This window comes from Erythrolamprus reginae, chromosome 3 (genome assembly GCF_031021105.1).
Source record: "Erythrolamprus reginae isolate rEryReg1 chromosome 3, rEryReg1.hap1, whole genome shotgun sequence".
NCBI lineage: Eukaryota > Metazoa > Chordata > Lepidosauria > Squamata > Dipsadidae > Erythrolamprus > Erythrolamprus reginae.
The window spans coordinates 71748890-71820978 of NC_091952.1; the positions used below are offsets into that span (position 1 = coordinate 71748890).

Genomic DNA, 72089 nt, shown 5'->3' on the forward strand with positions numbered 1-72089 from the left:
GGAAGTTAAAAACACCCTCCCAGAGCCTCTGTGTGAGCCAAAAATCAGCTGGCCGGCACCCACATGCATGTTGGAACTGAGCTAGGGCAACAGTTCGTGTGCCAGCAGATATGGCTCTGCATGCCACCTCTGGCACCCATGCCATAAGTTTGCCATCACAGTTCTAAGCGGTTTACAGAGCCAGCATATCGCCCCCCCAAAATCTTGGTCCTCATTTTACCTACCTTGGAAGGATGGAAAACTGAGTCAACCTTCAGCCTGGTGAGATTTGAACTGGTGGACTACAACCAGCATTCTGCAGAAGTAGCTCAGTAGAAAAATAGGGACCACTTTGGTCTGTGCGCCTTCAGCATTTAGTCATGCTGGCCACATGACCACAGTGACGTCTTCAGACAACGCTGGCTCTTTAGTTGAGAAACATAGATGAACACCGTCCCTAGAGCTGGAAACGACTAGCATGCGTGTGCGGGGGAACCTTTACCTAATATGAAATCTGAATTTACATCTGCAAATAGGAGGAGGCCACGCATTGATTGATATTCATGTGGTAACAAATCTATTAAATCTCTTCTGCTCCTCCTGCCTCCTCCGAAAATAGCCTTCAGGATCTGTTCCTGATATGGGGTATCTATCCCCCTTATTAAGGGTCGCACCACCATATAAATCAAGGAACTGGGTTGTTTCCAACAGTGGCCAAATAAATAAGGGGGGAAAACACAGCATGCTTCTAAAACAGTGTTTCCCAACCTTGGCTACTTGAAGATATTTGGACTTCAACTCCCAGAATTCCCCAGCCAGGTTGAGAAACACTGTTCTAAAAGGTATAAATTCAAGTTGCTGACTCCTCAGCCCCGAATTTAGAAGTCACTCCCCATTAACCGAACCATCTACTTAATATTCTCAGCTTTTGGGAGAGAGTCCAAAATGGAAAGTCCACAAAATGGCCAAAGTGCTAGTGGCTCCAGAATGAGAACTATTTCATACACCTGCATTTTCACAAAGCGTTTTCTTTTCTGATGCACATTTGCATACTTAAAATGACATCTGAATGACATCCCTGTCTAGAATCCTTAGGAAAAATACATTTCTCATCCTTCACCTAACAGGGCAGGAATTGAAGTCAAGGCAGAGCAAACACAGCACTGTTATACTCCCAACACTGGAGTTCACATTCATCCTGCAAATGGAAGACCACCCTCTTTACTAAAGTGCCAAGAAGACCACAATTTTTGTTGGCAGAAATCCTTGCATGGACTATCCATGCCAATGAAAACTATAGGGATGCAGCAGACAGCTGACCTTTGCAAATATTATACTGAGAGTGTTGGGTTATATGTTCTACCTGAGGTCTCATTCAAGCACAGAAACCCTTGGGCTCTAGAATTAACTAGGAGCCTGAATTTCAAGGAGAACCATGCATTAGCTAATCCAGGCTTCCCAAAACTTGGGCGGCTTTTAAGACTTGTGGACTTCAACTCCCAGAATTCTCCAGCCAGCTACGCCACGTTTGAAGACCTCTGAGCTAACTTATCAAAACAAGAAGTTTTCAAGCTGCCTTATGGACAGGAAAAGGTATTTGCTCTTTAATTAGGACAAGTTTGGAGGAGAGTGAAGAAACAAAGGAAAACACAAAGAAGTAACTCAAGAAAATGAAAGAAAGGTAGCCTCAAACTAGAACCTAGTTGTTCCCTTGAGGGGAATGCTCATTTCTTTTCCCCTTAATCTATTCATGGTGTGAATATTCAAAGTGTTGGTTATGACCTATAAAGCCCTTCATGGCACCGGACCAGATTACCTCAGGGACCGCCTTCTGCCGCACGAATCCCAGCGACCAGTTAGGTCCCACAGAGTGGGCCTTCTCTGGGTCCCGTCAACTAAACAATGTCGCTTGGCGGGACCCAGGGGAAGAGCCTTCTCTGTGGCGGCCCTGGCCCTTTGGAACCAGCTCCCCCCAGAGATTAGAATTGCCCCCACCCTCCTTGCCTTTCGTAAGCTACTTAAAACCCACCTCTGCCGCCAGGCATGGGGGAATTAAGATTTCTTCTCCCCCTAGGCCGTTACAATGGTATGCATGGTATGTTTGTATGTGTGTTTGGTTTTCTATATTAAGGGGTTTTAATTTGCTTTTAGTATTGGATTATTATTGTATATTGTCTATGATTGCTGTTAGCCGCCCCGAGTTTTCGGAGAGGGACGGCATATAAATCCAATAAAACTTGAAACTTGAATATATTGAAAGTCACCATTTAAGACCTAAAACCTTCCCATTTCTCCATAAGGCACAGGACATCCAAGAGGAAACCGTGATTTCCTCCTTATCCCTGAATTGCTTCCTCCTCTGTCTCCCCACACCCTTTCACCTCTGATCAGGGGTGGGCTACTGCCTAGATGGCGATGGGGAATGCAGTGGGGTAGCGAAAATGGAGCTCCACCCCAGAGCACCCAATTTGCACTGGAAGATGTTGAAAGAAAATGCATGAGCCACGCCCACAGTGTGGTAGTAAAAAAATTGGTAGCCCTTCACTGCCTCTGATTATCTATCTAGCAGAGCCCCGAGCTGCCCTTTCTTAGGACTTGGTATCAAAACCTTCCTCGGTGCGTACAAATCCCTTTGGAAGCAAAATACCTGCACCTCACACTTAACAGGAGGGGACTCAGTTATATCACAGGAGGGAAATCAAGGGAGGGAGTCATAATTAGTGGTAGAAAAGATCCTATGGTGCCTGGCTACTTCTAGGTTTGGTTTTCAGAAAACCTACAGACCACTCTCACTCCGAAGTAAGATTTAATCTGATTCATTTGCTACTTCTGCACCCTGATATACACTAAAGCTTCCCAGGCCAGCACACGCTTGCTCAAGGCACTATTCTTCTTTACTGCTGCTTAGCTCTTCCTGCAGGAAATGTCCAAACTATGTAGCTTGTATCTTTTCAGTTATTTCAATCAAGACCAACTGCCTTAGCTGAATCCAAGCAGATCCACTGGGAATCTAGAACCCATAGCTTTGGAAGGGACCACCTTTCGCTGCCACCTCTGCCCAATGGGAAGAGAGGATGAGAGAGAGGGAAAAAAAGGAAATTCTGAGCCCGAGTGAGCAGGACATTCAGTAAACACATGCAGTTCTTTTGCAGCTTGCATCCTTTGATCACGAAGCCAAGGCCACAAGACTCTTCTTTGTGCGCAGGTGAACCACCGGCCATAAAGTCACTAGCCAGGCAGTGGTTATGTGGCTTTAAGGTATGGCCCCATAGGCTGTCCAGGTAACAATTCCCATCATTATTACTCACCTCGAAAACCAGCAGAAATATAAAGCAAGAAAACAGCCTTTAGAAGGTGGCTGGCCACTGCAGCAAACTAATAAATTAAAAAAAAAATTATATATCCTCGGGTAACAATGTGGAAAGAGCTTCTAAAGGGACTCAATCCCTTTCAAACAGCTCCCTCGGGCCCAACCCCAATTTGGGGAAATAGTGGCCCACAATTAGTAAAGCGTCAATATTAAAAATGAGACAACGGCATTGTTTCACCGGCTTAGAAAAATATTAAAGACGTCTGTTCTTTCAAGGCAATCTATCCACTGTCAGCAGCAGCCTGAGGATAAGGGATGGGGAGAGCTCCCTTTGGCTTGTCCTACTTCTCAAGACTCCCAGAGCAAAGCCAGTCCCAGAGAGCTCCAAGTGTTCCTCTGCCCTCCTATTCTGCAGGCTATGAAGGCAAAATGGTCAACGCTCCACGATCTGCTTCATGTTTGCTCTGCTCCTGCTGCCTCGTCCTTGGCTGGGGGTTCTATGTAGATTGGAGTCACTGAAGGTGGTTTTTTCAATCTAGGGGGGAAAAGGAAAATGGTCTCGAATTACCACTACAGAAAAGGAGGTGAAAAGTTTAGATTCAACAGGACGAATAACAAAATACAGTGGTACCTCAGTTCTCGAATGCCTTGGTTGTCGTACATTTCGGCTACCGAACAAAATTTTCAGCAAAAATTTCCTTTGGTATCCGAACAAAAATTCGGATACCGAACAGCCACAGAAAATTTTGTTAATTATCCTAAATGTTACCGCCGGGGGCGGCCGCAATCCCGGCAGCTTCGGGGGGCTCCTTTCCTCAATGCTTCGTCTTGTTACCTTTAAGCAGCTGCACCAACTTTCTCCTTCCCGGCGGCGGCAACGGCAGCGGCTTCCCTTTGAGGAGCAACAGCGACGGGAACATCACGTGATGAAGGGAAGCTGCCGGAGCCATCTCAGCAGTTGCCGCCGCTTCCCTTCATTACGTGACATTCCCGGCGCTGTTGCTACTCGAAGGGAATCCGCCATTGCCGCCACCGGGAAGGAGAAAGTTGGTGCAGCTGCCTACAGGTAACAAGACGAAGCATTGAGGAAAGGAGCCCCCTAAGCTGCCGGGATTGCAGCCGCCCCCACACTTCCTGCAGCTTGGAGCGCTTAGACTATAGAGCTCCTCAGATTTTTTATCCCATAGGAAATAAAGAAAATAGATTTAATTGGTTCCCAGCGAGTCAACAGGGACTGGGAACCAATTAAATCCATTTCCATTATTTCCTATGGGATAAATTAATTTGGTACTTGACCAAATCAGTTCTCGACCACACTTCTGGAATGAATTGTGTCGAGAACCGAGGTACCATTGTATATAAAACAGTCTTGAGGGCAAAGCAGTGGTTTACAGCAGTGGTTTTCAACCTAGCGGTTGGCACCCCTTTGGCGATTGAATGACCGTTTCACTTCAATTGCCTAAGACCATGGTAAAAGACCAATTTCCTATGGTGTTCGGAACTAAAGCTTCTATTCTGGTGCCTTGGAACATATTTTTACAATCTGTCCAATTAGGTGTTTACAACGGGGGTGTCCCTCTGACCTTCCTGCCAATCAGCTTAAAGCTCTGTTGGGAGAATTGGCGCTAGACATATGGTTGGGGCCAGAGGTGGGCTACTGCCCGGATGGGGAGGAACACAGTGGGGTAGCAAAAATGGAGCTCCATCCCAGAGCACCCAATTTGCACTGAAAGATGTTGAAAAAAAATGCAGGGCATCCTGCATAAGCCACGTTCACAGTGTGGTAGTAAAAATTTTGGTAGCCCTTCACTGGTTGGTCACCACAACATGATGAACTGTATTAAGGAGCAGTAGTCCATCACCTATCGCTGGTGTTACGTTCCAGACCTGGCTGCGATAGGTGAAATCCGCAATGGGGAATTTATCGACTGATAGTACTTATTTAAGTATTTATATTGTAATTGTTTGGTAAGTTTTCATTGTTTTAAGTGTTTATAACCCCTTCCCACACAGTATTTATTTTAGATACAGTATTTAAATACAGTATTTACAATTTTATATATATATATATATATATATATATATATATATATATATATATATATATATATATATATTTTGAAAAACCTGCCGATCGAGTTTGGCGGGCTGTTTAAATCTGCCGATCGACTTCCTTAGAAACCCGCGATGAAGTGAAACCGCAGTAGGTGAAGCGCGGTATAGCGAGGGACTACTGTATTAGAAAGGTTGAGAACCACTGTATTACAGAGTTTTCTAATCTGGTGTTTTCTAGAAGCACCAAGTCTCAACTTTAGAATTCGAAGGTATCAGTCAATGCCTGAGGTTAGGGGAAATGCAAGCAGGCTAAAGTAGACTCCAATATATCCATCCAAACTAGTGTTGTCTGATTTGTACCAGTCTTCCATAATATCCAACTAAAGTATCCAGTGCTTTTACATGAATACTGAATTTGAAATATTTTGTATAGAAACATAGAAACATAGAAGACTGACGGCAGAAAAAGACCTCATGGTCCATCTAGTCTGCCCTTATACTATTTCCTGTATTTTATCTTACAATGGATATTTGTTTATCCCAGGCATGTTTAAATTCAGTTACTGTGGATTTACCAACCACGTCTGCTGGAAGTTTGTTCCAAGGATCTACTACTCTTTCAGTAAAATAATATTTTCTCATGTTGCCTTTGATCATTCCCCCAACTAACTTCAGATTGTGTCCCCTTGTTCTTGTGTTCACTTTCCTATTAAAAACACTTCCCTCCTGGACCTTATTTAACCCTTTAACATATTTAAATGTTTCTATCATGTCCCCCCCCCTTTTCCTTCTGTCCTCCAGACTATACAGATTGAGTTCATTAAGTCTTTCCTGATACGTTTTATGCTTAAGACCTTCCACCATTCTTGTAGCCTGTCCTTGGACCCATTCAATTTTGTCAATATCTTTTTGTAGGTGAGGTCTCCAGAACTGAACACAGTACTCCAAATGTGGTCTCACCAGCGCTCTATATAAGGGGATCACAATCTCCCTCTTCTTGCTTGTTATACCTCTAGCTATGCAGCCAAGCATCCTACTTGCTTTTCCTACCGCCCGACCACACTGCTCACCCATTTTGAGACTTTGTACTTTGTATGTCCAAAAAGGTAGGGCGCCTTTCAGTTTTTGCCCAGTCTCGCTTACCTTTTCATAATTGCTCTATTCTATTCTATTCTATTCTATTCTAGAGCTGGGGTGGCACAGCAGGTAGAGTGCTGTACTGCAAGCCACTGAAGCTGACTGTAGATCTGAAGGTCAGCGGTTCAAATCTCATCCCCGGCTCAAGGTTGACTCAGCCTTCCATCCTTCCGAGGTGGGTAAAATGAGGACCCGGATTGTGGGGGCAATAGGCTGGTTCTGTTAAAAAGTGCTATTGCTAACATGTTGTAAGCCGCCCTGAGTCTAAAGAGAAGGGCGGCATAAAAATTGAATAAATAAATAAATAAATAAAAATTCTATTCTATTCTATTCTATTACGATTCACTGAAAAGCAAGGGTACAACATTTATGTTGGCCCAAGGTTCACATCTGGCTTTTAAACAATATAGCACTTAGACTATTATTATTATTATTATTATTATTATTATTATTATTATTATTATTATTATTATTATTATTTGACTTGTATGCTGCCCTTCTCTGAGGACTCGGGCGGCATATATACCACTTCATAGTGTTTTACGGCTCTCTCTTGGTGGTGTACAAAGTCAACACATTGCTCCCTACAATCTGGATCTTCATTTTTCCCACCTCAGAAGGATGGAAGGCTGAGTCAACCTTGAGCCATTGAAGACTGGGCACTGCTTTCCAAAAAGTAAAAAGTGGGACTTGGACAAACAGTTGATTTTATGAAATGTTACATGTAAATGTAATTAAAAATTATTTTAATATCCAGTTGTGAATTTAACAGTTTCTTCCCTCCGCATGTTGAAAACTGCAATTTAAGAATAACTTCTGAAAGCCTCTGGAACTACACCCAAGGATTACAAGGGCTGCTGTAGTCCCATTAGTGCTTCTTGCTCTAAAGTTCTACACAATGTCCATTTCTTTAAAGAATTAAATAAGGATTAAATTGGTCCTCATTTAATTCTTTAATGAATTGCAGCAAAGCTAAGCAATGGATAGAAGCTAATCACCCATAACCGGAGATGTCTCCATGTCTCCCTTTGGAAAAAAAAAAATTGGATGTGACATTTTGTTTAAGAACAACATGTGTAAAAGAGGAAGCGCCTAGCCAAATAATCTGGCCGTAAGAGTTGGACGGGAAAAAGAAAACTTTTATACAACCATTAAGTCTAACTTGACCCACAAAGATGACTTACGAATATGGAGAGGAAGGGACTCCCACGACCAAGAAGTGATTTTTTTTCCTAAAGAGCCGCCATAGTCCCTTATGATTCCCCCGGACATCCAGATCCCAAATGTGGAGGCACTAAAAGAACAAGTAATAAGCGTCTTAGAGCAAGACTGAATGAATCATGTGACTAAAGATTCAAAATCTAAACCAGTTGAGTGTTTCTAAGCAGCTTTCAGTGCTGGCTTGTAATATGGTATGGCCTAAATTTAAGCATGAATTCTTTTTCAACCTTATCATAGGCTAGGCAAGAAGCAAAGTTGGAAATTAAACAGGCTTTAAAGGTGGGTTTTCTTTTTTAAAAAAAATCCTGTTATCTTTTTACCAGTTATTAAAACAAGTATTCCTACAAAATGAATTAGATTTGTACATGGCAACAGCTATGTACAAATATTCTGTACTTTTCAATGGAAAGTACAAATAATTCCTCCTGTAAAAGAATGGTAAATTAAGTTATGGGTGCATTAATCAATGTTAAAACCAAGCTTCTTAAAAAAATCTGATAGAGAATATACCTGAATGTGGTAGCTATTATTGGATTATAATTTTGTAAACAGATTTGTACTACATCTCACGTTCATTTGCTTCTAACGTAACTTTTAACATTTATGGTAGCTGTTCTCCCCCTTTTTATGGTTTTTTAAAATCATTAAAATTTCCAAATCAGATAGGAAGTTATAGCTTTTTAATTAGCTTATAATGTGTTCTGCCGGCGTGTCTCAACCACCCGTAATTACAGGGTAATTAGTCCAGGAAGACACACACCACACGATAAAAGGAAAACCCAAAAGTTTTTATAAACAGAAAAAGAGAAACAGCTCCCTTTTTAAATGTCAAAGGGATTTGCTGGTACACATAAGGCACAGGTTAAATGCAGTCCAATTGCTTACCCAATAACTGGGAAATTGAGTCCAATTCTAAAGTCCAGAGAGTCCACACACACAATCCTGAACAGCAAAAACCACGATCTTGATGAAACAATGAATCAGATAAACTGCCATGAGGCTAAAACACCAGGCTGCACTTTTATCTGTAGCACTAATTACAGCAGCCCCACCCAACCACAGGTGGCCTCATTTTCTCTTGTAATAATCCTTCAGTTGTTGTCTCCTATGCATCACTCTACACATGCGTGGATGTGTCATTAATTCTTGTTCAGAATCCAGGGATGATACAGATGACTGATCTCCTCCTGGGCTGTCTGCCAAACTCCCCTCTTCCCTGTCACTCACACTTCCTTGGTCAGAGGAGACTTCGTCGGCAGATTCTACTAGGAGCAAAACTGGCCTGCGGCATGTGGATGTCTCCCCCACATCCACCTCCACATTGCTTGGGGCAGGAGCTGGGCCAGAGCTAACCACAACATAATGTATAAGTTAAATCATACTGTCTAAAGCAGGTAATAACAATGTAACAATACAGTGGAACCCCGACATAAGAGCTGCTCGACTTAAGAGCTACTCGAGATAAGAGCTGGGAGAGGAGTAATTTTATTTATTACTTGGATTTGTATGCCGCCCCTCTCCGCGATACGAGCCGAGAAGAGCCGGGCTGGCTTACTTTCCTTCCTTCCCGCGCTGATGCAGAGCCACTCGAACAAAGCGTCGCGCCCCTCTGATGCTTTCGGCGGCTTCCGAAGCGACGCTGGGGTCTTTTGCCGCCAAAAGCGTCAGGGGGGCGTGACGCTTTGTTCGAGTGGCTCTGCATCAGCGCGGGAAGGAAAGTAAGCCAGCCCGGCTCTTCTCGGCTCGTATCCCGGCACTTGGTGAGTGGAGAGGCGGTCGCCTCCCCTGCCGCCCCACTCTGGGGGTCCTTGGCTTCTGCTGGGGGTGGGGGGATCCGAACGCTGTTTTGAATTTCACATTCCGAGTGGCCCAAACGCCAAAGGCGAACTTCCGCACCTCAGGAGTTAGCTCGCAAACGGCGCGGCTGTTTTAAAACATCGCTGCCGGCCTGGGGGGGGGAGAGGGAAAGGGGGGAGAGGGGGAAGAGAAAGAGGGAGGGAGAGAGAGAAAGAGAGAGGGAAAGGGGGGAGAGGGGGGAGAGAAAGAGAGAGGGATAGAAAGAGAGAGAGAGTGAGAGATGCTCAGTGAGCCTTTCTTTGAAGTTGCCTTTCTTTCTTTCTCTCTCTCTTTCTTTTTCTCTCTTGCTCTCTTGCTCTTTCATTCTTTTTTCTTTCTCTTTCTTTCTTTCTTTCTTTTTCTTTCTTTCTTTCTTTCTTTCTCTTTCTTTCTTTCTCTTGCTTTCTCTCCTTCCTTCCCTCCTTCCATTTCTTTCATTCTCCCTCTCTATTTTTATTTCTCTTTCATTTTCTTTCTTTCTCTCTTGCTTGCTTTCTTTCTTGCTCTTTTTCTTTCTCTCTTTTACCTTCCCTTCCTCTATTTCTTGCTTTCCTTTTCCTTCCTCCCTTCTTTCCTCCCTCTACAGGATTGGGTGGCAGTGAAGTTACTCTCCCCTTTCATAAGTTTCCTTGCTTCCTTCCTCTGTTCCTGTCCCTTCACCCTTTCTTTCTTCCTTTCTTTCTTTCTTCCTTTCTTTCTTTCCTTCCTTTCCTCCCTCCATTTCTTGCTTTCCTTTTCCTTCCTCCCTTCTTTCCTCCCTCTACAGGATTGGGTGGCAGTGAAGTTGAATAAATAACTACAGTTTAATGAATAAAAATAAAAGTTTGCCATGTTGATTGTTTTGGGTAAAAAGAGGAAGGGAAGGAAAGCTCTCAGCTTATCATCTTATTAATAAGTAAAGTTACATTTATTCTTGCAATGTCTTTTTGCATAATTTAGACTAACTTTGTGAGTTTTTTGAGGGCTGGAACCAATTAAAATTATTTACATTAATTCCTATGGGGAAAAGTCGTTCGAGATAAGAGCTGCTCGACTTAAGAGCGCAGGTCCGGAACGAATTAAACTCGTATCTTGAGGTACCACTGTATAACACTTATATTGACTTATTTTAATACTTTTTTCAACATTCATATCGATATAAGGCATTTTAATAAGAAAGTTGTCTGTCTCTCCGTCTTTCAGTCTATCTCTTTGTCTGAAAAATACCTTGGCAAGCTGAGTCCAAGTAGTGAAATCTGCCTCCTGTTCCATCTTTATGTACATCACATAGGTTTTTCCTTCAGTGTCTGGGACAAAAGAATCCTCACAAGGATTTTTGCTATGATCCAGAACTTCAGCCTCACTGAAGAAGTGGGTGAAAATAAGACAAGATCAGAGAGGGCAAGCAGACAGAAAAGTCCATAAAATGAAGCAAGGGCCACATTAAAGATACAAAACAGGAACATGCAATCCCCAAAATATTAACTGGCTTTGTGAGATAATAAAATTCCTTTCTTATTTCAAAAAGAAGATATTTTTCAAAGGTATGCTAGTTGCCACAATGTTCTTCTGAATTCACCTTTCAGGCATTTGCCAGCATTTCATAATTCCAGTCCCAAAATTTTGCACACTAGGATCAGGCCATATAAGACATCCACCTTTCTATCAGTTTCAGTGATCCATTGTTTAACACATAAGGTACCTGAGCAGACGATGAAGTTCAATTTCATATGCATCTTTCTTTAAACTATACAGTAGAAAAAGAAATAAAAAGTCAGAACTGAAATTGAATTGCTTTATACTCTATAGAGCAGCGGTGTCAAACTTGATTTTAGGGTTGTGTTTGACTTGGGAAGGTGGGGGGCTATACTGTTGGGGTGCCTGTGGTGGCCTGAGCACTCTGCCAGTGAAAATGGGCTTTCAAGGTCAATTTTCTGTTGCAATGACTTCCTGTAACTCTCTGACAAAGAAAATGGAGCTTGGGAGCTCAGTTTTTGCTGGCAGAGGCACCATGGGTCAGTTCTTTGCTGTTTTCAGGGCGGCCCTGTGAGCCAGATCTAACCACACCAGGGAGTTTGACACCTCTGCTATAAAGGAATGGAATAGTCAGTTAGTTTATAGTTCATTAGATTTGTATGCCGCCCCTTTCCCAAGACTCGGGGCAGCTCACAGCATAACAGTAATACAATACATTACAAATCTAATAATAAAAAATTAAATCCATTTAAAAGACATTAATAACATAATAAAACCCCTGACTATGCAGTCACACACATTCAACCTAACCTATCATACAGTAAGGCCAAAAACATAATAAAAAGGGGGAAAGATGGTAATTATCCCCACGCCTGGCGACAAAAGTGGGTCTTCAGCATTTTACGGAAGGCGAGGAGGAGGATAGGGACTATTCGAATCTCTGGAGGGGGAAGAGGACTGCTCCTATTTCCACCCTTAACTTCCTGCCCATCCTCAAAACATGGTCTAGAAATATGTTGGCAAAACTTCAGCCATTTTGCTGAAGTTTGCCAACATATTTTGAACATTTGTTCTCACGTTCAAAAAAACCTCCCTCAAAAACAAGAGGAAAAGCTAGAATCTTCTGGCGTTGGTATGTGTGTGCTTTTGTTTACCCAGAGCTATAAGAGTAACCATCATCATCATCCAGGGAATGGCAGGTAATGACTGCAGAGATAAACAAGCCCAGCAAACGCTGCAGCTACTAAAGCAGGTACGATTAATCCCAAATGTTCCATCCCATTTTTTTAAAGGAATTTTATAGTCATGCAGCTGTTGCTCAAATGTGATATACAATTTGAAGTGCTTTTTATTTATTTATTTTAATGTACACTCAGGTTTCCAGGACAAAATGTTTCTCCCCCTGCAAATAATACACACATATTAAACCATTAACTTGCTGCACCAAACATAGAAACATAGAAGTCTGAAGGCAGAAAAAGACCTCATGGTCCATCTATTCTGCCCTTATACTATTTTCTGTATTTTATCTTAGGATGGATATATGTTTATCCCAGGCATGTTTAAATTCAGTTACTGTGGATTTATCTACCACGTCTACTGGAAGTTTGTTCCAAGGATCTACTACTCTTTGAGTGAAATAATATTTTCTCATGTTGCTTTTGATCTTTCCCCCAACTAACTTCAGATTGTGTCCCCTTGTTCTTGTGTTCACTTTCCTATAAAAAACACTTCCCTCCTGAACCTTATTTAACCCTTAAATATATTTAAATGTTTCGATCATGTCCCCCCTTTTCCCTCTGTCCTCCAGACTATACAGATTGAGTTCATTAAGTCTTTCCTGATACGTTTTATGCTTAAGACCTTCCACCATTCTTGTAGCCCGTCTTTGGACCCGTTCAATTTTGTCAATATCTTTTTGTAGGTGAGGTCTCCAGAACTGAACACATCTCCCTCTTCCTGCTTGTTATACCTCTAGCTATGCAGCCAAGCATCCTACTTGCTTTCCCTACCGCCTGACTGCACTGTTCACCCATTTTGAGACTATCAGAAATCATTACCCCTAAATCCTTTTCTTTTGAAGTATTTGCTAACACAGAACTGCCAATACAATACTCAGACTGAGGATTCCTTTTCCCCAAGTGCATTATTTTACATTTGGAAACATTAAACTGCAGTTTCCATTGCTTTGACCATTTATCTAGTAAAGCTAAATCATTTACCATATTACAGACCCCTCCAGGAATATCAACCCTATTGCACACTTTAGAGTCATCGGCAAATAGGCAAACTTTCCCTACCAAACCTTCCCCTATGTCACTCACAAACATATTAAAAAGAATAGGACCCAGAACAGACCCTTGTGGCACACCGCTTGTAACCTGACTCTGCTCAGAATACTCGCCATTAACAATAACTCTCTGAGGTCTATGCTTCAGCCAGCTGCAAATCTATTGAACTATCCAGGGATTAAGTCCAATCTTCACTAATTTATCTATCAGCTAAACTAATTCTGCTTTTCTACTTTTATTATTTCTTCTTGTTCCTTGTGCTCACAAACTGATATGGAACATTGATAGATGCATACTAGTTTGAGCCAAACTAGAATAATAATAATAATAATTTATTAGATTTGTATGCCAAGCTGCCAAGAATCAACCACTCAATTATAATTTACAAGTCTGCTTTGGTTGAGCATTAGTAAATAGCCCCTTCGTTAGTCCAAATCCTTGCTGTCTGAGAATGGTATGGGAATCTAATTTCCATCCTGACTAGGGGTTCCTGTCAAGAGTGTTGTATTAGGGTTGATCCTGGGTGGGTTCTAATTTACCTCGCTGCTGGTTCACTTCCTTCCACACCACGCGGTGCGTCTCAAGCGCGCACTCCTGCGTAGTGCTGAAAAATCTGGGTAAAAAGCCAAAAACAAGATGGCGACCGCATGCACAGTGCCAGAAACTTGGCTCCTGCACATGCTCAGAAGAAAAAAAATTAAAAACAAATTTAAAAAAATTCTTAAAAAAAAAAAGATATTGGTGCCAACAGACTAGCACTGACCAAACCAGACAGTGATATCATTGTGACATCACCAGCGGGTCACTATTGGTTTGGGCGAACTGGTCCAAACTAGGGGGAACCCACGCCTGGGTTGGTCTTGACTTGCTCCTATTCCTCAAGTTCTCTGGTATGGCTACATTCATATTAGTGAGTTGCCTACAGAAGAAAGCTTATGGTTACTTCAGAAGGTATCCAGGTTAGCTTTTTCTCCATATTCTCTACATACTGAACTTACCTCTCTACATTCTTAAGCTGTACGTTGGGGACTGTGTTGAACTTGTGCTTTTTGAAATAGGCTTCCTAGAAAAATATGAATGGAAAAAAAGTATTATTTACCCTAGCCTTCCACTTTTTCTTCCGAAGTACAGCAGGGAGAGCACCATGAATACTACTGCTGCATCGAAGATTTACAAGGAAAATATTTTCCATCATGTCCAAATAAGAAAGAGCAACTGCAGCTAAACGATCTCGTTTGTTTCATAGATAAGGCTGAAAGCAATCATTGGGAACAGCTGCACTTAGTGAACAAATTGCTGAGTTTTGCTTTGTCAATATTTGACTATAAGGACAAATTGCAAACACTGGGATTAGGGAATAAATCAACCAAAGACAATACTGATTGCTTTCTTGGGTCAGTTTATAGTTAGTCTAGACCGCTATTCTATTACCTAAAACAGTTATTCATTTTTTTTCTTAGTGCTCACAAGCAAGAGGGCTTCTTCTCTCCCACAAGATAAAATTTTAAAATCTACTTTGCCCATCCATAGAAATTCAATTTACTGCTAATGGTCTTTAAATACTAATATGGGAGAGTAGCACAGATTATTCTAAAAAAACCTTTTCCTCCTTCCAAAATTATGCTGCCATTGTCTGAAAAGCAAGGAAGCATGTGTAACTGAACAATCTAACTGTGCTTCTCCTCCAATTGAAACCTCTCAACACCTACCCGGGGGTATTTTGTGAATACATAAGAATATGAACAGGAGCTACTATTTCTGCCAGATTATTCATGAATTGGGAGAGCCAATGGTAACAAGATCAGCCAATGAATAGGCATAGCAACTAATAGCAGCCAATGGGAGCTAAACACATCTAAGTCTGTGCAGAGAATCGAAACTGAAGCTATAAGGCTGGACGTGGCTCAGCCCACTCTTGTCTCTCTCCGAACTCTGAATTAGAAGCTGCTTGTATTTTACTTATAACTGCTACTATATTGAAGAAGAACTCTGCTACTTGTAGTGTGTGTGTGTGTGTGTGTGTGTAACATATTTTTGCTGATAGTGAAAAGGAAGGGAGACTAGTATAGATCTATTTCAAGCTATTTTGCTCTCATCAGCTAGCCGTACCCTTACCAGGTTTGAACCTGGGCAGTCTGCCTGCAAGGCAGTAGCTTTAACCTCTAGGCCACAGGTTCTCCTCCTGTCTCAGCTCCTGACTACCGATTTGACAGGAAATAAACATATATATGTTTATAAAGAAGTTAATGAATCCAGCTGTATCAGTTATCTGTGTATGCTTCTGGTTTAATGATTTATGCAACAAACTCTGATAATTTCTGCATTTGAAGGGTCACTCACATGGAAGTAGCCATTCATATTGAGGCCAACAATGCCAAAGTGATATGAACGGGACACGTCTGGGATGAGGCATTCGCGGCCTTTCCGTTGTTCTGGCATGCGCATCCACATGTCCCAGTCCCAAAGCTGAGAGAAGAAAGCAGACAAAATACAACACGGAGAAGAAGCTTTTCTTTGAGAGCAACTTATTTTGCTGCAGCCACCATAAAGCATTTACAAAACTCCCTTGAGGTTTAAAGCAGAAGATAACTCTACCCAAGTTTCAGATGTTGGCTCTTATTATTTCTCAATTTTGAAAATGGAATGCATCCTGGCATTAATGCTCAAGAGATTTCCGCTCCAACACATCCTTTATATGTAGGCATAAAATCTGGACGAAATGGGAATACTTTTTGTTGTGTTTGATTTCAGTTATTTTCTTTGACATAGAAACACAGAAGACTGACAGCAGAAAAAGACCTCATGGTCCATCTAGTCTGCCCTTATACTATTTCCTGTATTTTATCTTAGGATGGATATATGTTTATCCCAGGCATGTTTAAATTCAGTTACTGTGGATTTACCAACCACGTCTGCTGGAAGTTTGTTCCAAGGATCTACTACTCTTTCAGTGAAATAATATTTTCTCACGTTGCTTTTGATCTTTCCCCCAACTAACTTCAGATTGTGTCCCCTTGTTCTTGTGTTCACTTTCCTATTAAAAACACTTCCCTCCTGAACCTTATTTAACCCTTTAACATATTTAAATGTTTCGATCATGTGCCCCCTTTTCCTTCTGTCCTCCAGACTATACAGATTGAGTTCATTAAGTCTTTCCTGATACGTTTTATGCTTAAGACCTTCCACCATTCTTGTAGCCCGTCTTTGGACCCGTTCAATTTTGTCAATATCTTTTGTAGGTGAGGTCTCGAGAACTGAACACAGGATTCCAAATGTGGTCTCACCAGCGCTCTATATAAGGGGATCACAATCTCCCTCTTCCTGCTTGTTATACCTCTAGCTATATACCTCTTGACATTAGAAGTAGGGCCATTTTAGAATCCCTCACTAATATAGTTATATAGCATTAGTTTAAGCATTTGCTAGTCATATAATGGTCCTTGATTTTTTAAAAAAATAGTCTGGATATTACAGAGTTAGAAAATGGCAAGTCAATGCCTTTTGTTTCTTTTTTCCCTTTTCTTTCCCTCACTTTTCTCTTCCCTTTCCCTATTTTTCCTATTATTTACTTTTGTACATTTGTAGGCTACTTTATAAACTAATAAAAACTGATAAATGGGAGAAAACGGCAAGTCACTGAGCTTATTGAACAAAACCTCAATGCTTCAAAATTGCATTTCCCCTTTCTTCTTGTTGTGGTTCCGTCTGAGGCCCCTCAGGGAACGGCTGATCTTCTGTCGGTTTCCAGCTCAGAGGGAGAGGATGAGGAACAGGAGGTTCAGGCAGACGAGGAGGAGGAATCCCAGGCTGAAGAAGAGGGAGGACAGCCAGAGTCCCCCCAGAGGGAGCTCTCCCCAGCAAGCAGCCTGAATTCCTTAGAGGAAAATGCACAAGCCATAATTGATCTGCGACAGAGAAGAGCTACACAGCGAAGGGACCAATTGGCTAGGTACTTTCAGCATTAAAGAGGCAACAGCTGGGTTTGGGTGTGGTGCTCTTTGGAAAGGCTAAAAGGCAGACCCACCCTTCCTGGCTTGTGGAGTTTTATCTTTGAGAGTCTTGGGACCTGGCTGTGAACTTTGGCGTCTTGGAATCCTGGTTTGTGCCTTTGAGTACTGAAACCTTGGGGTGGGTGTGCCAGCAAGAAGCTTGCTGTATTGTCTGGACATCAGGACTCTGCTGTAAAGTATTATAGCCTGTCTGTTGGGAAGAACAGGTTTTTCGCTGTGTTTATTTTTTCCAGCTATAAAGTACTTTTGCTTTTACCAGAGTGTCTGGCTGTTTTTTCCAGTTGGTGTTGAGGTCTGGGGGAACCCAGACAGAACACTTCTAATGCTTTCGTTGTTCTTGTATATCCCTGCAGCCTGCAAGCTCTCGCAGTGATATTTGGATTGCATGAACGGCTGGGCGTGATGTGAAGTTGTTAGGAAATACACAAGCATGCATGACTAAATGTTATTTAAGTATGTTAACTGTGAGATTTGCATTAAGCATTCTCAATTGCTTTGCCAAGGCCAATCAGTAAAATGACTTCTAAGCAGATGGTAGATGGAGGCATAGCAACAGCCTAGGTCCTCCAAATTTGTTCCCTCTGAGCATAGTGGTAGGAAATGATTAGAAGTGGAATTCAGTGTACAGTATTTGGAAGAAATGAAAAGAGGCCAGGACATTATTATTAAAGTAGCAGGTCTTTTAAATAGCTATCATGAAGTTAGTTATTTTATTAGCAAAACCCTCTCTAAGCAGTTTACAGAGGCAGCATATTGCTTCCAACAATCTGGGATCTCATTTCACCGACCTCGGAAGGATGGAAGGCTTCCTTTTATTCTGTTCTATTGTACCAACATCTGAAATTTTTCCCTCCTGTCTTTTTGTTCAACTCTAGATGATTTGAGGGACAATTCACGATTGCTTAAATCTAAAAACTACAAGTATGTGTAGAGCCATGGTGGCGCAGGCCACTGAAGCTGACTGTAGATCTGTAGGTCTGCGGTTCAAATCTCATCACCAGGGCTCAAGGTTGACTCAGCATTCCATCCTTCCGAGGTGGGTAAAATGAGGACCTGGATTGTGGGGGCAATATGCTGGCTCTGTGAAAAGTGCTATTGCTTACATGTTGTAAGCCGCCCTGAGTCTAAGGAGAAGGGCGGCATAAAAATTGAATAAACAAACAAGCATTAAAAAAAATTAAAATAAAGCCTTTCAGTAATAACTTTTTCCAATTAAGGAAGCTTTCCAACTGCAGCGTTGGAGCAGGTATCCTGAACTTGGGTAGCATTTTGTATACAATATATGGATTTTATGTTCTAGAATAATGATGGCGAACCTCTGCACGCGGAGCCATATCTGCCGGCACATGTGCTGTTGCCCAACAGATCTGCAGCACCCATGTGTGCAGCAGCCAGCTGATTTTCGGCTCGCATGGAGGCTCTGGGAGGGTGTTTTTAGCTTCTGGAGGGCCTCTGAGGGGATGGGGGAGGGCGTTTTTCCACTCGCCACACTCCAGGGAAGTCTCTGGAGCCTTGAGAAGGTGAAAAATGAGCCGACAGGGCCCACCAGAAGTTAGGAAACGGGCTATTTCTGGCTTCCAGATGGGCAGGGGATAAAATGGACGTGGGCACTCGTGCAGGCATGATAGTGTGCGTGCACATGCTTTCGGCACCTGAGGGAAAAAAGGGTTTGCCATCACTGTTCTAGAATTCCTCAGCCGACATGGTCTTTAGTAATAACACTGAGTTTACTTATTTGGAAATTGCAAAGGTCAGAAAGAGTATGTTAGAGCAGTGAGGGCAAATATTGTTTTCCCTCAGGTGTCAAAAGCATGTGTGTGCCCACATCCATAATTCAATGCCCCCCACATGCCCCACCCCCTGCGCATACATGCATGACCCTCTGCACTGCACTGCCCCCTTCACGTGTGTGCACAACCCCCCACTCCCCCATTTCCCAATTTCCGGTGGGCCTGGTAGGCTCGTTTTTTGCCCTCCTCAATCTCCACATGCCACCTGTGGCACACATGCCATGGGTTCGCCATAACAGCGTTAGAGGGCGCCATAATCCCGATGGTGCAAGAAAAGCTACCATTAACTCATCATGAATACCAGAGGGTAGTAATGCACAATTGGCCATCAACCTAATACAGTGTTTCCCAACTTTGGCATCTTGAAGAGATCTGGACTTCAACTCCCAGAATTCTGAATGCTGGCTGGGGAATTCTGGGAGTTGAAGTCCAGATCTCTTCAAGTTGCCAAGGTTGGGAAACACTGACCTAATACACACACACACACAGTCTTGTTCAGCAAGAAAAAACAACCTATGAAAACAGACTGACCTTCTCTGGTGTTGGCCACTTGGGCTCCAATTCATCCTTATACAGAGTCTTTCTTAGCACCCAGCCCAGGCCTGGCATGGTCTCTACACGATACAGAAGTGAAGGGTCCTCAGCGGTATGTTCGTATCCCTAATCAACAAAAGAGAAAAAAATTAGGAAATCTTCCCCAGCAGGAAACCTATCACATAGTCCTTTATCCAAGTTTGGGGAGAATGAGGTGAAATGTGATAAGAGGGAGCATCAGGGTAACTGACCTGGTCATTCCAAGCAGAGATGCAATACAAGCTGTCATCTTCTTCCAGCAAATAGATCGACTGGCTTAGAAAGCTAAGAAAATGGAGAAGAATTTCAAAGAACAAACCGACACTGATTCAATTTACGAAAGCAATGCTATGAATTGCTTAAGATTGAAGCATGCTTTTAAAAAAGGAGATGGCTTGGAACAAAGGCAATGAAGCCCTAGCAAAACTAATGACATGAATGAGTTACATGAACTAGTAGGTCACTTCAACCGGTTCACCCAAACCTGCCCAAACCAGCTGACTATCGTTCCTGACCATCAGAATTTCTTCTGATGGGCTTGATGGAGGAACTCTTATCCTACAGCATCTCCCTTTCAATGGAGTTATGCTTTCATTGTCAATGAATGGCAATATATTCATCTAAAACTGGCCAGCCACACTGACAGAAGAGGTATCAGCCTCAATTCTTTGCTGGCAAAAAAAAATAGGACCAAGGTAAAAAAATGAAGTCAATAAATACCTGAAGAAATCAATGGAAATGTCCAAGTCTTCTTCCAATACCACAGCAAATTTTGCATCCTACAAAACAATCAGGATAAGAAAGGAATCTACGGTGCTTCAAATCTATATACACTTTTTCACCCAGTGTAAGAATTTCTGCAAAGCTGACAATCCAGCAGTGTATTATCTTCACCAAAAAATAAGAACATTCCCTTTTCAGTAACAACTAAATAATGAAAACCTGTATTTCTAAAAAGCATGGCATTAGGAATATTTGCTATCAGCCTCTGCAACTTTCAGGTTTGCATTAGGTACTTATTACTATAACTCCTTTAATTAATTAAAACTAACTCTCAGTAGTTACATTAGACAAGCATATTCCAAAGCAGAATTTCCCTAAATAAATAGTCCTGTTTAAACTGGCAAAAATAGAAGAGCTGACCTACCGGATGCAAATTGAATGTTGCAGTCAAACTGGCCTTGTAGTGCTGTATGGGGACAAAAGAAGGAATAAGAATGGGGGTATTTCTCGAAATTTATTTATTCTTATAAATACTAATAGAGCCATTACTGAAAAACTGTTTTTTTTAGAACATTCAGACCAACCATCTTTATGCCCATGTCACACCAACACTCCGCAATCTGCATTGGTTGCCGATCAGTTTCCGGTCACAATTCAAAGTGTTGGTTATGACCTATAAAGCCCTTCATGGCACCGGACCAGAATATCTCTGGGACCGCCTTCTGCCGCACGAATCCCAGCGACCGATAGAGTGGGTCTTCTCCGGGTCCCGTCAACTAAACAATGTCTTTTGGTGGGACCCAGGGGAAGAGCCTTCTCTGTGGCGGCCCCGGCCCTCTGAAACCAACTCCCTCCAGAGATCAGAATTGCCCCCACCCTCCTTGCCTTTCGTAAGCTCCTTAAAACCCACCTCTGCTGTCAGGCATGGGGGAACTGAGATATTCTTTCCCCCTGGGCCTCTACAGTTTATGCATGGTATGTCTGTATGTATGTCTGGTTTTTATAATAAGGGATTTTTGGTTGTTTTATTATTGGATTGCTACATGCTGTTTTTATCACTGTTGTTAGCCGCCCCGAGTCCACGGAGAGGGGCGGCATACAAATCCAAATAATAATAATAATAATAATAATAATAATAATAATAATAATCATAATAATAATAATATATTGTTTCGTTTGTGTCTCAAAGCAAGAATAATACATTCCCTAAATTTCTAACCATTCACAGCTGACAAATTCAAGCCCAGAATGCCAGTGGAAAGCCAAGGCTTGTGCTTGAGCTCATCCACCACAAATCAGTCTGGAGCAGGGGTCTCCAACCTTGGCAACTTTAAGACTTGTGGACTTCAACTCCCAGAATTCCTGAGCTAGCATGATTGGCTCAGGAATTCTGGGAGTTGAAGTCCACAAGTCATAGAAGAGCCAACTTTGCCTACCCCTGGGTCTGGGGGATAACAAGTACAGAATAGGCTTTCTAATGGAACTCATGGTTTCATGGAAGTAGCAGGCAGTCAAGGCAATGAAATGAGTTGCTCACCTGAGCGACTCTTGCATTTTTTATGCTGATGGGCGTATGCTGGATTCCCTTCAGGCCAAATAATTCAACTACATCCATCGGTTCCTAGAAAAAGAAGAAAATGTGTGTTGTAAATGAACTGTGCTCATTCATTTTCATCTTCCAGGTTGGATACAAACTTTCTTTTATTTTAGAGATTTCCGGGATTGAACAGGATTTGTTTCTAGAATAGGGTAAACAACCTGCGGCCTCTAACTTTTTCATTATAGTCCTCAGCGTGTTCTGAAACTATTCATGATTATTATTCTTAATAATAAGTGAAGTGAAAGCTGTATACAGTTCTTAATTTTGTATTAGTACCTTGCCCACTGTGATCCCCAGACTTTCAAAATGTGTTGCATTGTTTCTGAATGCCACAGTTGCCACATATCTTAGAACTAATGAAAATTACTGTCTGTTTCTACAAAAGTAAGAATTACCATACAAATTCCAATCTTTTTAAAATGACACATTAACATACAGTATATTATTATAGTCATAGAGCCTTTTCAAAAGTTTTCGGTGAAATGTAATCTTTCATAAAGAGAATATAGTAGGGGAGCAACTTTAATTTGACTTAAATTTAAAATTTAAGATTAGTCCTGGCCTTACTGACTCTTTGGTGTAAAAAATCCAAGTGTTGTAACTGGAAACACCCCCCCCCCTCCCAAAGTTACACACTTTCAAAGCAGAAGTAGATCCACTCTTCCTGATGACTTACCTCATAATATCCATCAATAAAAACTGTTATCATTTGAGGATTGACCCCTTGTGCTGACAGAAGAGACCGCAGCATCCTAAAGAGAGAAGGGTTAGCATATTAGCTTTTAAGTGTATTCTTAGAATATATATCTAATATTCCCATGTCACACCACCACTCTGCACTCTGCATTGGTTGCCGATCAGTTTCCGGTCACAATTCAAAGTGTTGGTTATGACCTATAAAGCCCTTCATGGCACCGGACCAGAATATCTCCGGGACCGCCTTCTGCCGCACGAATCCCAGCGACCAGTTAGGCCCCACAGAGTCGGCCTTCTCCGGGTCCCGTCAACTAAACAATGTCGTTTGGCGGGACCCAGGGGAAGAGCCTTCTCTGTGGCGGCCCCAACCCTTTGGAACCAACTCCCCCCCAGATATCAGAGTTGCCTCCACCCTCCTTGCCTTTCATAAGCTCCTTAAAACCCACCTCTGTCGTCAGGCATGGGGGAATTGAGACTTTCCCTCCCGCTAGGCCTATAAAATTTATGCATGGTATGTTAGTATGTATGATTGGTTTCTAAATTGGGGTTTTAAATTAACTTAAATATTAGATTTGTTTACATTGTATTATTATTGTTGTGAGCCGCCCCGAGTCTGCGGAGAGGGGCGGCATACAAATCTGATTAATAAAATAAATAAATAAATAATAATAATAATTTGGTTAATACTTTAGTATTACTGATATAAACATGACTAATGTTTGTTCATGTTAATCTCAAATTATGTATTGTATGCCACTCAGAGTTGACTGTTTAGAATATAAATTGTTTACAAATAAACAAACAAAGGATGAGATTTGCAGGATCTCAGATTTACACTTTTGTTCTATTATAGGTGAAACCTTCCAGCTGACTCTGGGTGTGCTTTCCTTTTCCCTTCCTTGTGGGTTAGAAGACTTTGTTTGTTTAGAGCAGGGGTTTCCAGCTTTGGCAACTTCACAACTTGTGGACCTCAACTCCCAGAATTCCTCAGCCCCCATGCACTGGCTGAGGAATTGTGGGAGTTGAAGTCCACAACTCATAATGTTGCCAAGGTTGGACACCCCTGGTTTAGAGCAGTGTTTCCCAACCTTGGCAACTTGAAGATATCTGGACTTCAACTCCCAGAATTCCCCAGCCAGCATTTGCTGGCTGGGGAATTCTGGGAGTTGAAGTCCAAATATCTTCAAGTTGCCAAGGTTGGAAACACTGGTTTAGAGCATGGGTGTCAAACTCGCGGCATCATGTATCATTACGATTTTTCCCCTTTGCGGAGCTGGGGTGGGTATGGCTTGCGCATAACACATCTGGCCCACAGGCCACCAGTTTGACACCGCTGGTTTAGAAGGACAAAATCAAGGAAACCTGACCACATCATTTGCAAATTGAAGATTATATTCCAACATAAACTAGGCAGGCAAGAAATAATCATTCTCCACTTGATGTTGCATAGCAGTTTATTTATTTATTTATTGGATTTGTATGCCGCCCCTCTCCAGAGACTCGGGGCGGCTAACAGCGACAATAAAACAGTGTACAATAGTAATTTGGTATTGATGATTAAAAATCAATTAATATAAAAACCAAACATACATACATACATACCATGCATAGAATTGTAAAGGCCTAGGGGGAAAGAGGATCTCAATTCCCCCATGCCTGGCGGCAGAGGTGGGTTTTAAGTTGTTTACGAAAGGCAAGGAGGGTGGGGGCATTTCTAATCTCTGGGGGGAGTTGGTTCCAGAGGGCTGGGGCCGCCACAGAGAAGGCTCTTCTCCTGGGTCCCGCCAGGCGACATTGCTTAGTTGATGGGACCCAGAGAAGATCCACTCTGTGGGACCTAACTGGTCGCTGAGATTCATGCAGCAGAAGGCGGTCCCTGAGGTAATCTGGTCCGGTGCCATGAAGGGCTTTATAGGTCATAACCAACACTTTGAATTGTGACCGGAAACTGATCGGCAACCAATGCAGACTGAGGAGTGTTGGTGTAACATGGGCATATTTGGGAAAGCCCATGATTGCTCTCGCAGCTGCATTCTGCACGATCTGAAGTTTCCGAACATTTTTCAAAGGTAACCCCATGTAGAGAGCGTTACAGTAGTCAAGCCTCGAGGTGATGAGGGCATGAGTGACTGTGAGCAGTGACTCCCGGTCCAAGTAGGGTCACAACTGGTGCACAAGGCGAACCTGGGCAAACGTCCCCCTCGCCACAGCTGAAAGATGTTTCCCTAATGTCAGCTGTGGATCGAGGAGGACGCCCAAGTTGCGAACCTTCTCTGAGGGGGCCAGTGATTCTCCCCCCAGGGTAATGGATGGACAGATGGAGTTGTCCTTGGGAGGTAAGATTCATAGCCACTCCGTCTTGTCTGGGTTGAGTTTGAGCTTGTTGACACTCACCCAGGCCCTAACATCCTCCAGGCACCGGCCCATCACTTCCACTGCTTTGTTGGCTGGACATGGGGTGGAGATGTATAACTGGGTATCATCGGCGTATTGATGATACCTCCCCCCATGCCCTTGGATGATCTCACTTAGCGGTTTCATGTAGATATTAAATAGCAGGGGGGAGAGGACCGACCCCTGAGGCACCCCACAAGGGAGAGACCTAGAGGTCGACCTCTGATCCCCTACTAACACCGACTGCGACCGACCAGAGAGGTATGAGGAGAACCACTGAAGAACAGTGCCTCCCACTCCCAACCCCTTTAGTCGGTGCAGAAGGATACCATGGTCGATGGTATCGAAAGCCGCTGAGAGGTCAAGAAGCACCAGGACAGAGGACAAGCCCCTGTCCTGGGCCCGCCAGAGATCATCCATCAACGCGACCAAAGCAGTTTCCGTGCTGTAGCCGGGCCTGAATCCAGACTGCTGGGGACCTAGATAATCGGCTTCTTCCAAGGACCGCTGGAGCTGAAGTGCCACCACCTTCTCAACAACCTTCCCCATAAAGGGAAGGTTTGAGACTGGACGGTAGTTATTGAATATGGCTGGGTCCAGGGAAAGCTTCTTGAGGAGGGGGCGCACAAGTGCCTCCTTATAAGGAGCCGGAAAGGACCCACTCCCCAAAGAGGTGTTGACAATCTCACGGACCCAGCTCCGCGTCACCTCTCGACTGGCCGAAACCAACCAAGAGGGACACGGATCCAGTAGACAGGTGGCGGAACACACAGCTCCAATGGCCTTGTCCACTTCCTTAGGTGTCACCAAGTCAAACCTCTCCCAGACAGATGGACAAAAACGTTTAGCCCCAGTCACCTCGACTGACTCGTTGTCAGTTGACTCTGTTTTACAATTGGAGTCGAGGTCCGCTCGAATCCGAGCAATTTTATCAGCGAAAAATGTGTTGAAATCCTCGGCACTACTCTGCAAGGGCTCCCCAACTCCCCCCTGGTTAAGAAGGGAGCGGGTTACCCTGAACAGAGCGGCCGGGTGGGATTCCGCTGATGCAATCAAGGTGGCATGATACGCGCATCTTGCTGCCTTGAGTGCCACTTTGTAAGTCATAATATGAGCTCTTACAAGTGTTCGATCGGATTCGGACTTACTCTTCCTCCATCGCTTCTCTAGACGTCTCTTCTGGCGTTTCAACTCCCGGAGCTCCTCGTTGAACCATGGAGATCTACGGGGTCTAGTGCCGCGGAGAGGTCGCAGCGGTGCAATTCGGTCAAGGGCCTCCGCTGCAGCCTTGTTCCAGGCCTCAGCCAGAGACTCTGCCTTTGTCTCTACTAACAGTCTCTCACCTGTACAGGTAGTTAGGTCTGTTTCCTGCAATGACAGCGACAGGTACATCAAAAACCTTGTTGTCTTTCAGCTAAAAAAAACCAAACACCAGAAACAGAAATTTAAGATAGACCATCAATACTTCTTTCCCCCATCGTACCTTTTATTTTTGTCCATTCTTATACTTGAACATTTAAGGCAGAGTTTCTCAACATAGGCAACTTGAGGATATGTGGATATATATGCAATTTTTCCTTGCCTGCAGTCTCAAGACTTAGATTATGAACTTAACCCAGTATTGTCGGACCACTTCCAGAATTAGGATTGTATAAATAGATTTTAATTTAATTAATTTAATTTATTTGACTTCTATGCCGCCAGTCCTGTAGGATTCAGGATGGCTTACTACAGTATAAATACTGTATAACACAATATTAAAAAAGAAGTCAAATATCAATTATAAACTATAAAAAACCCCAATTATCTGTGCCAGATATTAAAACTCATGGTCTCCACGCCTGCTGGCAAAGCCAGGTCTTAATTTTATTTATACTTTATACTTTATAGATTCTGCAACATATAAGATGTACTACTTATGTGTTGCAGAATTCAGAAAAGATTCCTAGTAGTATTTATATTTGTCTCTTGTATTTCAAATTCACAAAAGTAGGCAGTTAGCAAAGAAAGGAGGAGATTGAAAATAAAGTAAAATTCTGAAAAGGTTAAAAAAAAAGGTAAGACATGAAGGACAAATACAACAATCAGATGAACATAAAAGATAATTTTTTAAAAAAGCTGACTCCCAACTACACAGTCTGGTGAACTTTATTGCCAGATAGAACTGTCTGTCTGTCTGTCTGATCTATCTGTCTGTCTGTCTGTCTGTCTGTCTATCTATCTATCTCACATTAATCATTTGATAGGTCAGTTACATCTACTGTATGTAATTAGATAGAAATTTTGTTTCTAGAAAGAGTTGGTGAAGAATAAGGGCCATTATTGTACTTACTGGATCAGGATTGAACTCGATAGGTGTAGGATCTTTACAGCTGCAGACACTTCCATAACCTTCCACTTTGCTGCAAAAACGCTTTCGCCGCCGATTCAACTCAGTATCTGGCCAATGGCATTCTGCCTCTGTGGAATAAATCATATGTATGTATACGATTAGCTTGAGATATAGGAAAGTTTTGAAGTAGATAGCCTTTTATCCATTTATGTTCTGCTACAGGGAGCTCAGAACATTCTTAGGACGTTTCAAATAATGCCTGGCTGCCAAACAGAAAATGATTTTTTCTTTTAAAAAAACCCCTCTCTTTTGAATATGGAATAAAAATCATAAGATCATGTCTTCAATGAAGCTTTTAATTTCATTGGATTTGTTTCAGGAGAAACCAAAGAGAATAGCACTTTTAAATCAGTGTATTAGAGCTGATAATTTCTGAATCTATCCCAAGTCCAGCCTGTCATTTTGGCTTTTGGTAGAAAATCAGGTAGAAAGCTAAAAGAACATACAGATAGTCCTTGACTTATAACCACATTTGGGATTGGAACATCTGTCACTAAGTCAGATGACTGTTATATGAATCCTGCCTCATCCCCCCCCTCCCTGCAGTTGTTCAGCAAATCCATCTTCCCCCATGGACTTTGCTTGGCAGAAATGGCTGAGAAGTTGGCTTATGGTCACCTTGAAAGGCTGCAACCATCATAAAAAGGTATCTGTTGCCAAGCACTCAATTTTTGATCATGTGACTGTGGGGATGCTGCAATGGTTATAATGGCTGCAGTGGCTTGTGTTTATGTTTTTAAATTAATGGGTTTTTAGATATTTTTTAAATATTAGATTTGTTCACTGTACACTGCACACTTGTTTTACTATTGTTGTGAGATACCCCGAGTCTGTGGAGAGGGGCAGCATACAAATCTAATAAATAATAATAATAATAATAATAATAATAATAATAATAATTAAAAAAAACAAAACAGTCAGGATTGATCCTAAGTCACTGTAATTTTGAAATGGTTGCTAAGCAAATGTTTGTACGTTGAGGATCACCTGTATTGTAGGGAGCAGAAAGTCACTCTATCTATTGCATTGGCAATTCTGTGTTAGCAAAAACTTAAGAAGAGAAGGATTTAGGGGTAGTGATTTCTGACAGTCTCAAAATGGGTGAGCAGTGTGGTCGGGCGGTAGAAAAAGCAAGTAGGATGCTTGGCTGCATAGCTAGAGGTATAACAAGCAGGAAGAGGGAGATTGTGATCCCGCTATATACAGCGCTGGTGAGACCACATTTGGAATACTGTGTTCAGTTCTGGAGACCTCACCTACAAAAAGATATTGACAAAATTGAACGGGTCCAAATGGTGGAAGGTCTTAAGTATAAAACGTATCAGGAAAGACTTAATGAACTCAATCTGTATAGTCTGGAGGACAGAAGGAAAAGCGGGGACATGATCGAAACATTTAAATATGTCAAAGGGTTGAATAAGGTTCAGGAGAGAAGTATTTTTAATAGGAAAGTGAACACAAGAACAAGAGGACACAATCTGAAGTTAGTTGGGGGAAAGATCAAAAGCAACGTGAGAAAATATTATTTTACTGAAAGAGTAGTAGATCCATGGAACAAACTTCCAGCAGACATAGTTGGTAAATCCACAGTCACTGAATTTAAACATGCCTGAGATAAACATATATCCATCCTAAGATAAAATACAAAAAATAGTATAAGGGCAGACTAGATGGACTGTGAGGTCTTTTTCTGCCGTCAGTCTTCTATGTTTCTATCCTTGCCTCAGATCTCCTATAATTGTGTCACACAAAATACTTGACAATTTTTATCCCACTTCAGTAGCAACTTTACTAATTTTAGTCTTTTTCCTCAATTTTTTACCTCAGCCAGGTTCCTCTTTTCCTAGCTATAAAGCTGTTCAAGTCTCTACTGCTCCTTGGGAATGAATATCATACCTTCCACAGATGTTAACTGGACTTCCGTTTTCAGTAAGACTGGCTCCCCCCACGAGGAGAGCAGTGCAGACTTGGCATGCTTCTCGCCATAGACTTCCCCTACAGAGAACACAACACATTTTGGTCAATAACCATTCACTACTCTGGCCTGTCCACTATTTTATCCAGTGGTTCCCACAGGTGGGGCAATTTGATTTTTAATGGGGGCAATTGGAACCTTGTTTAAACCAAGTTAATGGCCTTTTAGGCTTCTTTCGCATGAGTAGTTCACTTTTTGAATAAGAAGAATTATATGTCACTGCTGGCGGAAGGCCTCAGGATTTTAGAGATGCTTAGGTGGGGCCTGGCCAAAAAAAAAAGTTTGTGAACCACTGATTTAATTCCTGAAGTAGCAATCAGTCAGTAATCTTACTTTTTTCACTAGGCTCCTTTGGATATTTTTTATAGTGCAAAGGAAAGATTAACAAAACATCCCCTCTTTGGTAATCAGAGGGGAGGAGCTAAAGAGACCCTCAACTGTTGTAGAAGAGGCAAAATTGGTTTAGATGTGTAACATTGCAATGTGTAACATTGCAGGTGCCTAAGCCCATTTCCCTTTATTATTAACAACAGAAAAAGTCCCCAGCTACTCATTTTTATCCACCACAAATCAGTCTACCCAATTTTATGGGGCTGAGAAGTTCCAATATCATGAATATATTAAAAACAAGAAGCTAGAACACAGGAAAATATTTGGCTTGATTCCTTGAAAAAGTTACAATCCACCAAGATCAGTTTCCGGTCACAATTCAAAGTGTTGGTTATGACCTTTAAAGCCCTGCATGGCATTGGACCAGAGTACCTCCGGAATCGCCTGCTACCGCACGAATCCCAGCGACCGATAAGGTCCCACAGAGTTGACCTTCTCCGGGTCCCATCGACCAAACAACGTCGTTTGGCGGGCCCCAGGGGAAGAGCCTTCTCTGTGGCAGCCCCGGCCCTCTAGAATCAACTCCCCCGGAGATTAGAACTGCCCCCACACTCCTTGTCTTTCGTAAATTACTCAAGACCCACCTATACCGCCAGGGAAGGGGGAGATGAGACACCTTTCCCCCAGGTTTTTTTATATTTATGTTTGAGTATGTATATGTTTTTTGCTTTTTTAAATATGATAGGGTTTTATGTGCTTTTTAATATTAGATTTGTTTTCGCTGGAATATTGTTTTTATTATTGTTGTGAGCAGCCCCAAGTCTTCGGAGAGGGGCAGCATACAAATCTAATAAATTGAATTGAATTGAATTGTACCCTCTCCTGCGTCCCCATCTCCCCTGGAGATTTCTGCCCCTGCTCGATTCTGACCTCCTTTTTTCCCCACAAATGTCCACATGTCTCGCCAGCTGAGGGAAGCTGCAATCTGGCTCCCTAAACTCTTCAGAAGACTCTTGGCTGTGTCTTTAAGGTGGAAGGAGCCCTCATCCTAGAAAGGAAGAAATCCCACAATATTAATACAGATACATAGTAGTTTATATATCCTTTCAGCATAAAGAATCATTTGATGCTGCCGCGGTTCTTTTAAGCTAAAGCTCCATTAAAAATAACTTGTAATTAGATGTCAAAGTAAGACCTTTTTTTTGCTGTTCTAGTGTCATATCATTTAAAATTAAATACATACAAAATTACAAGATTAAATTTTCATATACAATCCATAAAATTAATGTAGCGCAAACTCCTTTTCTTCTCTATCAAAGTATTTCTGGTTTTTATTGTTTGGGGGTTTAGACTTAGGTTGTATGGTTGGGTTTCATAATTTTGTATTTTGTATCTGATTTTATCTTGTAAGCTACCCTGAGTCTGCTGGGGAAGGGAGGCCTAGAAATCCAAATGGAAGGAAGGAAGGAAGGAAGGAAGGAAGGAAGGAAGGAAGGAAGGAAGGAAGGAAGGAAGGAAGGATGGATGGATGGATGGATGGATGGATAGATAGATAGATAGATAGATAGATAGATAGATAGATAGATAGATAGATAGATTTCTAACTTCATTAGACTATGTTCAAGTGAAACTAGAAATTTAATTTCTGCTAAATGTCAGTTATCTGAAAGAAATAAACCACCAATTTCAACTTACCTTAATTGTGAAGATAAGGATACGACCCTTGGCCACCATGTTAAGGAACAGAACCATGGCCTCATCTTCATGGGGAGAATAGGTGTCAAAAACCCGCTTTGCCATCACATGGCCCTACAAAACAATCCAAAATTGTTCTTCTCAAATTATGACTTTTAAAATATATTGGAACAAAATATGTTTGGGGTTGGGGGGTTTTTTGGAACTGCAGTTGAGACATTGATATACAACAGATTTTGTTTAAATATAAGGATAAACTACCTGATTTGCATAACAATGTAATAATTTACCTACAGAGCTCACTGAATTGGGTAAAGGCTTGTGTAATTCAAAGACAGTATACAGGTAGTTCTTGACTTATGACCATAACTGATTCTTCAATAGAAACATAGAAGACTGACGGCAGAAAAAGACCTCATGGTCCATCTAGTCTGCCCTTATACTATTTCCTGTATTTTATCTTACAATGGATATATGTTTATCCCAGGCATGTTTAAATTCAGTTACTGTGGATTTACCAACCACGTCTGCTGGAAGTTTGTTCCAAGGATCTACTACTCTTTCAGTAAAATAATATTTTCTCATGTTGCCTTTGATCATTCCTCCAACTAACTTCAATTATGGTCTTATGCCATGCTGGTCATTAAGGGAGTGAAATCTGATTTTACGACAGTGGTTGTTAAATGAACCAATGTCCCAAATCGTGGTCATGGGAATGCAGACCACAGAAAAAAAACATAAATGTAGGCCAGTTGCTAAGTGTCCAAAATGTGGTCACAGGATGACAGGGAGGCAAAATCTAGATCATAAGTACCCTTTTTGGGGTGATGGGTGGGTGGGTTTCAATTATTACTTCAAATGGTTTCTAAGCAACTAGTTATAAATCAAGGATTACCATTATTACCAAGTGTTTCTTTTACATTTAGTTTCAGTTTTGGGGAACACAGGCTGGGCATAATTCTAGAGGTCTAGAAACTTGCTGAAACCGCCAGTGGCGTTTAAAAGACTTTTCTACAATTCTTCACCAAAAATCCAGAACTGTAACCAAATAAATCTACTCCAAAATACAGGTTTTTATACTTCAGTGATGGCTGAAGAATAGAACTCTGAACTCTGACAAAAATATCTACTCCAAAATACAGCTTTTTTGGAATTCAGTGATGGCTGAAGGAGTTTTGTGGAAATATAGAAAAACTCCACATTGCCTTTGTCTTTTTGTCAGGAAAAGGGAGCACACTGACCTCATTTAGGTCAGATTTATGTTCATTATCACTTACTGTGGCCTGATTTAACACAATGACATGGATGCCTCTGCCTAGTTCCCGGGCTTCGTCTTCTAAAACCTGTACAGTAATAAAAGCAATTGTTATCAACCTATCATTTTCACCCCCGTTACCCTTATCAATCCTCTCCTGTTTCATGTACATCATTTTCTTTCAGAAATTTTCTACAGTGATGTTTTGTAACCCAGAATACCTCTGAACTAGCTTTTGCAAATTAGTTGTGCTCTTTACTCAGGACATAATCCAGCATGTTGGAAAGAGTTATAGTGAGATTTTATACTAATAATTTGGAAGGTGAGATATAAAAGCATTACAAGGTGAAAGCAACTCATGAAATTGTTTTATGGTATGCACATGTATATAAGTGGACGTGCAGACACATAAGGAAAATACATTAAAACTTTCCCGTAATTCTTGCAAAACCATTATTTTTATAAATTGTAATCAGAAAATGTGTTCACTTTCTATTAATGAACAGACTTTCTATTAATGAATAGTCTATAAATGTTTTATTCTTTCACCATGAATACATCCCCTTAGAAATTTTATTAAAAAATAAATAAAAGGCCATCCAAAGACACAAAACAAGTATTGTATATTCATATTTTAAAGTTACTAAACATACTTGCTGGCCTAATAGGACACAATAAAACTGAAAGCTGTAACAGAACACACACACACACACAAATACATGGTCAAATAATGCAGGAAGAGACTGTCCAATTCAAGAAGCACTGTGCTCTCCTTCATAGTTAATCATGTGAGAATTTATTATTGCCCTGGTTCTTGCATCTTACAGCTGCGGTGCAGATTCTCACCGTGGTCCCATCAACTGCAACATAAACCTTGGAGCGACTGGAATAGACCTCAATGTCCAGAACCTTTCTGCTATTGATAGGCCGCCGAGGGATTTCTAGCTTTTTCAAACTTTCATCTAGGAAATGAGAGAGCGCCATATTTTAGATCCCTATGGATGTACATTTAATGCTTTTATCTTGTAGTAATCTCTCCATAAACAATGAACATTCTAAAAGGCCCTCTGTCTAGAGCAGTGTTTCCCAACCTTGGCAACTTGAAGATATTTGGACTTCAACTCCCAGAATTCCTCAGCCAGCATCTGGGAGTTGAAGTCCAGATATCTTCAAGTTGCCACGGTTGGGAAACACTGCTCTAGAGAAGGTTCTCATTTAACAACTACCTCTAACAGAGACCATTCACTGTTATAACAATAATGAAAAAGTAACTTTGTGACCATTTCTCACATTTACGACCTTCTCCGGTTTATAAAACAAAGGAAAGCTGAAATAAGATGGTAAAGCGTAGTTGGGAGATCACTTAGTGACTGATTTTCTTAATTGCCAGTACCAAATTTGATCATCAAATGAGGTCTAGCTGTATTCCAACAGGTAGGGTGAAGTTGATTCATGAAAGCACAGATAGAACTTTTGATGTGGATGCATGTAGAATTATCTCCTAAAGCAGTGTTTCCCAACCTTGGCTACTTGAAGATATCTGGACTTTAACTCCCAGAATTCTCCAGCCAGCATTCGCTGGCTGGGGAATTCTGGGAGTTGAAGTCCAAATATCTTCAAGTGGCCAAGGTTGGGAAACACTGTCCTAAAGGACATCACGTAATCTATATAAAAAGCAAACTAACATTTTCCTTCCATTTAGTTTTTAACAGCCTGCAGCATAAGATTAAAGACTTCAGCTGAGTGTTACTTGATTTTAAAGTTCTAGTTGTAATGGTTACCTAGTTAAACTACTTTTAGTTTTAGATTAGTCAGTTTTTATTTGTGAATACAAGAAATCCAATCTTCTGGTTCTGCTTCCCGTTGAATCAATTTCCTTGCAGCTATATTTTTTGACAGAAGCCAGAATATAAACCATGGCCTACTTGCTTAATTTTATCTGAAAATATTTAAAATCTGGAAGATATCACCAATCCATTGTTAGCTATATTTCCTTTAAAAAATAGTGTCTTTCTCTCTCTAAACTATAAAAACTCTTTTGTGAGCAAAAAATTTAGACCATGTTCAATGCTCCTATACGTAGGAATATGGGATGGGATTCACTAGTAAACAATGCTAGTAAACTCTACTCTCCAATTATAGAACAGTCTACATTCTCTTCTTCCAGAATGTGACTACCAATCATACAGTACATTCTAATACCACCATCTAATCACATTTCCTGCTCACCATAATCCTGAGCCGATTCTTCTTCTTCACTGGCTGCTCTTCTAGTGTCCAAGATCAACTTTATGTTCACAAAAACAGTTACCAGCAAGAAAAGAACCGCCCCCATCTGTAAGACAAAAGTCTCCTTTATTAGATTAGGAAAAAAATGGATTTGGGAAATCTGATTCTTTAAATGCCTACGTGATGAAAACGTAGATTTTTATGCTAGACATTAACAGGAAGGACATAGTAGTGGAAAAGCGAATGATAAGAGTTTTGGGACTTCTTTGTTGAACTTTCCCATTGTTCTTTATGGATGAAATTTAATTCCTGTTTCCATTTACCCATACTTTCTTCTTTTTAAAAATGTCTCATTGTGTATCATATACTTCTTTTATTATGTACAAGGATGAAATAGAGGAAAATATTGATGTTACATCCAAATTTCTACATAAGTAGCGAGCAGTTTATTCCTTAAAACCGAATGCTGGATGGAAATGTGATGGAAATCAATGTTTGGATTGTCATATGACATAAATATGGAATGTTTTCCGTCATTTATTAAAGGAAATGTGGCATACAGTTTTTTAAGTGGGCTGCATTCACGTACCTGAATAATAGTTGTGACAATAGCAGGTCATGTCATACATTCATCTGTGTTTAGTATCATCCTTAAAATACAACACTTAAAACTATAATCTGACCTTTCTTTTAGATGATCCTGAGGCTTTGGCATCTGAGTGTTTAAATATCTCCTCCCAAAATTGCGATCCCACATGGTCTTTGCTGTCTGAAGTATGCTATGATTTATATCACAACAGGTTCAAAAAGGCTGCCTTCCCTGACAAACTATGGACAGATTTCAGGGTGGTGAAAACAAGCTACTTGATAGGAATATGGAGTCACAGCATAGGTGCGAAGTACAGTAAAATTTTCTTAGGGGAGCATCCACAATATACTATCCATGAAACAAAAGGCCATGTAATATGAAGGCACAGTGCCAGAGAAGAGTGGTGCCTGCATAAAATGAATATCATTCATACTACTTTCTATCTCAGAGAAAACCCCAAATTAAAGCTCACTGAATAATAAACCAAAAATTAGACAAAAATAAGTATTGCCTACTGATACATATACTGACTGCAACTAGAATGGCGATAGCCCAATGCTGGAAACAGCCTAACCCTCCGGAAGATTCGTTAATAATTAAAAAAAATTTGGATTGTGCAGAACTTGATGCTTTAACTTTAAAATTAAAAAACAAAGAAGACTCCGATTATTATAAAACATGGAACTTATTTTATGATTGGTTTAAGAGGAGAAATAGAAGTTCAAATTAAAATACGATAATAACAATGCGTTAAGACATGTATTTATTGACATAAAAATGAGATATGATGTATATACAATTGTTTTTGTGAAGACAAAATCTTTATGTAACTAAATTAATTAACAAAGAGTGTACAGAAGGCGGTTAAAAAATAATAACAACAGAGAAGACATTGATAACCAAAAAGAACAATAGTGAATGCCAATAATTTTTATTCACCAAAAAATAATTTGATATCTGATAAGATTGTAACTTTCCTCCTCTCAAGAGGATATTGATGAGATTTTTTTAAATGTTATTTGTAATTTTGTAATTGTCCATGGTACTTTTCCATGGTACTTTTCTGTAACTTTCTCGTTTTGATTCTAATGTTGATGTTCTTTTTGTTTTTTGTTTTGGTGGGTTTTTTTTTTTCTTCTTCCTTTCTTTGTGTATTGCAAATATACCAATGTATATACATTTTTGATTATACTTTTTAACACAATTTAATAAAAATTACTTTAAAAAAAATAAAATAAAGCTCACTGAATTTTATCTATAAAATCAGAATGCCTCTTACTGTTTAAATTAGTCATGCTTGTTCACTTTCATGACAACAGACCTAAAAGTAGAGCAACAGCTTTTGTGGACTATGGACCGATTTTAAATGTTGAGAATGTAATATGCGGTTACCAGGATGACAAAGTGACAAGTTCTAGAAGAAAAGTATCTTGCTGAAGAGCATAAGCACAAATAAGGGCAGAGTCTGAGCATCAAACATAAAAGAATTTTGTATTTTATGTTATAGCACCGATGATTCAATGAGTCCTCAAAGAGGGGCGGCATATAAATCCAATTAATAATAAATTAATAAGATTCTCATATGGTAATTGTGCACTATTCGCATTAGAAAGTCTCTATAAATTGCAGCAAAATTCTGTCCCATCACTACGACAATTAGAAGCTTTTGTTTTCCCAGATGGTTATAATGCAGGTATGAATAGATTTTCATTAGATGCTATGTCATGTACTTTTGAAAAAACTTTCCTGTGTTTCTGTCTGCAGCTTGGATTTCACATCAATAATCCTAGGACTTAATCACTAATCTTTATCTGTGGGTCAGGATTCACATCACATCTAAAAATATATTATTGCTGGAAATCAGAAAGATTTTGAGACTTTCGGTATAGTATTTCAAAGAGTGGTATCCGATGGGGATTAAAGTTAGCTTCGACATCTCTGAAGGAGCAATGATAACATTAAAGCTGAGAATCCAATCGAGGGCAAACACCTACTAGTGAAATCTCTTCAGATCAAGAAGGGATTGTGAGATAAACCCATCTGTATTCCAGACAGCTGCTCCTCAGGACTGAACTGTACGAACAAAGGTTTTTGTAATCCTGAGTCTAGCAGCAAGGAGTTGAGGTATTCCACCTTGACTCACAAATGCACTGCAGCCTATATGGACATTAAATCCAGCCAAGCACAATTCTTAGCCACATTTGAATATAATTAATAAATAAGTAGAGTCTTCCTTTGCAGCAAACAACCCACAAGTAACTTTTTCTTTATTACAAAAATAAAAAAACACTAAGGTTCAGAGATTCAGGAAATATTGGCACAACATGTAATCAACAAATGATTTAAGAATTTTTTTCTTAACAGACAAAGGGAACTTTTATTTATTTATTTATTTAATTAATAATTAATTATTATATTTGTATGCCGCCCGTCTCCAGAGACTTGGAGTGGCATTTACTTTACTTTGAATTATTTTGGGTGAAAATGCTTTTGTATAAACGTGAATTAAGGCAGTCAAATGGACCAGACCTTTCTAAGATGTTAATAAAAATATGAAAATACAAGATCAAATAAAATGTATAACTAAAATGGGCTTTTTTAAAAATTATTTTTTCTTGATTTTTAAAAATATAAACACACACACAACATAAAACAGGTGCTCTGTGAGTAGTGCCCACCACCAGACAAACATTTATAACCCACCACCAGATCGGGGGTGTTTCTTGTATATGCCATTTTAAAATGGGCTTCAAAACTGAAAAATAAAGCATTTGGGCATTACATTACATGAATTGTTTCTTCATTCTATTATAATATTTTATTTATTTATTAGATTTGTATGCCGCCCCTCTCCTCAACAAGATATTCTAAAATCATTTAACTACATATCCTACAATTTATATGCTTACATATATTCAAATTTTCTTAATTTCTTACTGGACAGAAAATCTCCCCACAAGAAAGCAATTTCTCCTGCATTTAATTTATCTCAACAGGAAAAGAATGTCACTCTTGCTTTCATTGTATGGTAACAGAGTGCTGTGTGCAGAATATGTCACATTTGTACAACATATTGTATGGTGCTATAATGATTAAGCCCCTGGTGATGAAGACACAAAGAGTATATAGGTTTCTATGGGAACCTGAACTTGAAGAGTCCTGTCTACATGTAGCTAAAGTGTCGGGATCTCCCAAAGCACTGACAGTTCTGTATTAAATTTGCTATTTTAAGACACTGGGACCTAGAGAAGATATTGCTATACATTTGTCACACCTTCCTGACTGCTGCACTGTCAGTCTCTAGAATGTAGTAGGATAAATTTATCCCCTTTTTGTAGGGTGATAAAATGTCTAAGAAATCCATGATTAGTCACAAATCATCAGCGGTAAATCCAAAACAGAATTGGAAACTGAATTTCAGAAAGCCACTTCTACCCCGCGTTTTACTACAAATCAGTGGTTCTCAACCTTTCTATACAGATTTAGTTCATTAAATCTCTCCTGATACATTTTATGCTTAAGACCTTCCACCATTCTTGTAGCCCATCTTTGGACCCGTTCAATTTTGTCAATATCTTTTTGTAGGTGAGGTCTCCAGAACTGAACACAGTATTCCAAATGTGGTCTCACCAACGCTCTATATAGTGGGATCACAATCTCCCTCTCCCTGCTTGTTATACCTCTAGCTATGCAGCCAAGCATCCTACTTGCTTTTCCTACCGCCCGACCACACTGCTCACCCATTTTGAGACTGTCAGAAATCACTACCCCTAAATCCTTCTCTTCTGAAGTTTTTGCTAACACAGAACTGCCAATACAATACAGTAGGTGAATGCCCAAAAGTTCTGATTATATGACCTTGTCTAATACATTAAAAAGATACAAATGTCTTAATGTTCCTTGCTGAGCAATTCTTACTGAAACATGAGCTTTCATAGCCTGTACTCTTGCCTCAAGAACTGCTTGAATTATAACAAATCTGCTAGCTTGCAAAATCCTACACCATCCTGTCTTTCTAAAATAGTGCATCCATTTGGGTAAATATGGAGGTAAATATCACCTCCACGTGATTCCATTTCAAGGATTACTGCTCCTTAAACACTATAATCCAGAAGCAGGTAAAGCCAAGATCTTTGCTAATCATCTTATCAGACATAATGTTCCCCATTACCAAAGTATCTAAACAGAAGGACGGTGAGTAGGGCTTCTTCTCACCTGACACAATCTTCGGAGTGCTCTATGATTTGTCAACTTGTACTTCCAGGCCAGGTACCAGCTGCGTTTCTTCCACGGCTTGGGTTGTGGGTTAGGCTTCCATTCATCCATCACAGCAGGGCAAAAGGAGCAGCAGTAGATAACATGAGGGAATCCTCACCATCTGCTCTTCTCTAGTTGAAGTCTTCAAGTTAAACCTGGCAAGACAAAGTAAACAAAACAAAAGGAAGAGCTGGTCACTATGTTTTGCTGGGTTTTTTTAAAACCCAAGTTTGCACAAATATTTCATTAACATGATTTATTCTGAGCAGTTTGCAGAATGTAATGGTGTGACAAGAAGAGACTTGAAAGAATAACAATGAATTCTTTGTCAGGAAGAAACTAAAAGAAGAATGAAGACTGTTGAACATGGAGCCAAGCAAAGGACCTTGAGTTTTATGCCATATTCCGTATATTTCGGTTGGCAGGACCTAGGGGAAGAGCCTTCTCTGTGGGAGCCCCGGCCCTCTGGAATCAACTCCCCCCAGAGATTCGCACTGCCCCCTCCTTCCTTGCCTTCTGAAAGAGCTTAAAAACTCATCTTTGCCGCCAGGCTTGGGACTCTTAGATCTTCCCCTGACCACTGAATGCCTTAAGTATGATTGCTGAATGTTTGGTTAATAAGTTAATTTTTTAGGTTAATCTTCTCTTTCTAATTGTTTTTAATATTGTAGTACTAATTGGATTATATTACTGTTCTTTTTTTATATATGCTGTGAGCCGCCTCGAGTCCTCAGAAAGGGGCAGCATACAAATCCAATTAAATAAATATTCCCCCCTCCCAAAAAAAATCATAATTATTATATTCATATTGTGTACGTATATGTGCAATCCCCGCCCCAAAACATATTTTCAAATTAATAGAACATCTGTAGATGCTGGCGACAAGAAGAAAATAAGAGGGAGAGGCAAGGCATCTAGAAAATGTTGTCCCATTTCCATTTTCAGAAAGATATAATTAAAAGAAAAAACTGAGCATGCTAGAAATGGCACGGGGGCTGATCTAAGTTTGCAATGCTTGTTAAATAACCAGATATAGCTAGTTCTGAATTTCCCATACAGAACCATCCTGCCAAAGAGTTCTTCTATTAATTGCTTTCTGATCCAGATCTCTAGATCTGTAGAGAGTAATAAAAAGTGATAAATATAATTTTTTTTCATCCTTTGGAATTAGTATCTGTGCTAAGGCTTCATCACCCTAAGTATATTTTCTAGATTGTTTTTTTTTTAAAGCTGCTTCTTCAATCTGCGATCATCTACCATATTCTGGATTTTGAAATCCCATGGAGCTCTTTCGTGACTCGAAGGTTCCATTCCTCGACATGGCAGCCAAACATTCTAAGAATTATAGGGGCAACATTGGCACAAATCATACATTTTATACTACCCATCACATTTTATTTATTTATATGCCACCCAACTCCCTGATGACTCTGGGCAGCTTATAGCAAAGGAGAACAACATATTAAAAAATTAAAAATATGATTTTTAAACCCCTTAAAACCATGCATATCTCTTATCATATATAGTCAGCGAAGCAGTGGAAGAGATGTGCCGGTGTCTGGAAGCTGTTGGGGTCTGGATGGATGTCAACAGACTCAAGCTCAACCCTAATAAGAGGGAGTGGCTGTGGGTTTTGCCTCTCAAGGACAATTCTATCTGTCCGTCCATCATCATAGGGGGGGGATTATTGACCCCCTCAGAGAGGGTCCGCAACTTGGGCGTCCTCCTCGATCCACAACTCACATTAGAGAAACATCTTTTAGCTGTGGCGAGGGGGGCGTTTGCCCAGGTTCGCCTGGTGCACCAGTTGCGGCCCTACTTGCTCACAGTCACCCATGCCCTCATCACCTCCAGGTTCGACTACTGTAACACTCTCTACATGGGGCTACCTTTGAAGAGTGTTACGAAACTTCAGATCGTGCAGAATGTAGCTGCGAGAGCAATCATAGGCTTCCCTAGGTATGCCCATGTTACACCAACACTCCGCAGTCTGCATTGGTTGCCGATCAGTTTCTGGTCACAATTCAAAATGTTGGTTATGACCTATAAAGCCCTTCATGGCACCGGACCAGAATATCTTCGAGACCGCCTTCTGCCGCACAAATCCCAACTAGACTTACAATCCTAGGCTTAGAAAGCTTAGAACTACGTCGCCTTAGCTTCAACCCCAACAACACATGAGCACACAACAGATACAAACTCAAAGTAAACTGCTCTAAACCCGACCGCAGGAAATACAATTTTAGTAACCAAGTAGTTGATACTTGGAACTCACTACCAGACTCTGTAGTATTATCATCTAACCCCTAAAACTTTACCCTTAGACTTTCCACTGTTGACCTCTCCCTATTCCTAAGAGGTCAGTAAGGGGCGTGTATAAGTAAACCCAAGTGCCTTCCGTCCTGTCCCCTAATTCCTAATGTTTCTCTTTTACTAGTATCATGTATATAAATATTATATCTCTGCATACCAATACCTACTTGACTATATATATGTGTGTGTGTGTGTATATATATATGTGTGTGTGTATATATATATATCTATATGTATCACATGTCTATCACCGACAGAAAAACACACACACACACACACATATATGTGTGTGTGTGTGTGTGTATATATATATATATATATATAACTTCAACCTGATGATGGTGAATGTGATTTCACCGAAACGTCGCATAGACACTCAAAATATTACACGGGGTAAAACCCAAACTCAGAACAATCTACATACATACACCCGTGAAAATCTATGAAAACAAATATATATGTGTATGTATATACATATATATACACACACACACACACTATATACATGTATGTGTGTGTATATATATATATATATATACATGTATGTATGTATGTGTGTGTGTGTGTGTGTGTGTGTATATAGAAATAGATCTATCCTAGTCTCCCTTAATTTTCAAATTCAGCAAAAAAAAATTGACATATATATATACTGTATAAACACTCATCAAGCAAACGGGAATATGAGGACCCGGATTATTGGGGGGCGATATGCTGATTGTGTAAACCTCTTGGAGAGGGCTGTAAAAGCACCACGATGCAGGATATAACTCTAAATGCTATTGCTATAATGCCGCCTGGAGCTCTTGAACAAAAAGGCGGAGGAGGGTGCAAACAAACAAAAACAAAGCAGAAAATAAATCCCGGCGCAGAAGAGGGAGGGAGGGCAAGAAAAGACAGCATTGGCTACCAAAACAAAAGGAGCCTACCAATTGTCTCAAAACAAACCCCATCCCACGCGTGGGCAGGGACGATCCCTTTTCTCCTACCGCCCCCACCCTGTCCATAAACGAGGCGGCTTTGGGAAAGCGCTTTAAAAGCGGGAAGGGATTCATGAGACGGAGGAACGGTTCTTCCAGGAAGGGGGGTGGATGGTGGTGGTGGTGATGCAGCAAAACGAATCGCCAGAATCTAGGAAAGGACAACCCCCCTTCCCCCCCGCAAGCGAATCCCTTTCCCTTTCACGCCCCCCTTGGCCCCTTTCTCCACTCACCGGCGCTGAGCCCCGCCAGGCCAGCCGCCCAGCTTTCTCCCATAGCCCGGCCGCCGCGCCCGGCACAACTCCAGCCGCCCCTGCGCGAACGCGGGTTGCAAACACAGCTGTCGACCGCTCCCCCCCCCTTTTTTTCCCTTCCCCCCTCCGAAGAGCTTAAACGAAGGCGCCGCTCCGCTTCCGGCGCGGGATATAAAGGTTGGAAGCCCGGGTCTTAAAGGGAGACGGCTCAAAAAAAAAAAAAAAGCAAGGTATTTGGGAGGTAGGGCAGACGGGGCGGGAGGAGGAGCGGCCGGAGAAGGAGGCGGGGCCTCCCTGCTTCTCGACCCGGCGGCGGCAGCCAAAACCAGTTGTGAGAAAAAGAGCCACCTGTGATTGGTTATCTCGGTTGCCGCCTGTGATTGGTTACCTCGGTTGTCTATTCAAGTCGGGGGCCCTCTTTTGAATGAGGACGCGGGTGGGGGGAGGGAGGGAATAACTCAACCCACCCGTTTCTCTCTATGCCTGTCTGTGAGACGGGAGCCCGTTCCTTGGCTTCTGTGTGGAGAGAAACAGACCCACATTGAGGCTCAAGGAGACGAGGGGGTGGAGGAGGACTGCCTCCCCCGGACTCGGTCTGCATGGAAGTCGAGGTTTCCCCAATATTCCAGGTGTTGTGTATGTAAACAACATGTCTCTTCAGGAATTCTGGGAGTTGAAGTCCACATGTCATAGAAGAGCCAACTTTGCCTACCCCTGCAATATACAGATCTGGTCGGAGGGAAATGTTGGCATGGTTGCAGGCTCACGCGCGGGTCTCTCGCTCGCTTTATGCATCGGTTTTGTTTGTTTGTGTTTGTTTATTTGTTTTGTCAGTGAAGTATAGAATAGTAGTTTATATAAACATAACAAAGAAAATAATGATAAAAAAAGACAATAGGACAGTAGGACAGGAACGGTAGGCACAGTGGTGCGCTTATGTAGCCCCTTACAGACCTCTTAGAAAAGGGGAGAGGTCAACTGTAGACAATCTAAGGTTGAAGATTTTGGGGTTGGGGGAAGAAACAACAGAGTCAGGTAGTGAATTCCAGGTGTTAAGCTACATCACCTTGCAAATCCTTGAAGGGTTTAGGTGTGGGAAAAATTCTACAGGTGGCTAGAAAGCAAAAAAAAGAAGAAACAGCAATTAATAGTAATTGTAAATATTAACACCGATGGAAATTATTATTGCGATAGATTAATAATGTGATAGACGGACATATATGCATACAAATTTTCTCTTTGATGTTACAGAAATGTAAAATGTAAAAGATGTTTGTGTGCTTTGTTATTGTCTTTTGTGCTGTCCTGTCTTATTATCCTTTCTATTACTACGTTCTACTTATGTTATGTTAATATGTACTATAATACTATGTACTTGTTTGATAAATACATAAATAAAAATAAATAAATAATTTTTTAAAAAATAGATAACAATAAGGAGTAGAGTGGAGTAGAATAAAATTTTACGGCCAGGTGTGATTGGACACACAAGGAATTTGTCTTTGGTACCTATGCTCTTAGTGCACGTAAACGAAAAGAATCATGAGGTATGACAATTAATGATCATAGGGTACAAATAAGCATTCAGGAAACAATCAATATTAATATAAATCGTTAAGGATACAAGCAACAACTTATAGTCATGCAGTCGTAAGTGGGAGGAGATGGATGATAGGAACAATGAGAAGACTAATAGTAATGCACCCTTAGTTAATAATTTGACAGTGGTGAGGGAATTATTTGTTTAGCAGAGTGATGGCATTCTGGGGGTGGACTGTTCTTGTGTCGAGTTGTCTTGGTGTGCACTTCTTTATAGTGTCAATTTGAGGGTAGGAGTTGAAAAAGTTTGTGTCGAGGATGTGAGGGGTCAGTAAATATTTTCACAGCCCTCTTTTTGACTCATTCAGTATTCAGGTCTTCAGTGGAAGGCAGACTGGAAGTAATTGTTTGTTCTGCAGTTCTGATTATCCTCTGAAGTCTGTGTCTGTCTTGTTGGGTTGCAGAGCCAAACCAGAGAGTTATGGAGGAGCAGATGACAGACTCAATAATTCCTCTGTAGAACTATATCAGCAGCTCCTTGGGCAGTTTGAGCTTCTTAAGCTGGCGCAGAAAGAACATTCTTTGTTGTGCTTTTTGATGACTTTATAAATGTTAGGTGACCATTTTAGGTCTTGAGATATGATAGAACCTAGAAATATGAAGGACTCTATTATTGATATTGTCTTGTCTAGTATCCTTTATACCTTGTCATAAAGGGTACTAAGCCAGTGTTGCTTGTTCAACGAACATGATTCTGCCAAGACACTTAAAATTGTACAGGTAGTCTTCGACTTACGACCACAAATGAATCCACCATTTCTGTTGTTAAGTGAGACATTGGTTAAATGGGTTTTTGCCCATTTTACAACATTTCTTGCCACAGTTGTTAAGTGAATCACTGCAGTTAAGTTAGTAAATCCTAGCTTTAAAGGAAACTGATTTCTCCATTTACTTTGCTTTGCCAGAAGGTCACAAAAAGGGATTGTGTGAACCATACATGTGAACTATTTGCCAAATATTTCAGTCTAAGGGGCGTGCATAAGTGCACCAGCGTGCCTTCCGTCCCCTGTCTTAATGTTTCTCTCTTACTAGTATCATGTATATAAACATTGCTATATAATTGTATTAGTACTTGACAAAACAAACAAACAAAATAAAATAAGTATTGATCACATGATCATGGGAATGCTGCAAAGGCCATAACTGGGGGAAAAATGTTCAAGTCACATTTTTCAGTGCCCTTGCAACTATGATCAGTCACTAACTGTTGAACCACTGCCACATGACCTGCATCTGTAGAATTCTGAGGATCCGGTGGCAGGGTAAGGTGCCTGACACTAAGGCCCTCTCTAGAGTAGGCCTGCCATCAGTTGGGCCAGTCCTCACATTTATGACAAACACAGAATCCCAGGGCTCTTGTGATCATCTTTGGGTACTTCTCAACTGGTGGCCATTTATGATGATGTAGCATCCTGTGGTCATGTGATCCCCACACTTCAGGACCAGTTTCTATCAAGCAGAGTCAATAAAGAAGATTCTGCAGTAAAATTGCAAGTTGGTTTTAATGACTTACAGTCTACAGTGAGGTTATAAGGTAGTCATCAATTCCCACCCTGCTGATGAAAGCCCAGACACTCTTACTAGGATGTTAGACCATTGTATCTAAACTACTCCTCTATGGTGAGCTGTCTAAAGGAAAGCGATCACATGGGGGACGAAGGAAGTGATGCATTGACACGTTGAAAGCCCCCTTCAAGTCCCTCAATATCAACACCACATCCTGGGAAAACATGGGACAAGATCGACCAACATGGCACATGCTGATCCACCAAGGCTGCCAGATATCTGAAACCAGAACAATATTCATAGCAGAAGAGAAGAGAGCACTCCTCAAAGCCAGAGCTGCAAATGCTGCGACAATGGTGTGGCAGAACATTTCGTGCCCGTGTAGGCCTCATCAGCCACCTGAGGACATATCGCGCACAGCCCACAATCCATTATGTATCAAGATCCTCTTCGAACACAATGGATGAACATCATCAAATGAACTATTGTAAGTCAAGGTCAGCCATAGAATCATAGAATCACAGAATTGGAAGGGACCTCCAAGGTCATTGGGTCCAGCCCCCTGCTCGATGCAGGATTCATTAAACCAGCGTTTCCCAACCGGTGTGCTTCATTCTTCGCGCCTCCCTTTTCCTGCCTTCCTTCTTTGGGGCCCAGCAGGAGAGCGCCGAAAACAGTGGCATCGGGCAGTAGCCGGGGGACAGCTGCGAGTGGGAGCTCCACGTCGGAGGCACCGGCAGCGCCCTGCCCAGCTGGAGCTTCCCTGACATCGGTGGCAAGCGTCCTTTGGGGCCCGGCAGTGGGAGCGGGAGGGTGCCGGCTGCAGCAGACCCAGGTAGTCGCAGGGAGATGGCGGCGGCGAGAGGGGGTAGAGGCACCGGCGGTGGCGGTTGGACGTGCTGCTGGAGACCTACATGCTGGCACTGCGGGGCTGGCACTGGCTCGCTGGCTGGGCCGGAGGTGCCAGCCCCATGCCCAGCGCAGCGCCAGCATATACGGCGTCCAGCAGCATGTCCAGCTGCCGCCGTCAGGACTCCTGCTCGCAGTCAGCCGCTCTGCCACCACCCTTGGCTACTGCCTGATGCCGCTGTTGTCGGCGTGGTAGAAAGAGAGAGAGAGAGAAAGAAAGAAAGAAAGAAAGAAAGAAAGAAAGAGAGAAAGAGAGATAGCAAGAGAGAGAAAGAAAGAAAGAGATAGCAAGAGAGACAGAGAGAGAGGGACATAGCAAGAGAGACAGAGAGAGACAGAGAGAGACAGAGAGAGAAAGAAAGAAAGAGATAGCAAGAGAGACAGAGAGAGAAATAGAGAGAGAGACAGAGAAAGAGAAAGAAAGAAAGAGATAGCAAGAGAGAGAAAGAGAGACATAGCAAGAGAGGCAGAGAGAGAAAGAGAGACAAAGCAAGAGAAACAGAGAGAAAGAGAGACATAGCAAGAGAGACAGAGAAAGAGAGAGAGAAAGAGAGACATAGCAAGAGAGACAGAGAGAAAGAGAAAGAGATAGCAAGACAGAGAAAAGAGAGAGAGAGAAAGAAAGAAAGAGATAGCAAGAGAGACAGAGAAAGAGAGAGAATGAAAGAGAGATAGCAAGAGAGGCAGAGAGAGCAAGGGAGAGAGAAAGACATAGAGGGAGGGAAGGAGGGAGAGAGAAAGAGAGCAAAAAAGGAAGAAAGAAAGAGGGATGGAGAGAAAGAAGGGAAGGAAGGAAGAGAGAGAAAGAGGGAGGGAGAAATAGAGTGAAATGGAGGAAGAGATTTTTTTTGTCCAAACTTTTCTTTAGCCGCCCCCCCGCCCCCCCCTCCCGTTCAGTGTTCCCCAGGATTTTGAAAATATGAATAATGTGCCGCGGCTCAAAAAAGGTTGGGAAACACTGCATGAAACCATCCCAGAAAGATGACTGTCCAGTCTCTGAAGACCTCCAGTGAAGGCGAGCTCACCACCTCCTGTGACAAACTGTTCCACTGGTTTATCACCCTTACTGTTAGAAAGTTTTTTATGATACCCAATCTAAATCTACTCCCTTGCAGTTTCATTCCATTGTTTCTAGTCCTTCCATATGCTAATGAGAACAATGCTGATCCTCTGCTCTGTGACAGCCCTTCAGATGTTTGTAGACAGCTATCAAGTCTCCTCTCAGTCTTCTCCTTTGGAGACTAAACATCCCTAGATCCTTTAACCGTTCCTCATAGGACATGGTTTCCAGACCCCTCACCATCCTTGTAACTCTCCTTTGAACTTGCTCTAGTTTATCAATGTTTTTTTTAAATTGGGCCCCCCAGAACTGAACACAGTATTCCAAATGTGGTCGTACCAAAGTACTGTAGAGAGGAATAATTACTTCGCGTGAGCGAGATTCTATGCTCCTCTTGATGCATCCCAGGATTGTGTTTGCCTTTTTTGCAGCTGCTTCACACTGTCGACTCATGTTTAATCTGTGATCTACCAATATACCCAGGTCCTTCTCACCTGTGCTACTGCTCAGACATATTTCTCCCATTCTATATGTGCTGTTTTCATTATTTTCATTATATTATTATTATTATTATTATTATTATTATTATTATTATTGTTGTTGTTGCCCAGATGTAGGATCTTGCATTTCTCTCTGTTAAATACCATTCTGTTAGTTTCAACCCATTGTTCAAGCTTGCCGTGCATTACTTTCTCGATTTTAAATTATTAAAACTATCTATAAAAGAGCGTCCTCCTTTGCCTCCATCTCAGATCTGACCCAAATCTTCCTTCTGATGGTGTGAGTCCTTGAGATGTGAGAACTGAGCTAATTACCAATGGAGGAGAATATTTGTAACTAAGTGTTCAACTATGGCTGTGGTTCTCAACCTGGGGGTCGGGACCCCTTTGGGGGGAGGTCGAACGATTGTTTCACAGGGGTCACCTAAGACCATGGGAAAAGACAAATTTCCCATGGTGTTAGGAACTATAGCTTCTATTCTGGCGCCTTGGGACCAGGGGTGGGCTACTGCCTGGACCGGGGTGGATGGGGGGGGGAACACAATGGGGTAAAAAAAAATGGAGCTCCACCCCAAAGCACCCAATTTGCACTGAAAGATGTTGAAAGAAAATGCATAAGTCATGCCCACAGTGTGGTTGTAAAAATTTTGGTAGCCCTTCACTGCTTGGAACATATTTTTACAATCCGACCAATCAGGTGTTTACAGTGGAGGTACCCCTCTGACCTTCCTGCCAATCAGCTTAAAGTTCTGTTGGGAGAATTGGCACTATACTTATGGCTGGGGGTCATCACAACATGAGGAACTGTATTAAGGGGTCGCGGCATTAGAAAGGTTGAGAACCACTGAACTATGGGGTCCTTGATGCTCTCTAAGCTTGGATATTTTCTTGCAGATGTTTCATTACTAAACGAGGCAGGGGTGGGTTCCTCTCAGTTCAGACCAGATTCTCTGAATTGGTAACGACGTGCTGGTGACATCACGGTGGATTCATGGATCCGGTTCGGTAGGTGCCGGTCTGTGGGCACCACCATCTTTGGGGGGGATTTATTTTTTACAAATATTCCCCCTCTTTAGATGGCTTCTTTTCTGCTGCTAGAAAAAGGGCCCACCTACCCCCGCCCCATTTGTAGTTCATAAATTTTTATAGGACCTCTTTGATGTTGCAGGCAGGTAAACCAAAACTCTATTCAAGCATTTTTCCAATAGCCTCAGGAGACGAGGAATTGGATACAGGAAAGAGTGAACAAGCTGCTGCCAGAGAGATAAATTATTCCATTTGCCCTTTCGCCTGATTCAAGTCAAGAAAATGGCTAGTGGAAATTCCCTTCCTTTGTTTCCAGCATAGAAATGTACCCCAAGTGCTGGTGGAAGAGTTCAGTTATTTTCCCCCACTGTAGCAACTAATGTGCTTTTTGAAGGCTGGTAGCACACACACATAGTCAATTCATTTACAAGGATGTAGCACTTGTAGAGGGTCTGTGTACCTAAAAGCACAGATGGTCAAAAGTGATGCTTTGGAGCAGGAGCCACAACCCTGCCCCTGTTCCATGGGTTGAATCATTTTGTAATAAAAGTACTGTATAAACATAAAAAGTCATTAAAAAAATAAAACAAAGAATGTTCTTTCTGTGCCAACTTAGAAAGTTCAAACTATCCAAAGGGCTGCTGATAGAGTTCTAAAGAGGCGTTATTGAGTCCGTCATCTGCACCTCTATAACTGTCTGGTTTGGTTCTGCAACCCAACAAGACGGACACAGGATAATCAGAACTGCAGAAAAAGCAATTGCTACCAAACCTTCCCATTAAGGAACTGTATACTGCACAAGTCAAAAAGAGGGTCGTGAAAATATTTACTGACCTCTTGCATCCTGGACATAAATTGTTTCAACTCCCACCCTCAAAACGATGCTGTAGAGCACTGCACAGCAGAACAACTAGACGCAAGAACAGTTTTTCCCTGAATGCCATCACTCTGCTAAACAAATAATTCCCTCAACACTATCAAACTATTTCCTAAGTCTGCACTACTATTAACCTTCTCATCACCCATCTCCTCCCATAAATGATTCTATGACTGCAACTTTGTGGCTTGTATCCTTACAATTCATATTGACTGGTTCCTAATAGGATTTGATTGCTTATTTGTACTATAATTAAGAGTTGTACCCTACGATTCTTGACAATTTTACCTTTTCTTTTTTGTATACTGAGAGCATGTGCACTAAGACAAATTAATTCTATTCTATTCTATTTTTTAAAAATAGACTTATGTACCACTTCATAGTGCTTTTACAGCCCCCTCTCAGCAGTTTACAGAATCAGAATACAGTATTGCCCCCACAATCCGGGTCCTCATTTTACCCACCTCGGAAGGATGGAAGGCTGAGTCAACCTTGAGCTGGTGGTGAGATTTGAGCTGCTGAACAATATCCTGCAGTACTGTACCCTAACCACTGTGCCATGCTGGCTCCTATTCTTTTCTTGATTCTACCTATTCTATTCTAGATTGGCTATCTGTTGCAGAAACAATTTTGTGCCACTAGGCGGCAGCATAATGGCACGAGTAAACAGAAGCAGGGTGATTTAGTTCATGGGAAAATATTTAACTGAACACAGTCTCACCCACACAATTCTGTGCTTCCTTAGGATTTCTTATAGTTATGGAGACTGAATTTTTTAAACTCCTTAAGTTTGTGTTTGGACACACTCCCAGTCAACATAAGTAATATTTCAAATGGAATAAGTTGGTGTGATGTTAAGGTATGATGGAAGATGCATGCTCAAGATTATTTACATAATTTAAATACCATACAGTATTTAGAAACAGCCAGGACATTTTTCCAGATAAGGCTGATTGCCAATCAGAGATGGTGATGGGTGAAATTTCCCCAGAGAGCCCTGGTTTGATATCACTTCATTATCGGGCAGAGACCTTTTCATGGGCTTTCAAATTCTCTGTTTATGTTTTGTTATTAAAACTGTTGGATGATTTATACTTCTCTTAATATTTATGTTTTCTTTAATCTGCTTTACTGTAATTGTCGTACTTTGCAAGCCATCCTGGGAACTTTAAAGGGCAAAGAAGGCTATTCAAATAAATCAGTAAAATGAATCCATTTATTCGATTATTTAAATAATTAATTTTAATTAATTAATTTTGAGTTCACAACGTTGACTTCAGTGTTCAAATTAATCATTCCATTCCACGATGTTGTGATTAGCTACTGGATAATTTTACTGCTAGCTCTTTTATTGCTCTTGGTGGATTTTCTATAAGATTCTTAAAAATGCAGGTTTCTAGCTAATAGACTACTCAAAATGAATTCTGATCTAATTAATGATCTATTGTATTAAGATCAATTGGTTGTTTCTTTTCAGCCTGACATATTGTTGCAATGGTGTTAAATACAGTAAATGTCTATTTAGAGGTGAGTTTGGTTTTGGTCAACCATAGACCAAATGCTAAATATCTGGTTCCATTTTCACATTGTTTCACAAAAGGGCCATTTCGCTGTTTGCTGGCCATGACTACAATATACGTCACCTCTTAAGAGCAATGACTATTATCCATTTTCTTCCTCCTCTTCTTCCTCTTCCTCTTCTTCTTTTATTGATTGATTGATTTTATTTTATTTGTATGCTGCCCCTCTCCGAAGAGACTTGGGGCGGCTAACAGCATATAATAGGCATGTGACTTTATAGGCAAAGTTATCTGAGAACTACAAGAAGAAACTCATACCAACTTGGTCAGTCTACCCCGGTATCTCTACCAGAAGCTTTCTCAGACAATAAACTGCCTTCTTGTGAGTTGGCCAAAATAATATTAAAAATTTCCTTTTTTCTTAGATACCTAGCAGCATTATAGGAATGGAGGTCTGCATTTTTAAATCTCTGATGTAGTCCCTTATAGTCTACGCAGATTACACCGGGTGAAACGCTCCCAGTTCGGACCAGTTCTTGTGTCCAGCTGCCTGTGGTTTGGAGAAACGGTAGCGAGAACTGGCTAATCACGCCCCTGAACCGGTCCCCCACTCGCCGCTTGCTCGCTTGCCCTGCCCCATAGTCTCTGCTCTGCAGCTTGCCTACCTGAAGCGCTGCGCCCCTGATCTGCCTGCCAGATAAGCCTGCGGGGTTGTGACCTATCTAGATCCCCTCTTCCACTCCCCACCATCCCTGCATGCCTTCCCTACTTCATTCCCCATGGCCCACAGCCCCGACATGCTTTCCTGCCTTCCCTATGTCTCTGTGGCCAGCTTGCAAAGGCAGGCAAGAGAAGGCCACATGGAAGGTAGGAAAACATGTTGGGGTGGCGGGGAAGGGAGGTAGCAGCCTCCCCCAACCCAACCCCAACTTCCTGCCTTCCACCCAGCCTTCCCATGTCCCTGTAGTCAGCTAGGGAAGGCAGCCAAGTGGACGGCCACATGGAAGGCAGGAAAGCATGTCAGTATGTTGGGGAAGGGAGGAAGCAGCTCTTCCCCTTAGCCCTGCCATGCTTGGGGGCCTTCCATGCGGCCTTCCCAGCGATCCCCCATGCCCTCTCGCCTTCTGAAGTCAGCGTCCAGTCCGTGAGATGTGCTGCTTCTGGCCCAGCCCAGCCAGTGAGTGGGCGGCCCTTGGTGGAGACACAGCTGCTGCATCGGGGCTAAGAGATCAGCAGCCAGATGAAAGCGGACGTGGCTGTGGTGCTCTGGGAGGGTGGGCAATGAGGGTCCTTCACAGCCACGTGCTGCCTCCTCCCTGGAAGTCACTGCCAGCCTTCCATGCGGGGAGAGGGCCAGGCCTGTACTTGGAAGCTGCTCTCGCTGCCTGCTTTCTTCCTTCTCCCACCGCGAAACAAAAGCAAATGGTGGCAGTGCTGCTTCGGGAGGGCAGGCGGATGTCTGCAGCCAAGAAGGGAGTGAGGGCAGCGAGAGCGACGGCCTTTTCCAAGTGCAGGCATGGCCCTCTCCCCACCTGCCCAGCCACCAATGGCTTCTGCACTGCGCTTGTAGTTGCATGGCCAGCTCGATTAACAGTTGTGTTGGGAAAACCTTGCCCACCACCTCCATGTGCTGGGCTTGGCAGGGCTTCCCCCCTCTTGCTGCCTCCCGCCCCTGGCAGGAGGAGGAGGAGAAGGCAGGCGAGATGGGAGGCAGAGGGGTGTTTGGGGCTTGCTTAGAAAGCTTATGACCACAATTGAGCCCAAAATTTCAGTTGCTAAGCAAGAGCGTTCTAAGTGAGTTTCACCACATTTTACAAGTTGGCCACGCCCACCCACTCCACTAAACACACCCACCTGGTCACATGGCCAACAAGCATGCCCAATGAGTCACCTGATCAACAAGCCACGCCCACCTGACCCTCCAAGCCACACCCACAGAACTGGTAGGGGGGAATTATTTCACCACTGGATTACATATTTCTGCTCAGAAACGTTTCCAGTCTCATTGGGAGATCCTAGTAAGAAAATCCTGCTGCCTTTGTCTACAAATAAAATCTGCCTTACTGAGCTATGCTGATTAGTGGTATCGGGATTCCCCCCCCCCCTCGTATCTAGGCTGCAGTATTGGTCAGTATTTTCCCAGCATCTTACATTTGATGAAATAAGATTATGCAAAGCATGGGCACTTTTCCAGCTGCCTATGTCTGTCTCAGATAGTTTTGAGTTGCAGAGGATAATAATCATCACTCATTACCTTCCTTAGGGAATCCTTCAGATTTCCTCCTCTAAATGACTTTTTGGGACCTGGAGACAGCTTGTCATCTTTCATCTCATACACCTCCATTCTAGGATGAGTAAATGCCAAGGAAGGTCAAATCCCAGCTGCAGCTGTCTAGACTGAAAATCTTCCTTCTAGGCAAGCAGGAAACTCAACGAGGCAGTCTGGATCTCCTCCGCTATTGATCATGGATGGTGTTTTCTATGTTGCTTTGTTGGTTTTGCTGCTCTGTTGTTCTGAAGGGATGGATTGGAACCTCATTGGGAGTAGACTGACAATTAAATGGCTATTGCAGGCATTTCCTTGTAGCTGGATTCATTGTCCATGCTGGCAGGTAGCTCTGTGGTTCAGGAACTACTATGCTAATTCCTAGCCATTCATTTGTAGACATGCATGACTGCCAACTACAAAGTGGGAGAAAAACAAAGAAAAATACTTCACCTTTTTAAAAGTATAAGCCAGAATAGCACATCTGCTAAATTAATAATCTCATTCTGCATTTTATTTTAATAGGTGGATATATTATGTTGGATATGTTACATCGTGCTTTTACAATTGGTACTTTCCAGATACAGTGGTACCTCTACCTACAAGCGCCTCTACTTAAGAACTTTACTAGATAAGATCCGGGTGTTCAAGATATTTTGGCCTCTTCTCAAGAACCATTTTTCACTTACAAACCCAAGCCTCCGAAACTGTAACTGGAAAAGTCAGGGAGAAGCCTCCATGGGGCCTCTCTAGGAATCTCCTGGGAGGAAACAGAATCAGAAAAGGCAGGGAGAAGCCTCCATGGGGCCTCTCTAGGAATCTTCTGGGAGGAAACAGAATCAGAAAAGGCAGGGAGAAGCCTCCATGGGGCCTCTCTAGGAATCTCCTGGGAGGAAACAGAATCAGAAAAGGCAGGGAGAAGCCTCCATGGGGCCTCTCTAGGAATCTCCTGGGAGGAAACAGAATCAGAAAAGGCAGGGAGAAGCCTCCATGGGGCCTCTCTAGGAATCTCCTGGGAGGAAACAGAATCAGAAAAGGCAGGGAGACGCCTCTGTGGGGCCTCTCTAGGAATCTCCTGGGAAGAAACAGAATCAGAAAAGGCAGGGAGAAGCCTCCATGGGGCCTCTCTAGGAATCTCCTGGGAGGAAACAGAATCAGAAAAGGCAGGGAGAAGCCTCTGTGGGGTGTCTCTAGGAATCTCCTGGGAGGAAACAGGGCCTCTACCCTGCCTGTAGTTTCTCCAATCGCACACATTATTTGCTTTTACATTGATTCCTATGGGAAAAAATGCTTCTTACGAACTTTTCTACTTAAGAACCTGGTCACGGAACGAATTAAATTCTAAGTAGAGGTACCACTGTATGTGTTTTTAAACTCTTGGAGTGTTTATTTCTTATTCTCTTTTCTTTTCATAACATCGCTTATTCTGAGAGGAAATAGCATTCTGGGTGTGTGCGTGTGTAAAAGTATGTATGATAAGACGTTATTACACAGACAGTTTCTGTGCTATTATGTTCTACTCCAATTAAGCATTTGGAAAGACTGAAGCCTGCCCATCCTGTGTTTTTCTGCCCTTGTCCCTTTAAGAATTCCAAAGAATAGGAGCATTTCAGGCTAGGCAGAATTACAAGGTCACCTTGCAGTAGCTCATGTGCTGTGAGCAGTTTTTCCTCCCTTTTTGACAGATCTATAAATGACAGCTAGTTTGATATTGTAATTAACTAGAAGCAGGAGACCCAAGAAAGAAAAGCAAATAGCCAATAGAAATTTTGATAGCTAATAGCGTTTTGAATGAGAACAGACAACAATTGTTGAAATCCAGATGACAAAATTAGAAAAGGAGGTAGCACAAGATAAATAATGTATACTGAAACAAAATAGACACAAATTAAGAATTTTAATTTTAATTCAGAATTTGGGGATTGATATCATATTGTACTATATTGAAATTTAAAGGTTTCTGATTTCTGTATGTTTCTAAGGGTGGAGAAAAAATAATAATTACACCCCCCCCAAAAGGCACCACACTAGAAACAGGAGACCACGAATTCTAGTTTCACCTTAGGCACAAACCCTAAGGGTGACCTTGAGCCAGTTGCTCTCTGTCAGCCCTAGTAAGCAGGCAATGCAAGCCACTTTTAAAAATTCTTGCCAAAAAATCCTACAGAATTCAATCAAGGCAGTTCCCACTGACTGAAAGGCATGCACACACATACAGTGTTTCCAAAGATATGCTGCATAAATACCACGAAAGAAAATAATTTGCTGCAACACCACAAAACCTGCAACCCTAGAGGAACTTTTGTATTACAAGAGCCAGTGTGGTATGGTGGGTAAGCTGTTGAACATTTAATCTGCCCTTGGGCATGGAAGTTCATTTGGGATTCTGGGCTAATCATTGTCTAGTCCAAAGGTCTTCAAACTTGACAACTTTAAGACTTGTGCATAGCTGGCTGGAGAATTCTGGGAGTTCAAGTCCACAAGTCTTAAAGTTGCCAAGTTTGGGGATCCCTGCTCTAGTCTATCCAATGCTCCATAAATATTTGCTCTTGTGGGAAAGAATAGGAGGAAGAAACACTCCTGCACAAATAAAATGACAATTGATATTATTTTTCCTATCCATCATTGCTTCTTTACCCTCACTGTATATTTATTGCTCTCAGCACAAATAAAACAACAATTGATATTATTTTCCTTATCTATCATTGCTTTTTGACTCTCGCTGTATACTTATTGCTCTCAGATGGAAGTGGATCTAGCCACTATTTCTTCAGAATAATATCTCTGTCATGACTGGATCCTAATGCTAATAATCCTATGTCCCTTTGATCCCATAAATCACCTTCTTTTTTCATTAGACTGCTGTGTAGAGTGGGAACTGTTGGTGTTCCTTATTTTTCACACTTCCAGTTTGCAGCAGCTCCAGAGTGTGATCTATCTCATGGGTCCCCAAACTTGGCAACTAGTTGGAGAATTCTGGGAGTTGAAGTCCACAAGTCTTAAAGTTACCGAGTTTGAAGAACTCTGGTCTATCTGGTCTGTAGCAAAGGTATTTGATTACTATCTGGCCAGTTTAAGCCAGTCTGTCAGATACACTTGCACTGGCTGCCGATCAGTTTCCTGTCACAATTCAAAGTGTTGTTAATGACCTATATAGCCCTATGCGGCATCGGACAAGAATACCTTTGGGACCGTCTTCTGCTGCATGAATCCCAGCGACTGATAAGGTCCCACAGAATTGGCCTTGTCCGGGTCCCGTCGACTAAACAATGTCATCTGACGGGCCCCAGGGGCAGAGCCTTCTCTGTGATGGCCCCGGCCCTCTGGAATCAACTCCCCCCAGAGATTAGAACCGCACCCAGACTCCTTGCCTTTCGTAGGTTACTAAAGACCCACCTATATCGCCAGGCATGGGGGAACTGAGATACCCCCCAGGCTTATTCAGTTTATGCATGATATGATTGTGTTGTATGATTCCAGTGTTGGTTTTAGAATGTTTTTAATATTAGATTTGCTACACCGTCACTATTTTGTTGTGAGCCGCCCTGAGTCTTTGTTGAGGGGTGGCCTACAAGTCTAATAAATTAAATTAAATTAATTAAATTAAACATCCACTTCTTTATATTTTTAGAGTTACACATTTGAACAGTAATGATATTATACTATAAGAGTATACTTATATTCTTCCCCAGAATAAACTCCAATGCGACTATAAATATTGATTTATTTGATTTATATGGTTTTACACCCTGTAAATGTGTCTTTAGGCAGCTAACAATACATTGAAATAAATGTTAAAATATTTGTAAAGGTGTAAATCTAAGTGGTCCCTGAGGGTAAAAGACAAACAAAACTATTTACAAAACCCTCTCAGTGAGTCAGTTAATATCCCAATCCCTGGGTCCTGGAGCAAGTCCACGTTTTAAATTCTTTACAAAAAAGTTGGCAGAATTGGGGGGAGGGGTTGTCTAATTTCATTGGGAGGGTGTTCCAGACATGTTCCAAATATGCAACTTAATACAATTTATCTATTCCTTAAATTATTCAGTAAGTATGGATGGCTGTCCACCTACCATTGGAACTCTGGTTGATGAACAAATAAATGAAAAATATAAAAAGCAATAAAAAGCACCAGGTTAAGGCACTATTACAAACACCATACCCAAACTCTGTAAATTCAATAAAACTTAAGGCAAAATACATACACTAAGAAATCCTGAGTGACCCATTGCAGAATGTTTTCTTGATACATTTTGCTGAAAGTTCTTTCATTGCCAAATGTGAAATGGATCTTCCAGCGCCCTATGTGATGAAATTAACTTATTTGATTCTAAATTGGCTTGTTCACCAATTTCCTCAGTAGTAGCTTTCCCTGTGGTTAACTTGCCTATGTTAATCATTGAACTGCAATTTTCTGCATCTCCATAAATTAACTACACTGTCTAGGAGTACACAGAAAGTAATCTGATGAGTAGCAAGGTCAACATGTACAGAGAGTTCAGCAAAACTATATTTACTGTATTTCTAAGTTGAAATAAATATGTATTATCATATGTACTTCTAAAGTGCAGTTTCACTTGCATCTGCTAGCTATTGTGAATAACTCTTAAGAGTTCTCAGTTTCTTTCTCCTGGTTCAAATAAATGTATTTTCTTATTTTATCCCTGCAATTGGAGGTGTATTTATTGTTACATCATTCACATTCATATATGTTGAGATCATAACTGCCAGCCTTCCAAGTTGATATGCTGACTTGTATTCTGTGTATGTCAAGAAAATACCAAATTGGGAGAGGTGAATTAGGCAAATAGGTGCAAAGGTATATAGATCAGAGAGCTAAGGATCAGAACTGTGGAGAGCTCCTGCAGAGGCAAGATTTGGGGTTAGGTGGGATGCTAGAAAAAACTATTGTTGCCTCAATCATCTGAAATTGAAATTCTTCAGAGATGATGGATGAATCCCATATTCCCGGACTGGAGCTATTTGGTATGTGAAACTGTACAACATAGTAATTCAGTTCTCAAACTCAGCAACTTTAATAGAAATCCCCAGGCAGCATGCTGGCTAGGGAATTCTATGAGTTTCAGTTCACATCACTTAAAGTTGCTGAGGTTGAGAAACAGTGTAGTAATGAGTTTTGACATGGTTGAAATGCCTTCTGCAGCATTAAGGGAATGCAGAGCAAGAGAGAGGGAGGATGGCTTTTATGCCCAGAGGTAGTTCAGAGGAAGAATATTTTGAGCTCGAAGACTCAGAATAGGAAGCCATTCTTGGCTGGGATAGTAAACTGTGCTTAGTCCAGACCTATGGCGTACTGAGTAATCCCCAGTTATTGGGTTCATGCAATACCTTGGTCCATAAGTCATAAAATATCTCATGTACGGTAATTATCTCATATTTACAATAGGAAAATTGTAGTTTAGTGATATTCGGGACCCAGGGGAAGAGCCTTCTCTGTGGCGGCCCCGGCCCTCTGGAACTAACTCCCCCAGAGATTAGAATTGCCCCCACCCTCCTTGCCTTTCGTAAGCTGCTTAAAACCCACCTCTGCCGCCAGGCAATGGGGGAATTGAGATACTCTTTCCCCCTAGGCCTTTACAATTTTATGCATGGTATATCTGTATGTATGTTTGGTTTTTATAATAATGGGTTTTTAACTGTTTTTAGTATTGGATTATTATTATATGCTGTTTTATTACTGTTGTTAGCTGCCCCGAGTCTGCGGAGAGGGGCGGCATACAAATTCAATAAATAAATAAATATTCACAGAAACATCGGCTAAGAAACATTTTGAATTGTGAGCCCACTTCAACTCTTGGGATGTAATTTTATTTTTAACCAGTCCCTTAAAGATGTGAATGATATGATCAGAATCAATAAGCACAATTTTTCTTAGCTTTTAAATCCAACAATGAAGGAAGAGCTTTATCTATTGAACTTCAGCCTGCTACAGTTCAAACATAAGAGGTCCTCCAAACAGTGGATAAAGTGATATTATAATAATAAGAGCTGTAAATCCTCAATTAGTTTGATATATTTGCTTAGTGATCATAATGGGGATAGGAAACTCCATCACTAAGCAAAATTGGTAAGCAAAGCATCACGTAATTATAACCTCACTGTAGACTATAACTCATTAAAATCAACTTGCAATTTTACTGCAGTTTTCTTTATTGACTCTGCTTGACAAGCTGGTTCTGAAGTGTGGGGACCACCTGACCGCAGGATGCTACATCATTACAAATAGCCACCAGTTGAGAAGTGCCCAAAGATGAGCACAAGAGCCCAGGGATTCTGTGTTTGTCATAAATGTGAGGACTGGTTGTGAAGTTACTTTTTTAGCACCATTGTGATTTCAGTCACTAAACAGGGCAGTCATTATGCAACAACCCCCCACCCTCCCCTTATCTAAAATGCTCATATGGGTAGAATGAAACTAACTGCAGCTAAGAAAAGTTTTATTCTAGGGCTACCTAAGACGTTAAGTAAATTTGATTTTAAGAAAAGAACACATTTACATGTCCATACCAAGCTCATTTAAAAGTTTCTGGATTAACACAGAGGCTTTCTATTGTTGTAACTGTTATTCATTCTAAGAGTCATTGGAAAGCTTCCTTATGTCCGGTCAAATTATTTGAATTCTAATACAAATTTATATCTCATTCTTCATCCATGGATTCAAACTGATTCATATACAATTTTCTTAAGATCCCCTTGCCCCAGCCATGGTAGGAACAGGCTGGGTTAATACAATTGTGTGTGTGTGTGTGTGTGTGTGTGTGTGTATATATATACTTGGAATAGAAGTGTAGTCTCAGTCACAGTCCTTTGTGGCCCTGAGTCTATGGAGAAGGGCAGCCTAGAAGTCAAAGAAGTAAGTAAGTTAAGTAAGTAAGTAAGTAAGTAAGTAAGTAAGTAAGTAAGTAAGTAAGTAAGTAAGTAAGTAAGTACCGTAAGTAAGTAAGTAAGTAAGTAAGTAAGTAAGTAAGTAAGTAAGTAAGTAAGTAAGTAAGTAAGTAAGTAAGTAAGTAAATCTATTGCATCTCCTTAACCTATTTTGTAAATAAAAACAATATTGAAGATATTGTATACATATATTGTTAACAACATTTTATAAACCAAATATTTCACCTACAGATAGTCCTTGACTTATGACCCCAAGTGAGCCCAACATTTGTTGGTAAGTGAGATGTTTGTTAAGTGAGCTTTGCTCCAATTTTACAACCTTTCCAGTCACAATTGTTAAGTGGATCATTGCAGGGAAGTTAGCAATATGGTGGTTCAGTGAATCTGGCTTCCTCTTTGACTTTGCTTCTCCAAAATTTGCAAAAGCTGTTCACATGAATCCTCGGAGGGGGCAGCATATAAACCCAGTAAATAAATAAATAAATGACCCCAGGATGCTGCAACTATCGTAAACATGGACAAGAATTTTGATCACATGACCTTGGGGATGCTGCAAAAGTTGTTAGCATGAAAAATGGTCAAGCCATTTCCCCCCCCCCCTGTGCCCCTGTAACTTTGAATGGTCACTTTAAATGAACTGTCATAAGTCAAGGACTTATTTGTTGCACCTCAGCCTGAACAACTTGGCGTGCTTCTTTCTCGGCGGCTGGCAACACGGTGCATATTCCCTTTCATATGCTGTAGGATGAAAATCATCAGCTTTTTTTTCTTAAATAATCTTTATTATTTATTTACACTAAAAAAGGCAAGACAATTACAATATAGAAAAAAAAGAAAAAGAAAGAAGAAAAAGAGAAACAAAGAAAGAGAAAAACAAAACAAGGCAAAACAAACAAATTAACATATATTTGCCAACCTACAAGTTGGCCTTGTTGTTACAGCTTTCACTGTTGTTTTCTATATTCATATATTTACATGAATCTTGGCTGAGTGTGTTTCACACTTATATCCAGTATTTTGTAGTAAAGGAATTATAAAAATGTTAACTACAAGATTGCTTGTAGTTAACATATTTGACTGTAATGTAAACCCACCTCTGTTGTCAGGCATGGGGGAATTGAGATATTCCTTCCCCCTAGGCCTATACAATTTATGCATGGTATGTTTGTGTGTATGTTTGGTTTTTAATATGGGTTTTTAGTTATTTTAATATTAGATTTGTTATATGCTGTTTTTTATTATTGTTGTTAGCCGCCCCGAATCTACGGAGAGGGGCGGCATACAAATCTAATAAATAAATAAATAAATTTAAAGTTTAAAGTAGTTTTTTTGGTCAACCCAGTTATACCATCTTTTCCACCTCTGGTAGAATTCTGTATTGTCTTTTTGTAGAATTTCCATTGTCAGTTTATCCATTTCAGCAGTTTCATAGCTTTTATTTATTATATTTAAGGTTGATGGAATATCACTTAATTTGTGATTCTTGCGGTGGTGATTATATGTATTATCAGGTATCTGTCTTCCTTTGCTATTTTTTGCCTGATGATTCCGAGCATATATAGCTCTGGCTTTAATGGAATTTGTAAATTTGTTACTTGCTCTAAAAGACTTTTAATTTTGGTCCAATATTTTTTGGCCTTTGGGCAAGTCCACCATCTATGGTAAAAAGTTCCAATTTTCTTTTGGCATTTCCAACATTTTGGTGATGTGTTTGGGAACATTTTAGAGAGTCGGGCAGGTGGCAAATGCCACCGGTAGGACATTTTATAGATATTCTCTTTATATGTAGAAGATGTTGTCATTTTATAATTAATAGTCCATATTTTTCCCCACTCATTAATAGTGTAGCCAAAATTTTGTGCCCATGCTATCATGGGCCCTTTAACCTGGTCTTCCACCATTTCTACACTGATAAATTGTTTATGCACATTCCCTTTCATATGCTGTAGGATGAAAATCATCAGCTTTTATTAATGGCAATGCTCATTTAATATAAAAACACCTTGAACTCCGGAAAAAAAATAGGCAGGCATAAAAATACCATAATCAAAGAAAAGGCAAATGTAGGTGAAAGGCAGAACTGTGGGAAGGAAAAGCCTGTAAAATTAAAACTAAATGAATCTAAACGGGATGTTGGGAGCCATCCTTTGAAATCTGGCAAGACTGGATTCCATTTGTGGGTGTTTGTTTTATCCTGCCTGCTTTCCACTCCAGGAAATAAGGTAAGGTGGAATGTGCTTCTCCCAGGGGCATTACGGTAAGCTGAGCTCCCTTCTCAGAGGCTAGCTCCTTGGGCATTGTGTTTCCTATTTTGGGCAGGTAGTGGAGGCTGGGAAGAGGAGCCCCGCCTGTGGGGGGCTGTGGGAGAAGGAGGAGGAGGAGAAGAAGAGGAAGAAGCAGAAGCAGAGGAGGAGGAGGAAGAAGAGGAGGAGGAAGAGGAGGAGTTGGAAGGGACCTTGGAGGTGTTCTAGTCCAATCTGCTGCGTAGGCAGGAAACCCTACACCACTTCAGACAAATAGTTATCCAACATCTTCTTAAAAACTTCCAGTGTTGGAGCATTTACAACTTCTGGAGGCAAGCTGTTCCACTGATTAATTGTTCTGTCAGGAAATTTCTCCTAAGTTCAAAGTTGCTTCTCTCCTTGATTAGTTTCCACCCATTGCTTCTTGTTATACCCTCAGGTGCTTTGCAGAAAACCCTGACTCCCTCTTCTTTGTGGCAAAAAAGGAGGAGAAGGAGGGGAAGAAGGAGGGGGAGAAGGAGGAGGAGGGAGGAAGAGAAGAAGGAGGAGGAGGGAGGAAGAGAAGAGAGAGGAAGAAAAGGAGGAGGAGGAGGGAGGAACGGAAGGAGGAGAAGGAAAAGAAGGCGGGGGAGGCAGTCGGACTTTGCTATTTGCTGCTGCAATCCCAGGACGAGACAAATCTCGCTTTGCGACCTGGCGCCGCTGCCCACTGGAACTTTTGCCAGGCATTGGCGCTGCCTGCTTGGATGACGCGGCCGGCTCATCCCGGGTTGAACGCCGGCCGCTTCCACCTCCCCTGGCAGGAAGGGGACACCAAGGGCGACGACTGGGAGGCAGGACCGCAGGAAGGGGAGAAGGAGCCCCGCTTGGGATGAGGACCCGTGAGCCGAGACGTCGGCCGAGGCCCTCGGAGAGGTTCCGATTGATAAAGGTGCCGCCTGCGGAACTCCCGCCCACCCGCCCAGACCTTGTGGGAGGGGCTCTGCGCCAGGCCGAGGCCGAGGCTCAAAAGCCCAGCCGGGAAGGATCGGGAAAAGCAGCGCCCGCTTCCCAGCGATCTGCTCAGACGGATCCAGCCTCGGACTTTCCCGCCCCCTTTTCCCGGGCATGGAGGTTCCTGGCGGCGGCGGAGGCAGCAGCGCGGAGCTCCCGCTGCCTCCGGACCTGAAGGATCTGGAGATGAAACTCGGGCAGAAACCTCCGGACGGGCTGCTCCGATGGCTGCGGGGGGACCCCACGGCTCACCTGCTCCGCAACAGCCCCAATCGGGGGCCGCGCCACGGGCTGGGCGAGAAGATCAAGGCTCTCAAGCTGGAACTGGTGAGTCAGGAGAAATCCAGCCGCCCCCTTTCCGCGCGGAAAGATAGGATGTCCTCCCTGCACCCCGCTTTTTTATTTTTAGTATTGTTTATTTATTTGTCAAACGAGTATAGTATTATAGTACAGTACAGTGTTTCCCAACCTTGGCAACTTGAAGATATTAGGACTTCAACTCCCAGAATCCCCCAGCCAGCGAATGCTGGCTGGGGGATTCTGGGAGTTGAAGTCCAAATATCTTCAAGTTGCCAAGGTTGGGAAACACTGTTATAGTACATAACATAACAAAAGTAGAACATAGTAATAGAAAGGATAATAAGACTGAAGGACAGTGATATTAGGCACAAAAGTGCATTTATGCCTGCCCCTTACAGACCTCTTAGAAAAGGGGAGAGGTGATTGTAGATTGTAATGTAAGGTTGAAGATTTTGGGGCTGGGGGAAGCAACAACAGAGTCAGGTAATGCGTTCCAGGCGGTGACCACTCTATTGCTTAAGTCGTATTTTCTGCAGTCAAGTTTGGAGCGATTTTCATTCAGTTTGTATCTATTACGTGCTCTTGTGTTGTTGTTGTTAAAGGTGGAGTAGTCACTGACAGGGAGTACGGTACATTATGATGTATGATTTTGTGAACAACAGTTAAATCAGTTCGGAGATGACGTAGTTGTAAATTTTCTAGATGTAGTATTTGAAGTCTGGAGGAGTAGGGTAATTTGTTACGTGAGGAGGAGTGAAGGACTCCTCTTGTGAAGTATTTCTGGACTCCTTCGATTATAATAATGTCTGATATGCAGTGTGGATTCCATACAGGTGAGCTGTATTCTAGAATTGGTCTGAGGAATGTTTTGTATGCTCTAGTTCAGTGTTTCCCATCCTTGGCAACTTGAAGATATCTGGACTTCAACTCCCAGAATTCCCCAGCCAGTATTCACTGGCTGGGGAATTCTGGGAGCTGAAGTCCAAATATCTTCAAGTTGCCAAGGTTGGGAAACACTGCTCTAGTTAATAAATCAGTGTTTCTAGAGAAGAAGCTATGTAAGATTAGCTTTACAATTCTTAATGCTTTTTTTTTGTTTCTGGGAGGGAGAAAAGGCAAAGCTCTTATTCCTCCAAATTCCCTCCTCATTCTTTTTAAAAAAATAATCTTTATTGAATATATATTAATAAGAAACATAGAAGAGAAAAGAAATCAAACATATTTCCTCATTCATTCCTCTTTCTATCCCATTCCTACCATGGCTATACCATTCCTACCATGCTACGAACAGCTGATTTGGAATAAAAGAGTCCCTGCCTACGATTTGGCTTCAGTTACACAACTAGATCCATTGAGTTTTCTTTCCCAATCTACTCCAAAAATGCCTTAGGCTTTAGATGAAGCAAAGCCAGCCTTACTGGGCTGGGCTGCAAATTTTTGGTTGCTGTTGAGTGAATTTGGGATTTTTTTCCTCTGGACAATCTTTCCTGCTGAACCTGATTGTTACTGCCCAGCCTGCAGCTTTAGCTCTGCTCTCTTGTCTTTGACTTGTTGGTTTTGAGAACAACAAACTGCTTAGTCCAGTTTATTTATTTGTTTGTTTGTTGTGCTTACAGTAATGTCTGGCTACTTCACAGTTCATCTTTTGCGGATTCGCTACTTCACGGGTTTTCAAAGGGGGCTTAAATGCATTGAAAATTTTAAATCCATTAAAAATTCATAAAATTCTTCTACAGTACTCCTGTACTCTATTAAAGAAACTGGTAGGATATCACATGTAGTTCCAGCTGAGAAACATTATAGAATGACTGTTTTAATGCAAAGGGTGGGTTTTAAAAGTCCAAATACTTGTTAAATACATTAAAAAATATCTTTCCTCTACTTCATGGAAATTCATTTTTCACGGGTGGACTTTGAACGCATCCCTCACGAAAAACGAGGGATCACTGTATATGCTGCCCAACTCCTGAAGGACTTTGGGCAGCTTCTGACAAGTAAAAACAATACTTAGAACAATATAAAAAAACATTATTGTGCAGAATGCAGCCGCACAAACAGTCATGGGAATATCCACATCTCTCCAATACTCCACGGTCTGCCAATTGGTTTCGGGACTCAATTCAAAATGTTGGTTATGACCTATGAAGCTCAAATGGCATGCCACCCGATTACTTATGGGACCGCCTCCTGCCGCCTGAATCCCAGCGACCTGTTAAATCCCACAGAGTCAGCCTTCTGCAGGTACCATCAACTAGACAATGTCACTTGGCGGGACCTAGGGGAAGAGCCTTTTCTGTGGGGGCCCCAGCCCTCTGGAATCAACTCCCTCCAGAGACCCGTATTGCCCCCCTCGCCTTCCGTAAGAGTCTAAAGACTCATCTATGCCACCAAACTTGGGGTCATTAGATTCTACCCCCTGGCCACTGAATGTATAGTGGGTCCCTTTGAATGGATATGTGTGCATGTTGGTAGCCTTTTTAGTTTTTAAAAAATGTAATTCTTAATTAATTTTAATTAATCTTGAGGTATACTGTCTTCGGAGAGGGGCGGCATATAAATTTAAATAATAATATTAATATTATTATTATTATTATTAATAATAATAATAATAATAATAATAATAATAATAATAATAATTTTAAAAAATGATGATGATTATGATGATGATTAAAATTAAATTAAAACATTTAATTAGAAAACCCCACTAAATACATACAGTATAATCCCAAAATCATTCCTAATTCAGGGCCAGATCTAGGTGGTGTCTCAGTCAATCAGCCACCAGTTTTCCTACCTTTCTATAGGTTAGCAGATTTATTGGATGCTTCCCTATTGCCCAGTTCCTAATCCCAAGCACGGTCTCTCCATCCCCATCTGATGGTGGGCAACTGAGCACGCAATTTGTTCCAGCTCAGCTTTTTTTTCCAGCATTCAAAATCAGAATTCTCATCAGTTTTTGGATACGAGAAGGAAATAGCAACAGCATTTAGGCTTATATACCACTTCATAGTGTTTTTACAGCCCTCTCTAAGCGGTTTACAGTATCAGCATATTGCCCCCAAAAATCTGGGTCTTCATTTTAGCAACCTTAGAAGGATGGAAGGCTGAGTCAGCCTTGAGCCAGTGGTGAGATTTGAACTGGTGAACTACAGCTAGTAGTTAGCTGAAGTAGCCTGCAGTGCTGCACTCTAACCACTGTGCTACCTTGGCTCTTTTTTCACTTCTACTCTTGGCTGGAAATGAAGAATACTTCTGTGCTACATGGTGTCATTGATTATTTATGTAAGTATAGCTTTAAAAGTTCACTCTGTTCTTTAGCTCTCAATCTATACTGTTTAATGCTTAATCCATTTGATTGTGAGGCTACCATTTCCCAGCCAACTTCAAATACTAGATTGAAACTGAAATATATGGTGCCCAAGTTCAGATGCTGGAGACATTTGACCAAGTCTGGTTTCAAAGGTGTGTCTCTGAAAGTCTGCACAGTTGTAGTGATGCAGTTGGCTCTTCAATGGGATTCTGCAAAGTATTCCATTGAAGTAACAAGGGACTAACTCTTCTCTTCAGTTTAATGGACACCCACGCACGCCCATGTGCAAATGCGCGCACACACTTATGCACATGCAAATGCACACAAAGTATTACATACTTGGTGTTCTTGATTAGCCCAATTCAGATAAAAAGCATGAAAATGGATAGACTGGATCCAAGGAACATTCAGTGTGCTTGAAGTAATCATAAAGTGATTTTATTTATTTATTAGATTTGTATGCCACCCCTCTCCGTAGACTCAGGGCGGCTAACAACAACAATAAAAACAGCATATAACAAATTTAATATTTAGATTACTAAAAACCCTTATTAAAAACCAAACATACGCACAAACATACCATGCATAAATTGTATAGGCCTAGGGGAAGGTATATCTCAATTCCCCCATGCCTGACGACAGAGGTGGGTTTTAAGGAGCTTACGAAAGGCGAGGAAGGTGGGGGCAATTCTGATCTCCGGGGGGAGTTAGTTCCAGAGGGCCGGGGCCGCCACAGAGAAGGCTCTTCCCCTGGGTCCCGCCAAATGACATTGTTTAGTTGACGGGACACGGAGAAGGTCAACTCTGTGGGACCTAACTGGTCGCTGGGATTCGTGTGGCAGAAGGCAATCGTGGAAATAGTTTGTTATTCTGTTTGAGATTTTTAAAAAAACTTCTCAGGTTAGTCTAGTGCCCTGATTGCCTTTTATCTGAGTACTAATCAAGTCCAAACCTGCTTAAGGATCAGCTAAGCAGCAACTCAAGTTATTATTATGATTATTTTTAATCATGCAAATTGCACCATGGCAGATTTATTATAATTGAACCTTAGGGCAAGGGTGATTCAAAGAGGGGAATCTATACATTTGTTAGAGCCAGTTTGGTTTAGTGGTTGAGGCATCAAGTTAGAAATTGTGAGGTTATGAGTTCTTGTCCATCATTAGGCAGAGAATGGCAAAGCACAAAGTACGTAATTCTTGCCAAGAAAACCGCAAGGACTTGTCCAGGGAGGCGCCAAGAATTGGTCATGGAAAGGGGAAAAAATACATTTATTTATTTGTTTTATTACTAGCCCCGGTCAAATGATTCTCAAAGGTTTACAGGTTCATATATTACCATGCATACAAAATATCCATAATATAGTATAACATTATTAACAAAAATTAACTTGGAAAAATGCATCTGTAGTAAAATATTTTTTTAAAAAATAATAGCCACAAAACAGATGTACATGTTTCTCTTTTTATTTCAGTGCTACTACTTTTAACATGTAAGCCAGAGGTCTTCAAACTTGGCAACTTTAAGACTTGTGGACGTCCACAAGTCTTAAAGTTGCCAAGTTTGAAGACCTCTGATGTAAGCCATCCAGAGGTGCCAGGAAGTTGAGCAAGCACTAAATCCAATGAAATCAATAATTTAAATAACTTTGTGTTGTGTCATCCAGGTCAGATTTACATTGCAGCCCCTTTATATGAGAGTAAATCCCTCTGAAATTGGATTTACTTATTTCTGAGGCAATATATACAGGATTGGATTGTTAATCTATTGGGATATCCATAAAAAAATGGAAAATATTGTCACGTAAAATTCAAGTTGAGTGGTCTTCGGGTGACTTCTGATCTGTCATTTTTTTAAATTTAGGAACCAAATATCGCAAAAATCAGCATTGTAATAGTGGGCCTCAACACTAATCGAATCCCTGTTTTTTAAAACGATCTTTCATATGAAATTTGGCATTTAAAGTACAGTATTACTTTTCCATCTTCGCGCAAAAAAAAGAGACTGAGAGAAAATGGTTTTGTCCTGAGATTGTTTCTCCAGGCAAGAAAACCGAATGCAATGAAACAGGCTTCCATTCTCCACACGCAGGCCTGGCTGTTTGCCTAAGGGAGACATCTGCTCCCCAGCATGGAAATACTCATAAGGTTTCTTAGCAGGAGGGGTGTTGTTTTGATTTTTTCAAACTGAGGGTATTTTCATCCGTCATATACTTTGTTTCCCTCACAAACTTCTTCATTTAGGAGGATGCTGAGAAGCGTGGAAGGGAAACAGTCGGGTTGGATTAAGTTACACGCTGCACTGCCACGAATGGCTGATTTAGGAGATTGATTTTCATGTGGTGAATCAGACTGTTTTCACTGTTTGCATGTACATGCAAAAACAGAACCACATGTCCTAAGAGCCAGTCTAACTTCATTGCCTCCCATTCTTCCATCTGGTGCAAAGTTCTATGTCCATCTTTTTTAAAAAATTATTTATTTATTAGATTTGTATGCCGCCCCTCTCCGTAGACTCGAGGCGGCTCACAACAGTGATAAAAACAATACTTGGTAACAAATCTAATAATTAAAATCTAAAATAACAGTTTTACATTACAAAAAAAAAGAAGAAACCAATAGATAAAATACATACACACAGTTATATCATGCACAAAGTTACATAGGCAAGGGGGGGGGATGTCTCAGTTCCCCCAAGCCTGACGACAGAGGTGGGTTTTAAGGAGCTTACAAAAGGCAAGGAGGGTGGGGGAAGTCCTAATCTCTGGGGGGAGTTGATTTCAGAGGGCCGGGGCCGCCACAGAGAAGGCTCTTCCCCTGGGGCCCACCAGATGGCATTGTTTAGTCGACGGGACCCGGAGAAGGCCAACTCTGTGGGACTTTATCGGCCGCTGGGATTCGTGCGGTAGCAGGCAGTTCCGGAGGTACTCTGGTCCAATGCCATGTAGGGCTTTAAAGGTCATGACCAACATCTTGGAGCTGTTCGACTTACAAGAGTTCATTTAGCGACTGTTCAAAGTTAACAACTTCCCTGAAAGAAACATTTTTCACACTTATAATCGTTGTAGCGTCCCCATGGTCACATGATCAAAATTTGGACACTTGCAATGGACTCATATATATGACGGTTGCGGTATCCAGAGCTCATCTTTTGCAAACTTCTGACAAGCAAAGTCAATGGGGAAACCGGTTTCACTTAACAACCATGTTATTAATTTACCAGCCGCAGCGATTCATTTAACAACAGTGGCAAGAAAAGTCGTAAAATGGGGCAAAATTAACACTTAACAAATGTTTCACTTAGCAACAGAAATTTTGGGCTCAATTGTGGTCGTAAGTTGAGGACTACCTGTAGTTCTCATCTGAGAATTATATCTTAAGCATAAATCTAGGAAGGGTAGTTTTCCTACTAGAGGTTTGTTTGTTTATTAGATTTCTGTGCGGTTCTTATCACAGCGACTCAGGGCGGTGTACAACTTCATAAATACAACAATATATTAAAGAACTCTAATTTACTTTAAAAAAGACTGATACAAGTTGCTAAAAATGTTTTGAAAACCCATATACAGACATACACATTCATCAAATTCAATCATTCATAATATCGGCCGGAGACAATCTCATTGCTCACGTCCCTCATGCCCGCCAGCAGAGGTAGGTCTTCAGAGCTTTACGAAAGACTAGGAGGGAGGGGGCGGTACGTATCTCTGGAGGGAGTTTGTTCCAGAGGGCCGGGGCCACC

The 72089-nt window shown here is 41.4% G+C and overlaps 2 protein-coding genes across 3 annotated transcripts in view; one reads left to right on the forward strand and one right to left on the reverse strand.

Annotated features, from left to right (window-relative positions):
• Nucleotides 1-1556: 1556 nt before the first annotated feature.
• On the reverse strand, nt 1557-43561 carry POMGNT1 (protein O-linked mannose N-acetylglucosaminyltransferase 1 (beta 1,2-)). Of its 2 annotated transcripts, none has more exons than XM_070745806.1 (22): nt 43316-43561; nt 39751-39947; nt 34947-35052; nt 33564-33679; nt 32740-32805; nt 31463-31576; nt 30698-30815; nt 29359-29457; nt 27403-27530; nt 26414-26484; nt 22657-22732; nt 21918-22001; nt 20805-20846; nt 20378-20436; nt 19870-19942; nt 19616-19744; nt 15625-15750; nt 14283-14347; nt 11220-11264; nt 10745-10880; nt 7666-7775; nt 1557-3824 (listed from the first exon to the last, which is right to left on the reverse strand). In XM_070745806.1, the coding sequence occupies exons 2-22, from the start codon at nt 39859-39861 to the stop codon at nt 3743-3745; spliced, it is 1956 nt and encodes a 651-aa protein (XP_070601907.1). In that variant the 5' UTR covers nt 39862-39947; nt 43316-43561; the 3' UTR covers nt 1557-3742. The 2 variants fall into 2 exon arrangements, 1 of the variants encoding a protein (XP_070601907.1); XR_011558582.1 differs by having other exon boundaries at nt 3218-3824; nt 11097-11264; nt 43316-43420.
• Nucleotides 43562-64400: 20839 nt separating this feature from the next.
• LURAP1 (leucine rich adaptor protein 1) overlaps nt 64401-72089 on the forward strand; it is a 20941-nt gene continuing 13252 nt past the window's right edge. The window contains exon 1 of the mRNA XM_070745807.1: nt 64401-65068. Coding sequence (XP_070601908.1) covers nt 64856-65068 — 213 coding nt within the window. The 5' untranslated portion in view covers nt 64401-64855. The remainder of the gene's footprint in view (nt 65069-72089) is intronic.

What these genes read in the sequence shown, in the direction of transcription:
- POMGNT1 (XM_070745806.1), bottom strand. Translation starts at nt 39,861, where the DNA reads ATGGATGAATGGAAGCCTAACCCACAACCCAAGCCGTGGAAGAAACGC. An exon ending in CCAGTTAACATCTGTGGAAG is followed by an intron (nt 27,531 to 29,358) that starts GTATGATATTCA and finishes TTTATTCCACAG; the next exon opens with AGGCAGAATGCCATTGGCCA. An exon ending in AAAATGCAAGAGTCGCTCAG is followed by an intron (nt 20,847 to 21,917) that starts GTGAGCAACTCA and finishes GTCCCCATACAG; the next exon opens with CACTACAAGGCCAGTTTGAC.